Here is a 72,089-nt window from a genome sequence, read left to right as displayed (position 1 = left end):
TATTTGAGGTTATAGACAAAAAAGCAAGAGCCCGCCCCACGACTGCCAAAATTAAAAGGTGTTAGTGCGAGCAAAGTTTGAAGAATGATTTTGCTTGCGCAGCAGAGACTTTTTCACACGCGAGCACTTGAATTGCACGCGCAGGAGATTTCATGCACGCAATGAACTACTGCTCACAAGTGTCAATAATGCACGCAAGCGTTTAAAATGCGCGAGTTATTGCTTTGTCCTCGCATGGCTTTAATCTATTGCGTGTGTGAGCGTCAGTAACACGAACGGATTATTAGCATTGATTTGACGTCATAGTATGGGCTCTGCCCTACCTGCCCATGTAGATGAGCCACGCCTGGTCCCTCCTTAAATGTAAGTCTATTCGATTTTGTTTTTCATGCGTTTTATTAATCAGGATGCAAAACTGCAGGAACTCAAAAGGAATAGCACTCCTCTCTTCGACAAACTGCATGATTTATGCCCAAAGAACCAAATGGTCCAAGCTACGCAACACATTTTAATGCTTAGGGTTAGAGGTTTGTTAAAATCCCTAACTCTGAGTGATGCTTGCCAAACACCACTTATTACATTACTTTACATTTCACTATATTCTGCCTTCGGTTTAAAGAGGGTCGATGGCAGAAAAGGCCGTTATGATGCTGAAGTGAAAAATGAAAGCCCGCTGAGTGTCTGTGGCTTTTTTCTGTGCTATCTAAGTTGTTTTGTGGTGCTGACACCAACAGAAGCAGGTAATGTTTGCTTTGCCTTGTCTGTTTTACATTACCGTTCATGGTTACTTGACTGTTCTACATTTAAGAAAGCTTTTATGTGAATTTGACCCCAGGAAACCCTTTTTCATCTGACAGAATGCATTTTTCTCTCCTTAATTTGAAATGCTTGATCTTCCTGTGCATGTTAGACGGCATCAAGAGAGGCCCTGTATTTATGGAGGAAGCATGAATGTTTCCCATATTTTAAATCACACCTTTGAAATCCCTTCAGAAAGCCTGCTAATTTAACCCATAACTCTTTCCAGCTCAGTGAGCTGACTAACCGTTCTCACAATATGTAGGACCAGTCACTGACCAATGGCCTCTTTCACATAGACAAATTGGGACATGAAAATCTAAGTTATATACTGTACATATATGTCATTATAAATACAGATCATTCTCAAGAAAGATCTGTTATTATGCCATTTGTGCCTGAACAGTTTATTTCGTTTAATTTGAAATTAAATAACAGCATAACAGGGTTGAGCAAAAAGCTAGAGCTTTCATGTGGCATAAAATGACAAATGACAATAAGCAAAAGGATAAAAATAGTAAATGAATCAACCACTCCCTAGAGACCCAGTCTTTGGGATTTCCCTGCCCTACTAACACTGATGTTTTATATAAACCGAAAGGCTGAGACAGAGAAAAAGGAATGCTATTTGTTCCTCTGCGTGTCAGAGACACTGGTCTGTCTGGGGTGTTCATTTCCTGTTGGGCTCCAGTGTAGGTGAGGTGGGTGTTGTGTTTCCTGCCCACTGTTGCAGTCGGGTGGGGGCGTGTTTAAAGAGCGTCTCGATCTGCGAATGTGGCCAGAGGCATGACATTTTGAAAGGCCTTGACAAACACAAGCCGCCATCCTTTTACGACATCATTCTGTCTGTTTGACTGATGCGTCAGTGCTTTTGCACACACTGGCTTCTGGTTTTTGAGTACTAACCAGCAGTTTTCCGCAGGATTGGACAACAGTATGTGGTCATGTCATAATGAAAGCCTACATCACTGAGGTGACTTTAGACCCATAGCACGTGAGAAGAAGTGTCCCTGCGTTATTCTGAGGTGCGGGTGTGTGGGAAGGTTGTGCGATGCTTGGTGAATATACAAAGGTTATGTCAACAATACAGCAGGGCCTCTCACGGCCTCTTGGTCCACAGTGCCATCTTTTGGCCTGATGTGGATGTACAAGTGTGAATATTGAAAATCGAATGAAAATTTGAATCTAGAATTAAGCAGAAAATGGAAGGATTTTGAATTTTTGAAATGAAATGCAGCAAATACAAATTCAAAAAAGCTGTTCACTTAAAGGCCATTAAACTACATATATAAACTCAGACAAAGTGCTTAATTGGTTGAAAAAATTGAAGACTAACTTGCCATGAGATATTTAGGGCATTACTGTAAAACATCAGTAGTATTCAAAGGGTTTGTGGCTGTAAATGTCATGGTGTCCTAGTTTAAATGGTGGTGTATTCAGCCCAAGGTTTGGAGAGGGTTGTGGATTAACTCTGCTCCATATACCCCAGCTTTCTTTGGAAGACAGCTACTAAACTGGCTATTGAAATCTTCTCCCTTTATTTTTTCAATGTTGGCATCAAACGGGGAATGTGGACAGCTGTTTGTTTCTTGTCAAATACCTAAAGGACAGAGAATGACAAACAATATCAATTATCATGTGCCACAGTTTCCGCAACACAATGACTCTTTGAACCCCCATGAGGGATACCACAGCGACCGCTGAGCGATGCATCAGGCGCACACCATGGGCCTATTTTCCCATGCCCTAGGGTATATGTTTCCATGGGCTTTTTCCGCAAAGGGATTTGAGATGTATAAAGTGATGCAGGTAGGGGGAGGACCCAGTAAAATTCTTAATACAGTCTGTTCCAGTAGGCATTTCCATACCATGTGTGCATGGTCAAGCCACTGTCATTATTGTTTGACCATTGTTCCACCATGGAAAAAATACATAGAGTGGTAAGGCATATTAACCAGGTTCCCCTTTAAATTCCGTAAGAGGGTGGGCCCTCAGTATGCACCAGAACCTAAACTGAATGGAAATATTTTTCCGGAGTATTAAGGGTGCAGTGTGTACATGTGTCTGAATAAGAAAAACCCATTTTGAACATGTGTTGTGTGATATGACATCTTGTATGACTTTTTACTGTCAGTGGCGCTTCTAGTGTCTCTGTTTGGGTTTTATTTAATCTGGGGAGATTTATATTACTCAGAAATGTTTCAATTTCTTTACAGTGATCTACTTTGTCACTAGTGAATAATTCTTTGTATTGCAGTCAAAGTGTAGACATCTTAACCACTGTTTTAAGAATAGTGTCTTTTGTTGTATGATGTTTTCTAAGTTAGATTTAGTTTCTTGTAGTTCTTTAAGTGTATTTTCATTTGAATTGTTTGTATGTTATTTTGTAGTTGTTGTTTTTTTTGTTTTTTTTCCAAGTAATTTTGTAGCTGTAGTTCTTTCTTATGTATGTGTGTGGAATATGAAATTCTTTTCCCTCTTAGTACAGCTTTGGCTGTTTCCCAAAGTGTAGAAGCAGACATACCATCATCTATCATGTATCATTTATTTCCATGAAAGTTGCCCACTCCCTGTTAAAATATTAATCAAAGTCATTATCTTTCAGCAGTGATGTATTGAACTGCCATCTATGAGCAGGTTTGATGGTATTGTTGTTATTAAGGGTAAAGGTAATTGGTGCATAATCTGAGATAATAATTGGATGAATTTCAGTATTGGACATATCTTTGATATGAGAGTTACTAGCTAAGAAGAAATCAATTTACAAATAAGACTGGTGGACAGGCGAGAAGAACGTGTATTCTCTTGATGTTGGATTGTTAAGTCTCCAGCTATTGCCAAGTCCAAGTTCTGACATATATTGCTTGATTATTTTGACAGAGTGCCATTTTATCTGATGAGATGAAGTGGTAGATTTATCCAATGACGGATTTGTAACTATATTAAAGTCTCCTCCGGTAATGATGGGGGAAGTTGAAAAGTTATATAGACTCTGGTGTTTTAATCCATATCTTCCGAAGTGATATGATTGGTGTGGGTGAGAAACAGATTAATATTTATCTCCTTTTTTGCTAGAAATTCTTCTCCCTGCTCAGTAGGGGGCAGTATGCATGGAGAATGCCAATCACCAAAAACACAAGAAGAAGAATGTGAAAGTGACTATTAAAGTGGAGATTGACTGAACAGGGAGGATAATTTAAAGTAAAAAAAAAAAGGACTTAAATATTGATCTGTTTCTCACCCACACCTATCAAATCGCTTCTGGAGACATTTATTTAACCACTGGAGTCTTCTGGAGTACTTTAATGCTGACTTATGTGGTTTTTGGAGCTTGAACATTTTGGCACCCATTCACTTGTGTTGTATGAACCTACAGAGCTGAAATATTCTTCTAAAAATCTTCATTTGTGTTCTGCAGAAGAAAGAAAGTTATACACATCTGGGATGGCATTAGGGTGAGTAAATGATGAGAGCATTTTCATTTTTGGGTGAACAAATCCTTTAAATAAAAATTGCTTAATGTTTTTTTTTTTTTTTTTAGTAATTATACAGGTTAACATTCATATAAACAAAGAGCTAAGTATAAAGGAAACTTACAGTACTAAAAAAAAAAACATTAAGTGGTTTTCTTTTCAGAATACTGTAGTCAATACATAGTAGAAAGTCACTTCAAGGTAGTTTGACCTGATTGTTTTTGTCCCTCTTGTATGCAATCACTTGATTGTGTTTACATTATGACCACGTCTAAATGCCATTTTGACCATGAAGCGCATTTAACCGCTCATGTGCGCAAACACATGACCGGATTTACCGTGATGCGGAAACTCTCTTCTGATCACTTCTCAGGTCTTCTGGTCTAGCACCGGTGTTTTGATCATTTGAGTCCACCTGGTAAAATGAGTCCCCATATGACATCACAGCGATTCCATTGGCTCAAAGAGCTAGTAATGGGTACTCTATTCAGTGCCTGATTAAAAATCTTACAAACTCACTTTATGGTATATGCTGTCACGGTCCTGTCACCTGGTCAGCTTGGGTTTCTGCCTGATGGGATCGTGGCATTATCATCTCCTGTCTGACTTGTGTTTCGAGTGCGTATTTTGTGTACCCTCTTTGTGTGAGCACATGGGTCCAGTTGTTAGTGACCGCCGTGTGCTAGTTAACACTGAGTGCTCTCCGGTGATGTCATGGTCCTGTCACCTTGTCAGTTTGGTTTTGTCTGACGAGGACCGTGGCATCATCGTTCCATGTTTGTTTTGGTCAAGGCATGTTTACGTTTTGCCCTCATGTTTTTCAGGTGCTGCTGGCACACGGAATCAGCATTTCCATGGGAACCCTGATTGTTTCCATGGGAACACTGATCATGACAACTTTCAGCTGCCTACCCCTTGTTTGTTTCTTGCTAATTAAAATACCCTTGTGTGTCACGTCCGAGGCTTGATCGTTCAGTGTGGTTTAACGTTTATGTAGTTCAATGTTGAATGTAGTTTAGCTTATGCTAATGTGTGTGCTGTCAAGCAACTAACCTTGCCCTCTGTGTCTAGTTGGTGCTGTCTCGTGTATCTGTTGGTTGCCTGTCTATGCCCGTGTGTCCAGAGTGTGGTTACCTTCCAGCTTGCTGTATGCCTGTCCTTGCCGCCCACGAATTGCCAGTGGAGCATTCCTCGTAGCTGCAGCCGGTGCTGGGATCGCCAGTTTTTGTCAGCACAAGTTTAAGTTGACGTTTATTGTTGTAAATAAATCCTTTGAACTGTTCCTCTGCTATTGGGTCTCTGACTCACACTTTCTGACAGAACGATCCAGCCCACTATGGACCCAGAGGAGGAATCTACTCTACGCTCCGCCCTCTCTCAATAGGGAGCTCTGCTGGGGCGTCAAAAGTATCAAATCTCTGTATCTATCTAGGTATTGGAGATGATGGCATTGCAGCTCGCCGAACTCACCGCGGTGGTCCATCAACTCTGCCCATCTCCCGATGCCGGTTCCTCTCAAGTAACACCCCCATCAGCTTCCAAGGTTCCCCACGCCCATTGGCGCCCAGAGGCTCGCATCTTTCCTCCAGCTCCCTACTCAGGTGAGGCGGGATTCTGTAGCGCCTTTCTGTCACAGTGTGCTCTGTTCTTCACTTCACAGCCCTCTGCTTTCCCGTCGGAGAGAATGAAGGTGGCTTAAGTCATCCTGAGCCTCACCGGAAGGGCCGCTGATTGGGGAACCGCCATGTGGGATAATGAACACCCGTGTTGCACCTCATTCTTGGCATTCGCCACGTAGCTCTGCCGGGTGTTTGATCCGGTTGTGCTGCAGTGTGATGAACCTATCACTGCCCGGGGGAGGCGGAGGAGGAGCCTATATTGCCTGTGAAAATACATATATTTTTTACATATAAATTATGTAAAATTACCCCCCCCCCCCCATGTAAGTGATGGTTGTAATGGTTGTAAGACGCTAAAATACGGGACAAACGGCATCCAAACGGTATGGATTTCATACGGAATGCAATTTTGTACCCTTAAATACGGGATGATTCCCTATTATACGGGACCCTAGCCAAACCTGTGGTAATTTTAAATTAGATTAAATTAGGCTACATGTTCCTGGATTAACATCCTTTTTATTTTTACTATAAATCTCCACATTCACTTCTACATTCTTTTTTTTTCGCTTTTGGCGATTCACATTCTTCGTACAGAACACCACCTACTTGGGAAGAGAGGAGAAATTATAGTAAAAGAGGACTTATATATTGATCTGTTTCTCACCCACACCTATCATAAGACCTCGGAAGACATGGATCTAACCACTGGAATCATATGGATTACTTTTATGCTGTCTTTATGTGCTTTTTGGAGCTTCAAAGTTCTGGTCACCATTCACTTGCACTTCAGAGCTGAAATATTCTTCTTAAAATCTTCATTTGTGTTCTGCATACATGGATCTGGGATGGCATGAGGATGAGTAAATTATGACAGAATATACCTTTTTGGGTGAACCTTTAAGGATGGTGTTAGGGACTTGTAAACCAATCTTATCAACTTATCATTTTCCTCTAATTTTGGTTTCATTCGTGGTTATATAAGGGTTTATAAAAGGTTGTTTTAGCCCCTAACACAAGTCCTAAGACTAACTCTAAATTCTGATTGGTTTATAGGAATGTTGATCCAAAAGCATGTTCTGGTTGGCAAAATCTAACCCACTAACCCTTTTGCTACCCTTAACCCACCCCTGAAATCAGACGGAAATTGTAGGTTTTATTAAGTGTTATTCAAGCCCCTAAACCTAAATCTCAAAATAAACCAAAGCCTAAAATCTGGTTGATACTAGGAATCCAGGAAAATATTTAAATTGGCTGGATCATGTTAGACAATTTGCCTAACTATTTTTGCAGTCCTGTTGATCTTACCTGTTTAGTTGCTAGTTGCTAAACATTCAGCTGATAAAAGCTTTTCAGGAATATGGTAAGGAGAGCCATATCAGACAAAACAAGGAAAAAAAACAGGAGTGACTGCATTTGGAATTCTGTCCTGTGGACTGCAGGTCTAAATAATGGCGTCCCCTAGTGGAGCAAATAAAAACTTGAATCTGATTAAATCTCTTCAACATTAAATCTAAATTCACCCCATTTAATTCATATTTCGGGTCTTATTGTCCACAATTAATTAGTGCATGCTATTAAAAAAAAATGTAAGAACTTGCTCTCCCATCACAAATCTGTTTTGTCTCCATACTAGTGTGCAACGTCTACTTTTCACAATCCAGTCAATTACTGAGGGGTAAAATCAAATCCTGCCCTTCACATTGACTATAATGTGGAGAGTGATACCAGATAAAAATGACTGATTTTGTGGTCCGTGAGGTAAGTACAACATACAATGTCATTGCTGGGATGTGGTAGATCATAACACAAATCGTGGACATGTTTTCAGGTGTATATTTATGTTTGTACATTGTTTTAAATATTTAAAATAACCCACTGTTGAACCTGAATATATATTTTTTTCACCATGACATTTAAAAGGCATTTCTTGTCACATGCTAGTGGAGCAGTCGACATCCTCGAAAACATTTTGAGTCATGCATTCATGTTTTCATCCAGCTGTCCAATGATCATGAAGCATCAGCTCTTCAGGATTTCATGATTTTTGCTCCATCTTCAGGTCATGCCCAAACTCATCATCCAATCAGATTCATAAGAATTCAAATTCACACTCCAGGGATAATACTTCAGTTAAAACTTGGTGCTAAATACAGTCATTCCAATTTTCATTAGTTTTTCCAACTGATTAGACAAATTTCAAAGTTTGTTTTGAAGTCATTTTAGTATGTAAATGTTAAGCTCAGGTGATGGTTCCTTCTGTTTCTTCTCAATTTTAAATGAATCCAGGGAATAGAGACTGCAGCAGCAGAATCACTGCCACCACCATCAGGCCACAGAAGAACAGCACCAGCCATAACGGGAACGATCCTGAGGGTGAAATATCAGAGCAATATTACATTCACAGGCCTGATTTAACAGTATACAAAGCACTTTTGGGGCTTTTTGCTTTATTGGATATAGACAGTTGAGAGTGACAGGACTATTCCTGTAGATCAGATACTCGTACTCACTTCGGTTGGGCACGGCATGTATCTGACAGCGACTGTCAACAGCAACACTTAACATAACAACTTCATTAACCCCCTTTATGGCTTTACTTTTAGGAGCATCAGGCAGAAATGTTAGATCTGTGACAACAATGCCGTGAGACTCCTGGATGTAGTACAGTTTCTGGAGGGTTGAGCAGAACAGATGGCAAAGTCAGTACTGAAATACTGTGTGGAATGGATCAGTGTCATGGCACACGATTATGTTGTTAGTACCTGTAAGGAAAACGCTATGTAAATAGCCACAGATCCAGTCACAGTTCCCAGGCCAAGAAATGTTCCAGAGTCACTGAGGAGTCAACGCATATCCATAAATACAACATAATTCACCATAAGCATGGCTGCAGCTAAATACAGTTTGCCAAGGATCACTGAATTTAAGATATCAAGATGTTTTTCTTTACCTCACAGTCAGACAGGATATGACTTCATTTCCACATGGCTTAGTGAGTAGCGGTAGGAACGATCGTCCGTCCCATTTGGTAATGTAGCATTGTGGTGGTTTGCGGTCTCGTTTGTGGGGGATCTGCACTGTATAGAGTCTTAAAGCGTCTTTTTGGTCCTCTACCTTTGCAAACCTGGTTTGAGCAAGTGAGCATGGAGATAATGACAAAACATCAGAGCATTTGTCAGTATGTTGTTTCTTACTAGCCATCTAAAAAGTGTGGACAACTTGCCTGCATGACTTGTAGCGGTACGTCTTCTCCGTGACCTGAGGCATGTTTTCATGCCAACACAAACCCATGGCCAGCTGATCGCCACTCCACACGCTACACTCAAAATCGCGTCCTACTGTTACAATGTGCTACATTAGATAAGAAGAAATAAGACTAATGTTAGAATAAACAGAATTGATAGTGATTACAATGGATAACATTAGCGTATGTGAACAGAAATTATTCAAAGTTCAGTCGTGAATCTCAACATGGTGTAAACTGATGGGACCTTTGACTTGTAATCTGTTAGCCAATCAACTTGCATACTCTCTCATTGTCCAATCTTTAAATTTCTCAGTTGTTTGTGGGTTTCACTGTAGCGCGCTAGGAGTTTTCTCTTTGAAACCCTCCTCCTCCTCAGCAGCAGTTGTCTATATACTGTATATATATGTTAGAAGTGATGCAGGCTTATTCACTTATGTTTATTCACTGGTACAACAGAAAGAGCTTTTGCCGTTGTTCATTGTGTAGGCAGCATTCTACATTTATTCAGAGAGTTGTCATGACTGAACTGTTCCTAACGTTTCACTTTGGTCTTTTCCTCTCATAAAACTACTTTATGACCTAAGAAGACATTAAATATAATGCACAAGTAATATGGACTGCTTTTATGATGCTTTTTTGGAGCTTGAAAGCCCCAGTCCCCATTCACATTCATTTTACAGTAAAGAGCAGCTTGGACATTATGCAAAATATCTCCTTTTGTGTTCCACATAAGGAAGAAAATGGGAGAACTAACCTTTTAACCATGGTAAAATCAATGTAACACAATCCCTTGAGTGACTTATTGCTTTAATAACTACTGTATAACAAACTTCACAGAACATATGAGCTACCTTTTTATCAGGACTGATGTCTATATCCTCCAGTTCATCTTTGTGTGCTTTGAAGTTCAACTTCTCTTTCAAGGAGGGGAACTGCAGAGAGAGGAAACCAGTTGAGACCACAAAGACAGTGCTGAATAAAAGGCTTTGTTCCAAAACATAGTGAGCTTTCTTGTTGCCTACATAGGCACCATCTGGAACCTCATATGTTACAGATTTGGAATGCTCTACATGGGCATCAACTCTGTTTCATATAAATAGTGCTCCCCACATGAAGCGCATGAGAAACTCAACTCATAATTGATTTCAATAGTTTGGTGTTAACATGTTGCTAATCTAACGCACTGATTTCAATAGAGTTTGGTGTTAGCATGTTGCTAATCTAAGTACTTGATTTCATTAGAGTTTGATGTTAGCATGTTGTTAATCTAAGGCATTGATTTCAACAGAGTTTGGTGTTAGCATGTTGCTAATCTAAGGCACTGATTTTAATAGAGTTTGGTGTTAGCATGTTGCTAATCTAAGTACTTGATTTCAATAGAGTTTGGTGTTAGCATGTTGCTAATCTAAGGCATTGATTTCAATAGAGTTTGGTGTTAGCATGTTGCTAATCTATGGCATTGATTTTAATAGAGTTTGGTGTTAGCATGTTGCTAATCTAAGGCATTGATTTTAATAGAGTTTGGTGTTAGCATGTTGCTAATCTAACACAAAGATTTTAGGCCTGTTGCACTTACATTTTCAGTTATGAAGTGCTTTGAGAAGTTGGTAAAGGCAAAGATAATGGAAAGGACCCAGGCTCTCTTCGATCTTCTTCAATTTGCATATAGGGCAAAGACAGGTGATGAGGATGCAACAGCAACCCTTCTCCACACAGTGCTTCAGCATTTGGAATGCCCAAAAAGTTTTGCAAAATTGTTTTTCATTGATTTTTCATCTGCTTTCAATACCATCCAGCCCCACATTTTAGTTAGGAAACTTAATTTATGATTTTAGTTTGGATCTTAGTATTGTAAGTTGGATTTTAGATTTCCTTGTACAAAGGACACAGAGAGTCAAAGTAAATGACTGTTTTTGAATGGTTGGTGTCATCCACAGGGTCACCACAAGGTTGTGTCCAAATGACTGTCGCAGCCTATACAAAAATAGGCACATCCTTAAATTTGTAGATGACTCTGTAAGAATGAGTTTACTGAGGAGGACACTTCATGGCCCTGTGGCTGATGACTTTGCCAGATGGTGTGAGGATGCATTCTTAAAACTAAATGTTCTTAAAACCAACGAGATTAATATTGATTTTAGTCACAGGAGGCATTTGTCTCAGCTACAGCAAACCACTATTTGGGGAAAGAGGGTTGAGAGTGTTGAACAGTATAAGTAACTGGGTACCATTTAAGTTGTCTTTTTCTCCAAAACACAGAAGCTCTGTGCAAGAGGGGACAGCAAAGATTGCATTGCTTAAGGAAATGCAGGTTTTTTAATGTGGACAAATCACTGATGTGCATGTTTTATAAATCTTATATTGAATCCAGTTTATTCTTTTCTCTGCTGTGTTGGTTTCTTGCCATACATGTTAAAGACAAGAACTCCCCTGAAAGGACTGTAAATCAGTGCAGTAAAATAACCGGGAAGAAGCAGACAAGCCTGGCTCAGTTATACCAAAGCCAGGTGTAGTGTAAAGCCCAGTGCATGGTGTCGGACGATACCCGCCCAATGCACCATGAGTTTCAAACCCCCCCATCTGGCATCCGTTTTAGAATACCCCTCAATAGATCGAATCAGTTCAGACATTCTTTTATCCCCTCAGTCAATTTTAACTATTTTTTTATCAATACATTTTAGTACTGGTTTCTCTCGCTTAATTCACTATTTTTGTGATGGATTTTGATGAGTTTGTCGCAATGCATTCTGGGATTGCCTTCCCTGCTAAGGTTATTATGATGTGAAGACACTTTAGAAAATAAAATAGTACATTTTATTTAGATTGAACTATTTTTATCAATAACTTTTAGTATTGAAATACATTTTAATACACCCCTTTTCTCCCCAATTTGGAATACCCAATTCCCAATGCGCTCTAGGTCCTCGTGGTGGTGTAGTGACTCGCCTCAATCCGGGTGGTGGTGGACGAATCTCAGTTGCCTCCGTGTCCGAGACCGTCAATCCGTGCATTTTATCTCGTGGCTTGTTGAGCATGTTACCGCAGAGACCTAGTGCGTGTGGAGGCTTCAAGCTATTCTCCGCAGCATCCACGCACAACTCACCATGCACCCCACCGAGACCGAGAACCACATTATAGCGACCACGAGGAGGTTAACCCAATGTGACTCTACCCACCCTAGAAACCAGGCCAATTGGTTGCTTAGGAAGCCTGACTGGAGTCACTCAGCACGCCATGGATTCAAACTTGCGACTCCAGGTGTGGTAGCCACCCAGCTACCCAGACCCAGCTTGCTGAGCTACCCAAGCCCCCAAAAATCCACACTTCTAACGCTTCATTTGCCATTTTGGCGACAGATTTTTTTCATCAAGCTCAAGGATTGCTTTCTCTGCAAAAGTGAATAACGATGCGAAGGTACCTTAGAAGTATAGGTACATTATATGGCCAAAAGTATGCAGACACCTGACCATCACACCTATATAAGCTTATTGGACATCCCATTCAAATCCATGGGCATTATATGGAGTTAACAGTGCCACATTTAAAGTTACTGTGCTCTTCAGTAAGGCCCATTGTCCTGCCAATGTTTGTCTATGGAGATTTCATGGCTGTGTGCTGGATTTTTTGCATCTGTTAGCAATGGGTGTAGCTGGAACACCTAAACTCAATAATTAATAAGGGTCATCTACATACTTTTGGCCATATAGTGTATCTTAGAAGGCAGCATAATTAAGCTGTATGCCTCTTAGAACAGCTTTCATGTCAGGAGTGCACCTATGATGCCTTAAAATGCTGCCTATATAGGAAGTTCACTAGGTTTTGGAACAGAGCAAAAGTGTGCCCAGACGCATGGAGCAAACTCACCTCCCACACTCTGATGTAGCCGTCTGCCCCTCCGCTCAGCAGAAGTGTGAGGTCAGAGCTGAAGCACACACACTTCACACATGGGTCCTGAGTGCTGAGATCTGCCTGCACCACACCCACGTCCTCCACTGAGATCTGAGGAGGAGACTCCTTCATTTCAGCTACATCTCCTCCTCCTCCATCACCATTCTGCCCTTTCCCTCCTCTCCTCCTCACTGTACCCTTATCTCCAACACCTGTCAATCAGTGTCACATCACATACTTTCCTAATATTTGATATTACATGCAATCATGTAATATGATATACAACCATAAACATGTAAAGACAACAACAGATTCATCAATGTGTTGGTTTTTAAAGGGATAGTTCACCCAACAATGAAAACTCTTTATATCACTTATATGAATCATGAAAAACATCTGTTTTCCATATGACCAAAGTGGATGGTGATTTATAATGCTGAACTCCAAAATGAAAAAAAAAAAACAAACAAACAAAAAAAAAACAACGAAAGTATCATAAAAGTAGTCCATATGACACGGGCACTATATTCCAAGTGTTTTGTTCAGACCAAAATTTAAGTCATTATTCACCAATAAGGTTCCCCTCCACCATAGCTCTCAACTCTCATTTGCAGTCACGCCTCTAAACGTGTTGTAGGTCACATGACATGCATGAACCAACATGTTTGGCACTGGTGATGTAAAACCTTGCACATTGCATCCAAAAGTAACATTTTTTAACTGAAAACAAGTGTGAATGAGATTTGAGAGCTCCGATGGAGGGCAAGATTTTCTGTAAATAAACACTTAATTTTTTATTTGCTTCTCAAACAAAGCTATCGGATGACTTCAGAAGACTTAGAATATAGTGCACGAGTCATATTTACTGCTTTTATGGTGCATTTTTATCTTTATTGGAGCTTGGTCATATAAAACACCATCCACTTTCACTGTATGGAAAAAAGCAGCTGAGACATTTCACCTAACATCTCTATTTGTGTTCATGGAAGAAAGACAAGAATACAACAACATAAGGGTGAGTAACTGATGATAAAGTTTCATTTTTGAGGGAACTGTTACTTTAGGTTGTTGAATATGGTAGCCTCCACTGACCATCTTTATTTGCAGGTTTCTTCATCTGCTTGGGTGCACGCTGACTGAACTTCATCAAGCTGCAGTTGCCATCTTGCCCCACAGCAATCACATCACCACCCAGAGACATGTTCATGGTGGCTCGTGTGTCCGTGTCATGAGTGTGCAGCAAGGTGGCGCTGTGCTTTCCACCGACCAGCTCTAAACTCAGGAAATGCTGCAATCAAAAAGCGACACTTCTGTGACCAACAACTAAATGGCTTATAGTTCATCCAGTGGCCCCAAACAGTATTTGGACATTTAACCCACTTATAAAAAAGTTTGAATGTCTCATTAAATCTTTTTTTTTTTTAAACTAAAACTTGTTTATTTCACTGTTTAAATTAGATTTTGAGTGCCAGATTTTCAATGTGGTTACCACTGAAGAGCATTTGTGATCCTGGAGCGGATATTAGTTAAAGAAAGTTGATGCTCGTACCACTCCATTCTTGATCCCGGTCTTAGACGCTCCGCCTCCTCCTGCAGTGATGATGAGACCGGTCTTGGGGTCGATTTTAACAGTATACAGAGGAAATGGTGCTCTGTACAGCTCAGGCGCTCTTCGTTTACCCATGCTTCTCTGAGATCTCTAGACTCTGATCTGAAAGTAAATTACTGTTGTTACACACAACTCCACAAAACCAATACACAACCAAATCAAGTTTTGGCACAAAGATGATGGTGTGATGAGGTTTTGCAGTACTGCAGACAGGTTATTTATACCATGCAGAGCATTTTCATGTGCCCATCATATGTCTAAAGATAAAAAAAGTAACACAACATTTTAAAGATGGAAATCATATTAGCTAACCTTCTCTAATCACAATATGGCAATGAAGTGAACACATGGATGAATTTTAAATGCTGTTACTGCTTTGGTTTGAGCGAATGTTGCATTTTTTGCCATGTTGATGGGTGCTATGCACCTCTAGAAAAGAAAAAAAAACACTGGTATTTATTAAGAAATATTCCAGGTGTGTCTGTGTATTTTCCCCTTTCTATAATCATAATGTTTCAGACAAACAAGTAAACATGTTTCCTTGGGAATATTGTTTTAATTGGTAATCAATTTCTAGGGGTTCTCTATGTTTTCAAGATCACTTTCCATTTTATAAAAAATGTGCTTCATGTTGTAACATTTAAATTCAATGGTTTCATTCAATTAAAAAAATGTTAGGCTATTTAATAACACTGAATCAATCTGACTACATTAGACTAAACCAACAAAAGTAGTTTTTAAGAACTAGATCAGGTAGAAATCGCTCTGTAAGGTAACAACTGTACAGTTTCACTTTTTAAAGGAACAGTTCACCCAAAAATGAAAATTCTCTCATTTACACATCCTCATGCCATCCCAGATGTGTATGACTTTCTTTCTTCTGCAGAACACAAATTACAGGTTTTTAGAAGAATATTTCAGCTCTGTAGGTCCATACAATGCAAGTGAGTACCAGAACGCAGAAGGTCCAAAAGCACATAAAAGGTAGCATAAAAGTAATCCATACGACAACAGGGCTTCAGACTAAAAAAAAAAAATGAATAAGGAGCCATTGGCTCCTAAACGGAAACATTTAGGAGCCAAATGGCTGTTTTAGTTGCCACATCACAGAATTGCTCATTTAGATTGTTGTTAAAAAAACAAGATAGAAAGCCAAAGGAAAGACTGTAATAGAGTGCACAAATTTGCATTCCCCTTTTGTCTCATAAGTTTTCACACCCCTTTAAGAATTTATATAAATATAAGATAATATATATATTAATACTGCCCTTCAGAATCTATATAAGAGGTATTTACATAAAGTATAGTATGCATATAGTAGGGTGTTGCCTTCTTGAGCATCAGTGAATGTTTGCACATTGTGTAATAGTTGTGTAAGAGTCCATTAATGGTCCAAAGTATCAAAAGCTGGATCTCACATCACAAATATATATATATATATACACACACACACACACACACACACACACACACACACACTACCAGTCAAAATGTTTTGAAACACTTATTCTTTATTATTATTATTTTTCACATTTTAGAATAATAGTAAAGTCATCAAAACTATGGAATAACATAAATGGAACTATGGGAATTATGTTGTGACTAAACAAAATCAAAAATAAATCAAAACTGTGTTATATTTTAGCATTTTCAAAGTAGTCACCCTTTGCCTAGAATTTGCAGACATGTACTCTTGACATTTTCTCAACCAACTTCTTGAGGTATTTTTAAACAGTATTGAAGGAGTTCCCATCTATGTTGGGCACTTATTGGCTGCTTTTCTTTATTATTTGGTCCAAGTCATCAATTTCAAAAACTTTTTTTTTTTTTTAATAAATTTTAGTTTTATAATGAAATAAATTAATATGGTGGCACAATTATATTTTTGTCTACAAAACTAATTTCAAACATTTAAGCATACGCCTTCAGATCAAAAGATTTTTAAGATCATGAGAAACATTTCAGTCAAGTGTATATATATATACACACTATATGGCCAAAAGTTTGTGGACACCCCCTTCTAATGAATGAATTTGGTTACTCCATTAAATCCAGTAAAGAAAAACCTTAATGTTTCTTTATTTAATGGCTTGGGCTTTCTGTGCTTCCAAATTTGTGGCAACTGTTTGTGGATAGCCCTTTTCTGTTCCAGCATGACAATACCCCTGTGAACAAAGTGAGGTCCATAAAGAAATGGTTTACTGTGTCTGGCGTGGAAGAAATTGACTGGCCTGCACAAAGCCCAGACCTGAACCCCACTGGAACAGCAACTGTAAGTTATAAGAACAAAGCAAATCTATCATTTCCCTACAGTTTGTGAGCTGCTGAGCATGACTTTTATCAAAAGACAACAATAAAAGTCTTATAATAATTATATTGAGTTTGAATAACATCCATATGTTTTCATGTATAAAAAAGTGTGTCTATTATCTATTCACTTCAGTAAAATACAAGTGTTCTAAGAACACAGCATTTTTTCCCTACAGTTTGTCGACTGCACACCAACACAGAGGTAAAAAACAGGAACTGATATTAAAAATAGCTTTACATATTTAACACAGATGTAGTAATCTGCTTAAACTGGCAAAAACAACCAATCAAACTATTACCTCATAAACATAATATAAAAAGCATAACTTAATAAAGACTCATGTGCTGATATAAACTCCACTTACAATGTGTGCTTAAAAGAAGGTTTGTCTTTTGTTTTTTTTCTGCAGTGCATTTCACGTAATGCTGCCAATCAAGAGCGATATGCCGATAAATAACTCTCATTTGTGTGTTCCTCATCTCTAGATTATTAATTTAGATCAATGTCGATAAAAACATGGATAAATGAGCATTGTTGAAAGCTACTTTGTAGAAATGAACGGAGCCATATTGATTAGACTGTCTGACTGATGGTCTATTACATAAGGGCTGTTTCGGCTCATGAAACTCACCTGCGATTGGCTGGATGGTTGCTCAATCAGCCCAAAGTAACAAAATGCAGATAATACTGTATTCAAATCCACCATTTGGACTCGGTATGGGTTTAGCTTGGAAAAGTGCGGGGGACAAAAATCACCTTTTTAAAGAGTGCTACCCTGCTACGCCCTTGGCGCTGTGTTTGTTTGTCTGTGTTGCATGCAGCCAACAAGCCCATATCATCAACAGAAAGGGTGAAAAGTTGCGCGAGACACACTGGCACTCTAAAGATGTATTCAATAACTCACAAGATGATATCTGACAATGAACGCACACATCCCGACTGTCGCCAATGGAGACTAGGTTTTAAATTATTGTCGCAATCATTTATTTTTGGTCGCCTTTGCAACCATTTTTGTCACAGTCTGGAGCCCTGTCAAAGGTGGAGAATGGTTGTAAAAAAAAAAAAATAAATAAATAAAATTAAACATTGATTGATTTCTCACTCACATTTATATCACTTCTGAAGACATGGATTTAACCACTGGAGTCGTATGGATTACTTTCATGCTGCTTTTATGTGCTTATGAACCTTCTGTGTTCTAGTCACCATTCACTTTCATTGTATGGACCTGCAGAGCTGAAATATTCTTCTAAAAATCTTCATTTGTGTTCTGCAGAAGAAAGAAAGTCATACACATCTGGAATGGCATGAGGGTGAGTAAATGATGACAACATTTTCATTTTTGGTTGAACTATCCCTTTAACACCATAGGTCTTGTTTATTTCCATCCTTTTAGGCATCCTGTTCATTTTTTTGCCATTATGTTAATAATCAAGCTCTGAAAGTTCCTTAAATACAATACTAGCAGATTGACTTTAACAGGGAAGTTACAGGGTTGAAAAGCTACTGCTTCACAGCAACGACGCAGACCATAGAAACTTCAGAAAACCCACCAGGATTCATGCAGCACTGTTAAACACAAATATGAAGTCTCTGGCTCTCCACACACTACTGTACCATCTGCTCTTTAAGCTCTTTAGCTCAATCTGCCGGTCACAACCCATGTCAACAACATACTTTATATATTACACCCGTTTGAACATAACAGAGGGGACCGACTCTCTTTTAGACGGTATAAGCATAATTACACTAATTTATTCAGCTCTATATCTATATCTGTACTGTTGTATGTCTCCATTGATCGCTGTGCAGCTTGCACTCCTCTAACAGTAGCTGTAAGTTGTTTTAAAGCGTGAGTGCTGGTGTAAGTCACTGCACCTGTGTGTCTGTCGCGCTCCAGTCTCTTTCTACAGTATTCCACTGGACATGCCACTGGATGAACTCACTGCATTTGTCTGTCAAACAGCCACCAGCTACTTCCTCTGTTGCCCTAGCTACACGTCAGCACAGCGTCATGTCCTGCGCGCCGGCGTCACGCATCCGCTCCATGCGTCATACGGGCTACCGTAGTTAGCGTAGTAATGACGCAAGCAAAGGGTAAACTGCTGCATCAAATGAACACATAAACAAATAAATAAAATAATTATACAATAAAAAATACATTTAAACTATTGAATCATATAAATAATTAACATTTAATTTTAATTAAATGTAAATAAATAAAATAATAATTTTTATATTATATATATCCATAGTTGGGAGGGTTACTTTTTAAATGTATTCGGAATCAGAATCAGAATCAGAATGAGCTTTATTGCCAAGTATGCTTACACATACAAGGAATTTGTCTTGAGCTTCCAGTACACAACAATACAAAAACAGCAACAAGACTTTTAAAAAATAATTAAAATTGAATAAAAAATAGATAAATATTGAAAAGAAAAAAGTACACATCGGTTATGTACAGTGCAGGGGAATATAATGGCAGAAGAGGTAGGATTTGTTGGATAATATAAAAAGACTAAGCTGTGTATTGCAAATTAATTATTGCTCAAAGGGGCAGTTTTAACTGTTCATGAGATGGATAGCCTGGGGAAAAAAACTGTTCCTGTGCCTGACGGTTCTGGTGCTCAGAACTCTGAAGTGTCGGCCAGAAGGCAACAGTTCAAAAAGGTAATGGGCAGGGTGAGTGGGGTCCAGAGTGATTTTTCCATCCTTTTTCCTCACTCTGGAAGTGTATAGTTCTTGAAGGGGGGGCAGGGGGCAACCAATAATCCTCTCAGAAGTCCGCACTGTCCTTTGTAGTCTTCTGATGTCTGATTTTGTAGCTGAACCAAACCAGACAGTGTAGATTCCACTAAAGATTACAGAATACTCCAGAACCTTCACCTTTTTCTGCTGTAACCACTGGAGGGTCAACTTGGCCTTGTGCTTAGGGTCATTGTCGTGCTGGAAAGTCCAAGAGCGTCCCATGCGCAGCTTTCATGCAGAAGAATGCAAATTGTCTGCCAGTATTTTCTGATTACATGCTGCATTCATCTTGCCATCAATTTTCACAAGATTCCCGTGCCTTTAGAGCTCACACACCCCCAATACATCAGTGAGCCACCACCATGCTTCACAGTGGGGATGGTATTCTTTTCACTATAGGCCTTGTTGACCCCTCTCCAAACATAGCGCTTATGGTTGTGACCATAAAGCTCTATTTTGATCTCGTCACTCCAAATTACAGTGTGCCAGAAGCTGTGAGGCGTGTCAAGGTGTTGTCGGGCATATTGTAACCGGGCTTTTTTGTGGCATTGGCGCAGTAAAGGCTTCTTTCTGGCAATTCGACCATGCAGCTCATTTTTGTTCAAGTATCATCGTATTGTGCTCCTTGAAACAACCACACTGTCTTTTTTCCAGAGCAGCCTGTATTTCTCCTGAGGTTACCTGTGGGTTTTTCTTTGTATCCCGAACAATTCTTCTGGCAGTTATGTCTGAAATCTTTCTTGGTCTGCCTGACCTTGGCTTGGTATCAAGAGATCCCTGAATTTTCCACTTCTTAATAAGTGATTGAACAGTACTGACTGGCATTTTCAAGGCTTTGGATATCTTTTTATATCCTCTTTTTCCATCTTTATAAAGTTCCATTACCTTGTTACGCAGGTCTTTTGACAGTTCTTTTCTGCTCCCCATGGCTCAGTATCTAGCCTGCTCAGTGCATCCACGTGAGAGCTAACAAACTCATTGACTATTTATACACGGACACTAATTGCAATTTTAAAAGCCACAGGTGTGGGAAATTAACCTTTAATTGCCATTTAAACCTGTGTGTGTCACCTTGTGTGTCTGTAACAAGGCCAAACATTCAAGGGTATGTAAACTTTTGATCAGGGCCATTTGGGTGATTTCTGTTATCATTATGATTTAAAAAGGAGCCAAACAACTATGTGATAATAAATGGCTTCATATGATCACTATCCTTAAATAAAATACTTTTTTTTTTTGCATGATCAGTCATATTTTCAAAATCAATGCCAAAATTTCACAATTTCTGCCAGGGTATGCAAACTTCTGAGCACAACTGTATGTATAAATGTTTTCCATCTGAAAGGACTAAATATTAAATGAAACAAATGACAATAAAATGCAAGATAATCTCTTCAGTAATCAAAATACTTTTTGAATGTAACTATATTCTAATTACCAATTATTTAAATTGTAACTGTAGTGGAATACAGTTACTTATATTTTGTATTTTAAATATGTATTCTCGTTACATGTATTTCGTTACTCCCCAACACTGTATATATATATATTATATGCAAATCTTTGACTATAGGTGGAAACCCAAGGTTTTCGAAGCTCTATTAGGGAGTTAAAAAATTGCAGCTGGAAAGCAAGCTAGGAAAACACCTCTATAGGTGACAAGACACATGATATTTATACAATGTAAGCTTATTATTGTACAAAAATGTGGATTTATGCAAGTGGTTCATAACAAATATTTAAACCATGTTTGTCATCACTTTGTTTATTTTCTAACTGTTCTGTACCACTTTTAGATTTAGAATTAGGCCTACCGTTTAGATGTAAATTTGACATTTTGATTTAATTTTTTTAAAGTGCAGCAGCTTCAAAATGTACTTTTGAGGTGTCCGTGTGTAACTTATGTTGTAGAACAAAATGTTTCTTCCAGTAATGTTAACCACAGAAATTATTTTCCTCATAAATCAAATATCCCTACTCTAAAAGCCCATTGGACATTCCTGAGGGAACATGGTGTTAATGTGGATAGCACAAATTGTTTTGTTATTTTGAATTTGATGAGAATTGTTTTAGTTCTTTTGTAGACTTTGGTATATAGACAATAAGTTTATGATCTCTTCTGAAACAGGAGAAACATTATTTACTGGAATTACTGGAATTTGGGTGAACTATTCCTTTAAATGGAAAAATGTAAATTCTCACCTGCATGTGAGGGTTGCAAACCCATATGAGTTCCTGTCTTCCATGGAACACAAAAGAAAAAATTTCAATGCAATTACAATGAGAACTCAAGTTTTCAAGCTTCAAAAAGGCACTGTAAAAGTGTCATAAGAGTTCAGTATGACTCCTGCACTACTGTATATCCTAAGTGTTATGAAACCATACAAGCTTTGTGTGAAAAAAAGATTGAATAATGAGTCATTATTGGCTGATAATCTTCCCATCTAGTGAGCTCTTAACTAAAGAATTGCTGCGACCGGAGTCAGTTGAACCCGAGAACCGGATCAATCAGATTTCTGAATGAATCATCTGGACTTGTTCTGTGAACTGGATCGACTGATTCCTTGAAAAGATCAGGCTCAAAAGAATGATTTGTTCACAGAGTAGACATCACTACGTATCTAATTAAAATTATTAAGTAGAAACATCAATACTTAAATAGCAAAGCTGAGTTAAATCTACTTGCATCTAGTTACATTACCTAGTTAAGTTCATTCTATATGAACACCAAAGTGAACATAATTCCACAAGTTTTGGAGACACCATTACTCAATTCAGTTGAGGAAAGTCAACTTATTAAGGTATTTAGTGTAGCTTTAAATATGAAATAAAACAGATGAATATAGATTACTGATAGAAGTTTCCTTCTAATGGCTTTTGACAAGAGTTTTAACATAGATTAGGGCAATACCTCTATTGGATGTAGAGCAGGAGTGAAAATGACTAAACAAGGCGCTAAAAGGTCACTTCACTCTCTTTTCCCAGATTTCCACAAGTATAATGAAATATACCTTAATTGTTCCCTCATGAACATCTGAGACAGAGTGATTTTAATAATTACCATGATCTCTGTCTTCCCTAGGGTTTTATTTCTGTACTTAGCAACAAGAGTTTGGGAATATATATTAATTAGCGCAAACAGTGTTCATGTGCACAGCACAATTCCTATAGCAGCTTTTGGGGTGTGAAATGACTCATGCTCTCTCTTTACAGGAAAAGTTTAGTCAATGATAATAGAGCCTTGGCAAGGATGTGATGTCACATTCATGGTTGAGTAGAGTGCACTGATGTGATGTGTTTGCGATGTTGATGGCTTTCATATGCTTTATGAAGGTCAGATGTCTGACTATTGATGACTTGTTCAATACAGGGTTTCAGTGGAATAATCAGTATGACCCTGACGTGCTGTCTGTGGCTATCGGCATCAGACAGTGTCAGTTTTAACAGTACACTGTAAAAAAAAATTAAATTAATCAAAACAGGCCATGAACAATGGCTAATAAATGTATAGACAGTGCACAGTGGTTATACACAGCACAAAAAAACAAAACAAAAATCACTAACCAAACAGTACTGTAAAACACCCTAATGTACAAAACTGATAACAAAAATAGGATGAAGCAACTGTTTAAATGAAATAAAATCAAATATAATCTGCTGGGAATGCCCTTTAACTATTTTCTCTGTAAGGTGAAGGGATAGTTCACCCAAAAACTAAAATTCTCTCTTCATTTTCTCACCCTCATGCCACCCCAGATGTGTGTGACTTTCTTTCTTCTGCAGAACACAAATGAATATTTTTAGAAGAATATTTCAGCTGTGTAGGTCCATACAACACAAGTGAATGGGTGCCAAAATTTTGAAGCTCCAAAAATCACATAAGTCAGCTTTAAAGTAATCCAGACGACTCCAGTGGTTAAATCAATATCTTCAGAAGTGATTTGATAAGTGTGGGTGAGAAACAGATCAATATTTAAGTCCTTTTTAATATACATTCACCTCCTTGCACTCAATCTCCACTTTAACTTTCACATTCTTCTTCTTGTGTTTTTGGTGGTTCACATTCTTCATTTATATCACCCTCTACTGGGCAGGAAGAAGAAATTCTGGCAAAAAATAACTTAAATATTGATCTATTTCTCACCCATACCAATCATATCACTTCTGAAGACATGGATTAAACCACTGGAGTCATATGGACTACTTTTATGATACCTTTAAATGCTTTTTGGAGCTTCAAAGTTCTGGTCACCATTCACTTGCATTGTATGGACCTACAGAGTTGGCATATTCTTCTAAAAAAATCATAATTTGCATTCTGCAGAAGTAAAAAAGTTATACACATCTGGGATGACTTGAGGGTGAGTAAATGATGAAAGAATTTTCATTTTGGGGTGAACTAACCCTTTATCTCGAAAACACGCAAGTGCAATAGTTGGAACAGCCTGAAAATTTGTTGTTTTTTTTGTTTTTTTTTGCACTGGCACAGCCACGGGTGGGCCTGGATGGGCCGGAGCCACCCATCTGGGCACACCCAATCATTGTCTTATGCCCCTGCCCTGCCTACTGGCCTCAAACCACGAATCGCTAACATCAGAGGCAGTCAGATGGGATAATTTCAGCACCAAAGCTTTCAAAACAACTGCAGCTTAATAAAACAAAACCAGATTGCTCTCATTATAACAAAGTTATACATAGTTATTTATGTAGTTAACAACTGGTTATCAACTGATATGGCAATGAGACTTGCATTCATTTGATAGGCATACCATATCGTGCAGCAGCTCCAACTACTTTATTTTTGTTGTCTAATAAAATATTTGTAACAAATGTCATATATGTGAATTAATTGCTATGAATTTGATTAATTATATATTTAAATAATTTCTGTTCTGTTCATAAAAACCAGGCTGAGTTGACATAAGATGCTAAATTAAATTTAAAGATGATGAAATTTGAATCATAAAAAGCTAAACCCCAGCCTCTTTAATTTCCCAGCTCATCTAAAATAAAATGATGTTATTTCCACATATAATAATAGTGATTATTGCTACGTATTTAATATGTTATAACTTTGGGAAACAGTCGCAGGCATAGATAGCTCTGAACATTTTGTTCTCTACCTCCAAACCTTACTCGTTTATGCTTTTTCTCTCTTCCCACTCTATCGAAGTGGCATAATCTCTCCTACACTTTAATGAAAGTAGAGTTGCGACACAGTGGCATGATGAGGGAAGAACTGTATTGACTGTAAACCATAGTGGAAACATAAAGACAATAGCTATTTCTGTCATATTCATCCATCCAAAGACACGCCAGCTAATTGTGCTGGGAAAAAAATTACCAAAAATGATCCATTCTATGGTAAAAAGCCCACTCTGATTTTAAATTTTCACAAATTTCCCAGGTGAATTCCCTGAATCCTCATATAATAATCAATATCTGTTCTCAGCAAAGCCTCCATAGGTTGCGTAAAATTGAAAAATATACAGTATATTTATTGTCTGAATGTACCAAAGCAAGTCAGTCCACTTGGCAACCATTTTTGGAACACACCCGGGCAGCTATTTTCTATGGATACATGCGGCATAAAAGTACAGCTTGAATGACGATTAAAAACATTTGAAATCAGCAGTCAAATCTGACAACAGTGGTCTCAGAAATTGTGCTTCTTAAGCTCAGATCGAGAAAAAAAAAAAAAAAAAAAAGAAATACTATTTTTCAGGCTGGTTCAGCTAATACGCATTCGCATTCTCGAGGTGACTGACAGGCGATATCTATCTAAAAGGTGATTGGCTCTTTTACCTGTAAGGCAAGACTTCCTTTTTTACATCCACCATATTGGGTGGTTCAGTTTATCCCATTCATTTGACTACAACTGTGCTCGGACTCACATCACATAGTCTCTAAATGTACTCAAACATACATGAATATTATTGATTGATCTTTTAATATTCTTAAAGCAGACAACCTTTTCGAAAATGCAGTTAAATACACCCCTAGAAACAAATATATACACGTTAAAAGCATAAAAGAACAAACAAATAAATAAATAAATAAAGAGTTTACAGAGTTACAATCGATAATTTCTCCTGGCCCACCCACCCAAAAGTTTTAGTTTTACCATGCTACTGATTTAGCACAATTTATGTGTGAAAAGAAAGGTTTGTGTGTAGGTTTAGGGGTAGAAAATATAATTAGCTCATTGTAAATACAAAAGAAGTCTATGGAAAGTCCCCACAAGGATAGGAAAACAAATGTATGTGTGTTATTTCCAGCTGTGCCAAAAAGTAGGCTGCTGCTTACTCTGAGAGTATTGCCAATTTTGTAGAGAACCAATTGTAACAGCAAAAAACATGGAAGTACTTACTCACACACTGTTGCATTATACATATATAAAACTTGATATAAGGTTTGCAACATTTGCTCCACTAAGTGTCAAAAAGGAGGGGGTGAGTGAACAAGAAAAGCGAATTTGCCAATCCTACTATGGGCAAGCTTTCCTCATGAATATTAATTACCTAGAGTGATTGGACGCTTAGCATGCAGCGTCAGCACGACCAAATAAATATTCACGAGAAAAGCCTTTTCCATAGTAGGATTGGTAGTTTTATTTTGTAGCGTTGAGAAGTCTGATTCATTTAAGCGAATCGGTTCGCTCGGACGATTCGTTTCAATGAAAGGATTCACTGGAACCTTACAAATCAAAAGTGTTGCCAGAAGTCCCCGTGATGCATTTTACCTCATTTTCCACAAGTTAAATAAATTGTTACTTGCTTTATACAGATATTTATCACTCTGTTTTTGAGCAGCTAACATTATCATAGACCTTATTCAAAGTAGCCCCTGCTAACACGTACATCACCCAGACCTCTATTTGTTACATGTGTTTACGTCTGGAAGACATACTTTTAAGGTTGTTTGCTTATCTGCAATATGTCAGGACGTTTCCTCACGGGTGTCAAAAACATTCAGAGATGTCTTTGAGATGTTTATGTTTTATAGTGTTAAATCTGCTCTTTTTTTTTTCTTTTTTGATGTTTAAGAGATGTTAATTAGAATGTGAAGATTAAATGCTCTTAGACACCTCAGAGATGGATAAGGGGCGCCATATTACATTCTTGACGGGTCTTTGGCATGCATTGTAAAAGCTAGTTTCTCTATCAAATCTATCTATCTATCTATCTATCTATCTATATATATATATATATATATATTAAATGTGTGTCTTCTGGAGTTCTAACATTACTGAAAATGTTTTAGGAAGACGTCTTGTCAATGTTTCTTCAGCTGAATGATACATTTACAAAAGTACGACCCATTGAATAATACAACGTCTATTCCTCATAGCCGTGTTCGTTTCTGTCAATTTTTTTTTAAATAAATAAAAATAAAAACGACGCTAGTCTGAGGGTCCACGTCATCACATTTTACATTATTTTTGATTCAATTTCCGTTTACAATCGAACTGATTCACAATCGCTTTGCGAATCGGTTCGAATGAACCAATAAAACGAACCGACTCAAAAGAACGATTCGCTCGCGATTCAGATATTACTGTGCGCTAGCATTTAGAAAGTGAGGACGACTGAATCTCTCTCTCTCTCTCTCTCTCTCTCTCTCTCTCTCTCTCTGTGTGTGTGTGTGTGTATGTCTCTCTCTCTGTATATACAAAAGAAAAGTCAGGGTTGTGTACAGCCACATCTTTTCTCTATCGGCATCAGAACTGAGGGTTGTACCAGGATCTCCAGCGTTCATCCATGAAACGGGAAGAGTCGCGTGAATATTATTAGTGTAAAAGTAGTGGATATTCATGCGTGTTACGGGTGTTTTTTCTCTCCGCATCTGAGATTTATATTTGTCACACTCTGCGTCTTTGAAGGGGCCCCTGAACGGACTCAAAACGGACAATACGGCAATGTTATGGATACAATGTTATGAATGCAGCGCTGCAATTCCATTAGATATGGGCAGTCTGGAGAGAGATCCACGTTTTCATCACTAAACCTCAGCAATAATCCTGTTTTCTCTCTCTCTATTTTTTAATTTTTTATTCTTCTTCTTTTTTTTTTTTTTTTTTTTTTTTGTGATTTTGAAGCGATCAGTAGCGTAAATGTCAGGATATATACCTTTTATAACAATAACAGAAAACAGCAGCGGTGCGTTGTGATATTCGTTTCCACATTTCATACGGCAAGAGAGCGCAACATGTATTTCCTGCGTGATTCCTGCATGCAAAGATAATGCATTATCAGGCCAAGAGACGCGCGATCTGATCACGAGTATGTCTCTTTCGTGAATTGGGTTTTTATTTTCGTTTTCACAGAGTGTCATGTGGATCTGGGGGGGAAATCTCGTTCAATGGTGGTTTGCTTCCTTCCTGAGTCCTGATGTTCTTCATCCATGCGAGGATTCACCATGGAAACCCAAAGTGAGCGCTGGTGGACACCAAGACTCGACCCTGCATTGGAAACACAGCGGCTGATGGATGTGTAAACAGCTTCTTGTCGCCTACATGTCAACGTGCTGAGACCTAGAAAAAGAAAGGCGTCTAGCTGGAAGCGATTGTTTGAGAGTGCCAAAGTGTCTCCTGTAGACACAAGAGGTGCTGGCATGAAGTAAACATGCATGCAAGATCTGCTTTAATGTCTAAACATGCAGTGCATGAAAATCAGGTCTGATCTTTGTACATCTCAGGTACGGATATCGTTTGGCACATTTTCGAGGCATTCAAGCTACCAAGCACAATGTTTTTTTGAACATCCATTGCGTTAAAGAGTACACTGACGCACAAGGAAATATAGTTTAGTATCTTGTCCAATCGAATCCCACAATGCCTCGCAACCGGGCCTTTTCAGAGCCGGAGTATTCCGTGGAATATTCGGCTGACTGTTCGGTCACCCTGCCCTCTGACCCCGGTCAGGCAGTAGGGCGCACTCATGAGGTGACCGTGCGCAGTTCTGGCTGCTGCCTGTGCTTGCCACGGTTCATGCGGCTGACCTTTGCACCTGAATCTCTGGAAAACCTCTACCAGACCTATTTCCGCCGCCAGCGACACGAGACCCTGCTGGTGCTGGTGGTGTTCGCAGCCCTCTTCGACTGCTACGTCATCGTGATGTGCACTGTGCTTTATTCCAGCGACAAGCTGGCATCTGTGGCCGTGGCATCGGTGGGCCTGGCGGCAGACATCCTGCTGTACTTCCTGTGCCGGTACGGACTGCTCCCAGACCGTGTGTCTCGCCGGCTGGTGCCCTACGCCCTCTGGGTGCTCATAGCGGCCCAGATCTTCTGTTACCTAGGACTAAACTTTGCCCGCTTCCATCAGCCCAGCGACACAGTGGGATGGCAGGCCTTTTTTAGCTTTTCCTTCTTTCTGACGCTGCCTCTGCGGCTGACCCCTATAGTGCTCATCACAGCTGTGTCCTGCGGGGTGCACACCCTGGTGCTGGGCGTCACTATTGCCCAACAGCAGCAGGAGGACATTCAGGGGGCAGCTCTTGGAAGACAGGTGAGAAAAATGACGGCAAGGAGCAAAATGGCAGCAGTTTGAAGAAATAAACGCGAGTCTTTCTAAAGGCACAGAATTATTTGGGTCACATAAACCAGTGGTTCTCAACTGGTTTTGTTTGAGGACACAGATTTTACTTTGGACATCTGGTGGCGACCCAAAATGACCAAAATTGTTTCTCAAGAATGTCCTTAAAATCGAATTTTGAAAGGAGAGTTCAATACAAGCTAGAGTTCTGGCAAACTTGCCGCAGACTTGCCGTAAATTTGCCACTCATGCACATGAGCTTGAGATTCAACGTACATTTTTTCCAGAAGTTCACAGCTTTCACCAGTAGTGGCGAACCTGCAGCAAACCTTTGGCGACCATGAAGAGTTTGCATGTGAAGACTGAGTGGCGAGTTTGCGGCAAGTTTGCGGCAACTCTAGATTTTTTTAAAGGGTTGATCTCAATTGAGTTGAGCGCAAGTGAATCCATATTTAATGTAGCCTAGATCATATTTTCTTTTTCTTTGTGTAGTCTATGGTTTTTAAGGATGAGGGCATGTCATACTTGTCTCATAATACTTGTCATCTGTCTAATTTGGCTAGCTTTTACCAAGTGATGGATGAATTTGTTATTATTATTATTATTATTATTATTATTATTATTTGTATTTGTATTTGGCATTGCTGTCCATGACACTTTCAGAACAGGGTCGTGACCCACTAGTTGAGAACCACTGATATACACATTTTCATGTGCCCAAATCTGCTTTTTCAATGAATTTTGGGAATACATTCTTAAAGGCGGCAGTTGTAATATTTTCACATTTTACTTCATAACTCACAGACTGCTACAAATCTACGTGAAAAGTTTGGCATAAGAAATAAGTCTATATCGCCAGTAACAGTACCATGAATATATATATATTGAGATAAACTTGATCATAATATTGCATTAAATATACATTATATTTTGCTATTGTAATACAGTAAAAAGTTCTTTATTACAAAAATTAGAATCTAATAAGAATCAACTTTGAGAACAGTGGGAATTACAAAAAGCAAAACAAAAAACAAACAAACTAAAAAAACAAATCTAAAGTAAAACATCCAAATGTATTGCAATAATGTGCTTTATTGTCGTGAATGTAATGTCGCAATGCAAAAAAGCTTGATGGACCTAAAATAGGCTTTATTTGTTTAGGCAAACTATTTGGGTGATTCTCACGAAACCTGTCAAGATGATGTCCTGAATTAACCCCAAATTAATAAAAATGAACAAGACCAGGACATTTTCTTGACAGGTTTTGTGAGAATTGCCCATAATTTCTTATTTTTGTCATTTGATTTGGGTGTGAAATCTGACTTGGACCTGTTTTCATGCTATTCACCCAGTTAACATAATAAATAATGACTTTGACTCTGTATGCATAAATGTGTGTTTGGTTGTGGTGTTGCATTATTAAGATGGCAGAAGGGGCCGGCAGGTGGGTGTCAGGCCACACTGCTACAGTCTTCTTACTCAGCAACACTGTTTTTGGTAAAACTGCAGCCTCAAGAGACAGCACAGAAAACAGGTTATTAGAATACATTGCAGAGGAACAACCTGGACATCAAGTGTTCATGGGAGCATTACTGTGCAGTGCTCAGATCTTTATGTAGTTGGGTGAATCTCACCAAATCTGTCCACAAAACATGTCCAGATCATATTTCACCCCACAATCAAAAGAAAGGAATAAGTAAAATATTTTGTATCGTAAGTAGGGATGTCCCGATACTGATACTGGTATCAGAATAGGGTCCGATATGGGCCTCATGTGCTCATGCTTGAAAAAATGCTCAGATACCTAAAACCGATACCATCTAATGTTTCATTCCGTAAACATTCAGCGCATAAATTAAAATCGTTTTATTTCCTAGTGTGATTATAATGTGCAAATGCTGCTATTTAATGAGATAAATATATAGTCTGCATGTGCTGTGCGCTTCAAATGTGAGCGCCTGATGTGTGGAGTCGGTGTTGTGCCGACGGCGGCTGCTTTTACAGCTCCTTTGCTCATACATGAAAAACACCATCAGAAGCATACATACAGACTATATATTTATTGAATTAAATAGAAGCCTTTTGCATTTTAATAATCATGATAGCACTTTATAATAAGGTTCCATTTGTTAACTTTAATTAGTGCATTAGCTATCATGAACTAACAATGAACGATATATTTTTTTACAGTATTTATTCATCTTTGTTAATCTTAGTTAAAAAAAAAAAAGTTTATTGTTAGTTCATAGTGCATTAATTAATGTTAACAAATCAAATCTTGTTGTAAGGTGCTACCATCATCCCATTAGTGTAGCTACCTGCTTTTCCAGAAGTGAAGAGCTACCATCAAAAACACACAGAAACTAAAATACATTTCAAAATAAAAGCTTCGCCAAAATAAAATCTCAATTTAAAAGGAAAAAAGTGCGACAGAAATACAGTTTATCACTACTGTATAGTTATTTAATATTCACTGCAGTACTATTACAACTACTACTACTAATAATACTAAATCAATAGTAATTGTATTATATATAAGGAGCATCTCACATCTGTGATGCTCTGTTATACAGCACTTTATTTGACAAAATATAACTCCATTGTATTTTGGATTGTGCAGTATAAAAGCACTTCATTTTTATAAAAATATACAATGTTTTGTTGAAAATTAATTGTTCTGTTTTCATTTGATTAACGTTTTATTCAATGAATGTCTTAAAACACCATTTTGATGATCAAATAGAAATGAACTGTTGATATGGAATTCAGAAAAAAAAAAAAAAACAGGTATCCGTGTCGGCGAGGGATTTATCGGTACTGGTACTCATTTTTTTTAAAATGGTTTCGGGACATACCCCAATAACTCTTAGAGACCCAAGCATTGACATGGCTACGTTTACATGTACACCAATCAGAGTATAAGGAATAAGCAGATTAAGATGTTTACATGTTTTGGGCAAGCCTCTTCAATCCAACATGCTACTTGCCAATATTCTGATTATTTGCTGAGATATGTGGTTTAAATTTTTTTTTAGGAATTACAATCAATTAATATTTTTTATGAATTAAAGCAACTTGTTGCAAAAATGTATCTTTAACTACAGCTTGGCATAAGGAAAATGAGTCTGTCAGTTTGTGAGTCTTTTTGAACAATTGATTAAAAGAACCGTTTCATAAGAGTTATTTTTGACTACACTGGATGTGCTGTCTGTTTTGATTAACTAAAAAGAACCTGTTCATAAGAGTCATTTGTTTGTCGGACTACACTGGTTGCTCTGTCTGATTTGATTCACTAAAAGGAACCTGTTCATAAGAGGCATTTATTTGTGAATCGGAATACACGCGTTGGATGTTCTGTTCCGCCCGTGAGGACAAACTCGTTAGAGAAAGACATGTTTCCATTACACATTATTTTGCAGTATATACAGTATATATACATATAGGCCTATATGCTCTTTTATCTCACCAACTTTCAATTCATACTGCAAACGGACATTCACAACTTTGGAAAATATGTTGTCTTTTGCCGTGGGGCTGTAGATTTTGCAGCGGAGGAGCACCACTGCTGGAAAACAGGGCAAGAAAATGCTGTTTTGTGTGATTCTGAGAAGTAAATTAGTGCAGCTTCTTCTGTTTCGCAGAAGAAAGTTTTGAAACTGTTACATCATCCTTCTGTAGAACTGCCGCAGGCGCACTTTGGTCAGAGTGGAAGAAATGCTATTAAAATGTTTACATGCCTTTTATAAAGCGATTAAAATAGGACTACTCCACATATCTTACTGTGATTTTTATTACTCTGATTATTAGCATAATCGCAATATCATAATCATAATAGTCTGTTTACATGTGCAACAGTTTAAATGCAGTATTGCCGTAATCTCATTGTAATCACATTATGAGGGTGCATGTAAACGTAGCCAATGATTTATTTTCTTTATTCCTCCTTGAAAGTGTTTTTAGGAAGCCACTGATTATAAAAATCTTAATAATTATTTTTACTTCCAATTTGGAATGCCCAATTCCCACTACTTAGTAGGTCCTCGTGGTGGCGCGGTTACTCACCTCAATCCGGGTGGCGGAGGACAAGTCTCAGTTGCCTCCACTTCTGAGACAGTCAATCTGCGCATCTTATCATGTGGCTCGCTGTGCATGACACCACGGAGACTCACAGCATGTGGAGGCTCATGCTACTCGCCACGATCCATGCACAACTTGCCACGTTGAGAGCGAGAACCACTAATCACGACCACGAGGAGGTTACCCCATGTGACTCTACCCTCCCTAGCAACCAGGCCAATTTGGTTACTTAGGAGACCTGGCTGGAGTCACTCAGCACACCCTGGATTCAAACTCGCGACTCCAGGAGTGGTAGTCAGCGTCAATACTCGCTGAGCTACCCAGGCCCCCAAAAATCATTAATTTGGCAAATTTACCCCAGTTCTCATTAGATAATATTAATAATAAAAACAATTCTCTGTAATGTGAGACAAAAAAAAGTTACTTTATTTTAATTGTACAGTATGTGTACATCATGGTAGTATTTGTTGTGCTGATTTCATTTATGCTGATAATTATTATGCATTGGAACATTATTGACCATGAAAATTATGAAGAACACAACCTACAAAACTTCACTGTAACATTTAATAGGTAACACTTTACAGAAAGGTTCCATTCGTTAATACTAGTAAATGCATTATGTATCATGAACAAAAAACAATATAATTTTTTACAGCAATAATTAATATTATATTTCTTTGTTAATGTTAACAAAAATACAATTGTTCATTGTAAGTTCATTTTAGTTCAGAGTGCATTAACTAATGTTAACAAATACAAATTTTGATTTTAAATGTGTATTAGTCTATGTTGAAACTATGAATAAATGTTGTAAAAGTATTGTTCATCGTTAGTTCATGTTAACTAATGCTGTTAACTAATGTTTACAAATGAAACCTTATTGAAAATGTTACCATTTAATGTAATGCAATGAATTTGTTCAATTTAAATCATCATAAATTAAAGGCAGTACAACAAATAGTACCATGATGTGTAAATATTTTACAAATTTAAATAATATATCATTGTTTTTCCCCTTTGCACAACAGTAATGAGTGCAAGAAATTTTTTTACATTACGGTGATATGAATTTGGGGGGAAACTGTGCTTAATTGACATTAAAATGATGTTAAATGACAAAAATCTGAATTATCCTGAAATAGGCTTCTTTTTCTTGTAGCTAAATTTAAGTAAAAAAAAAAAAATGTTCTTTGGATTTTGGGGTTACCCTTAAAATATATTATGATTTAATACAGCAACCGTAGTTTAGCAATGGGATTTGTAGGAATATTACTAGAATAATAATATAGTAAAACCTTACTGTATAGATACTATAGTATTACTGTAGTAAAACCATGGTTAATTGTATTAAAACCATAGTTTTCACCCAAACCCCATGGTTACCACTGTCATGGTTACTACAACAATACTATAGTTAAACCATGGACCAGGACATGTTGATGACCATGAGATTCACCAAGTAATCATAAAGAAATATACAGCTTAGACATTGGGTCTATTTCTGTTGCAGCCGTTGAATAATGAAGCTTTTTGTGAGAACCTGATGCATGTCATGATTGTGCTGTTTTGTTTTGCAGTTGCTGGCCAACATTGTGATCTACGTATGTGCCATCACAGTGGGCGTCATGTCGTATTACATGGCTGACCGCAAACACCGCAAGGCCTTTCTAGAGGCGCGACAGTCCTTGGAGGTGAAGCTGAATCTGGAGGAGCAGAGTCAGCAGCAGGTGAGAGCGAGTGGAATTTAGTGCTGAGCGATCAGTTGCCATCACTTGTGTTTGATGCAGAGCTGCCCACCTGATGAATGCAACTCTGCTGCATTTCCTGTTCTGCTTATTTGCATGGGTCAGGGCTCTTTCTGTCTTATGTTAAAAATAACCAAACAACAGATATATGGGCTGCAAAAGTATGCTGTGTGGAATGTTAAAGGGGAAGTGTACCCTTTTTGATGTTAAAATACTTTCTCCTGTCCCAGTTTAATATGCAAAGAGAACTATAAGTAAACCAATTGTAGGATGATTTCCTGAAGAGTCTGAACACTCAAGACATCGCAGGTTTGTTCGAGCATCCCAACCAGCCCAACATAGTATTGGCTCAAACAATAGTGTGAGTCTGGGGCGGGACTGACTGTTTGGAATGGATTGGAAGATGATGGGAGTGCTCACAGGGAAACAAGAGAAACCTGTTTGGAAACAAGCACCCCTGAATTAAACATCCTTGTAGTGAATGAAGCAAACTGCTGTTTGAAATGTTTATAGTAGCATAACAGGAACTGTTTCACATTCTGTTTAAAAAAAAAAAAAATAGTAGGCAGTATAGTATACAGTATATACTGCACTGTATTCATTTAGCAGTCAGCTAGTATTTGATTCCGAACATAAATCAATATTTTTCCCATCTGTGTTTTTGCTAAAATAATTTTTGTAAAACATTACTGTTGATTTATTCTCCTATTTGGTGCCACCAGTGCACAAAAAGTACATACTTTACATTTAATGCCTTATGGCAGAGAAATTTAAAGGAGAAATATGTAATTTATGCCCCACTAGCTTCACTAATTGGATCGCAAAAATAACGACTGCTCCGTCATCTTGATGTATGCCATCAAAGTACAGCGGGAGTGAGGCGAGACCAGCCGTCAGGGTTAGCCGCTGCAGTTACCCCAAAGCAGCTGTACAAGCTGTCAACACTGTTTACTCTTAAAGGATTAGTTCACCCAAAAATGAAAATTCTCTCATCATTTACACATCCTCATGCCATCCCAGATGTGTGTGAATTTCTTTCTTCAGCAGAACACAAATTAAGATTTTTAGAAGAATATTTCAGCTCTGTAGGTCTATACAATGCAAGTGAATTCTGATCAGAAATTTGAATCTTCAAAAAGCATATAAAGGCAGCATAAAAGTTATCCATAAGACTCCAGTAGTTAAATCCATGTCTTCTGGAGCAATTTGATAGGTGTGAGTGAGAAACAGATCAATATTTAAGTCCTTTTTACAATAAATCTCCACTTTCACTTTCACTTCCACATTCTTCTTTTGCTTTTTGGCAATTCACATTCTTCGTACATATCTTACTGATCAGGGGAGAGAATTTATAGTAATAAGGACTTAAATATTGATCTGTTTCTCACCCACACATACTGTATATCACTTCTGAAGACATGGATTAAACCACTGGAGTCATATGGATTACTTTTATGCTGCTTTTATGTGCTATTTGGAGATTCAAATTTCTGGCCATCATACACTTGCATTGTATGGACCTACAGAGCTGAAATATTCTTCTAAAAATCTTCATTTTTTTTTCTGCAGAAGAAAGAAAGTCATACACATCTGGGAAGGCATGAGGGTGAGTAAATGATGAGAGAATTTTCAGTTTTAATCTGACACCTTTAGTTCTCACAAAGCAGTGTTTTTATAACAGTCCTTTTCATGTAATCTTAATCTTTTATATCATGTTTATAAAAAAAATAAAAAAAATTAGAAATGAATAAAAATAATGGGCCTAATTCATGAAACACGAGCAGAATGTATTTTTGTATAAAACGTATAGCTGTTCTCCCGAAATAATGAAAGTTTTCGTATTTTCAAAATGTTAGTTGTGTTCTTTCAGGCAAACTGCCATGACACATTTTGATAGAAGTGAAATGAAATAAGTAATAAGAAAAATGACTAAGAATTGAATGAATGAAATTAATTAATCTCAGCTTTTCTTCATACATTTGATATCATTTTTCAGTTTTTAATGTGTACAGACAAATAACTTGTTGCTAGAAACATTCAGAGTCCTACATTTTTATGTTTGCCATTTCAACTGAGAATGTGTGTATGTGTGTGTGTTTGTATAGATTTAGCAGTCAATTCTTCCTCATTTAAAAATACTAATTTTAATAATAAAAATGATGCTGTCATTTTCTCATTCTCATGTCATTCCAAACTCGTATGACATTCTAGGCCCTATTTTAAGAGCACTAGCGTTAAGGGCAGCGCTATGCCATAAATCATAAGTGCAAAGTCAGTTGGCATGACCATGACATTTTTGTATTTTCGTGCAAGCATGCGCTAAGTCAAGTTGCAAGTAGGTTTGGCGAAATCGCATGCGCAAATGGGCCGGATTAAGTGCAGTTGAATTCCGAGGTTCTTCTCTGGGATTTCCACCGTCTGCATCCTATTATATAGTTCATTCCCTCAGACACCAGCGATATAAACAAAGACTGCACATTCATAAGAAGTTGGTAGTGTAATTGTACTGAATGCAATGAATTAGAAGAATAGAAAATGTGCATTAACTGCGGGCATATTTCTAGACAGTGACACACTTCTTTTATATGCATAGAAAATGTGATTCTCTTCTGAATTTGGATGTACGCTCAGTTAAATTGTAAAATTGTTATACTGACACACAAATCATGGCTAGTATTAACAGTGATTGTATTGGCACGCACTTCACTTCAATTTGAATTTTTTTATTAATGTATTCAAACATGAAAAAATAAACGAAAAATATTTTTACATTCAAATTATACTTAAAATGAAACAAAAATATAATCAAAATAGCGAAGTGGTACAAAAATACCAAATCCAAACATTTCAGTCTCTCCTTCTTCCACCAGCCTCTTTTGCAGTGACTTAAAAATCAGTCTCAACAACAGGTGGAAAATTACTAGTAGGCTACAAATTAAATCATAAATAATACTGTAAATATACAATAATGATAATACATATAAACATATCAATAAAAATAATAATAAAAGTAATTGAAAAAATAAACCATGACTAGAAAGTTTAATACAAATTTCAAGCGATTACCCCTGAAAAGTTGCGATCATCAGGGACATAATTTGATGTTCCACTATATTTTCAGAGATTGAACATGAACTTTATTACCACCTTCTGGTGGAATCTCCAAACTGCGACGGCAGGAACTGAATTTGAACTTTGCACCGAGTTAAGAGGTGGCATTGAAATGACATTTTGCGGCACTTCATTTACAGTACATAGTATACACAAACACTCCCACCCACGGCCACTTGCGCTTTGAACTGGCATGAAAATTGCACTTAGAATTAGCGCCCTCAAAAATATTGGATAACACGTTGCGCACAGTCGTAGCGCGTAGCGCTGTGCTTTGCACACTCATGTAAATAGAGCTCTCTGTCTTATGTTGAACACAAAAGGAGATTTTTGACTGTATTTAAGTCACCAAACTAACCATTCACTTTCATTGCATTTTTTCCCCCATACATTGAAAGTGAATGGTGACTGTTGATACTAGTTGAAAGTTTGGAAGGAATATGTGTGTGTGTGTGTTTGCAAAAAAGGCAGATAAGACCATATGAGGAGAAACTCCCTGAATACTAATGCAGAAGCAGAGGCTGCTGGGAGATGGCTCTGCCAGCCAATCAAGAAGCATTCGGTTACAGCTGGTTACCATGGTGACCAACCTCCTGAGACGAAGTCAGCTGTAATCACACTAGCGACTCGTTCCTCTTGATCCCTCCACCCTTTATCTGCTCTTTATTGTCACACTCTTGGGTGAATCTAGTGACCCCTCCTCTATTATGGTGTGTTTGTGTGTGTGTGTGTGTGTGTGTGTGTGTGTGTGTGGGAGTGGTAGAATGTGTTGTCGATGGAGAAGACAGAGACAGAGTGTGTGTGGGTGTGTGCGTGCTAAAGGGCTCGGAATTGTCCTGCTTGTAGTGTCAGAGTCGTATCACATTAATGCCTGCTAGCATGACAGGTTTAGGAACATGTATGGACTGATTTTCCAGCGGAACAGTTACAGCAGTGACAGTAACACAGGTTAATGCGTTAAGTTGTGAAATATGTTTGTGACTAAAATCTCCCGCTGTGTGAGTGGACATATTATCAGGTGCCATCTGGTGTATAAGTTCCTGGTTAGTGCCATGAATGTCTTATGGAACATATTTAACCAACACATATGCATATATTCATACAGTTTTCCCCTACAAGTTTAATCTGCATGAAGTTTTTGTTTCAATGTTTAAATTCAATCTCAGGTCGCATTTATGTACTCAAAAAACTTTCACTATTGTCAGTTTTACTCAATCCTCCCATATGCATATTACTCAAAAAATTTATGTAACCAAGAAAACCTAAATTAACTGAGTTGATTCAGCTAAAAAAAAGTGCCTTGTTAGCTTTACTTAATCCATTTCCGTCGGGACAACATTAATATTTTTTCTTTGGTTACTGAATCTGGGCAGAGGATTTCTAGTTCCCAGCATGCTTTACGTGGGGCTCGACAGGAAGAGTAAATGTTAAATTAAGTGTTATTTTATGTGTCTTTGTGCAAGATGAATATAAAGGGGAGACTTGTTGGTGAAGAGTGGAGCTTGAGCCTAGAATGAGGACCAGTACATTTAGATTATTTTACATGTTGCTTTATCCATTGAGCAGTTGTTGTGCTAACCATAGCATAGTGAATAAGTTGCACTCAGTAGTGCTTCCCACCAGCATGTGTTTAGCATGCTATCATTTCCTGCCCTAGCTAGTATATCACGAAAAGAGTTTAATTTTGACATATAACATTTTGTTGGGTTTTCTTGATTCAGTTAGGTTCCCTCTACTTGAAGTATTGAAGCTGAACTTACATGGTAATTTAAATTTAAAGGTGCACTCAGTAACGTTTTGTTCGTGTCATCTTGGACTTACAGTGACACCTAGTGGTGTGGATGCAGCATCATTTAAAATCAGTTTTCAGTTACAGATGCCATTGTAGAAATTCGCTATTCACAATCAGGCATGATTAATTTAATTCAAGAGTGAAAGTGTCCAATAACAAGACGGTTACTGAGATTAAGCGAGTAGTATTCAGCTGGTCATGTGATCCTAATATGTCAGCCCTATTGAGGGCACCCCTGCCCCATTTAGAATAGAGTCCTCATCTCATGTGAGTGCTCATGATTTTATACATATGTTTCAAAATTACAATTCATTTCTTTAGGAGAAAAACTTTGTTTATTGGGAAAAAAATACCGTGTGCACCTTTAAGAAAACTAATTTCAAACATGAGGAACCACTGTCCATGACTGAATCAAGTTCAGCCAAAGAGTTATATTTGAGTGTAATGTTTACCACAATATAATGATTACAATAAAATGTATAATTATTTTTACCACAAAAATAATTTCGACTCGTCCCTCCTTTATTAAAAAAACAATCACAGTTACATTAAGGCACCTAAAATAGAAGTAAATGGGGCCAGTTTCTGAACACTAAAATACACATCATCAAAGTATAGTCACAAGACGTAAACAGTATACATGTTAACATGATTTTAGTGTGATAAAATCGCTTACTAACCTTATCAGTGTAAAGTTATATCTAGTGCTCTCAATTGATAATTTTTTAAATCTAATTAATTACATCACATGGCGATAAATTAATTACAATTAATTGCATATAATAAGTCCACAGGAATCCAATTGAATTTGTTAATCTGTCTGAGATAGATTTATTTAAAGGGCTTTTCTAAGAACGTGTCGATGTACACATGCATCAGAAGGATGTTTTTGGAGTGTCTCACTTTGTCTGCATCGAGTCATAAACAGCATATTTAGGTAGCTGTTTCAAGTTAAATGTAGTTTGAAACTTAGAAAAACACGTCTTGAGATCTTTGCATTCGGAACTGTGCTCCGTCCAGCTGTGTTTGAACGCAAGAATGCATCCTCATCTTTTGCTGTTGTTATTTTCAAGGAAGCAAGCCTGAATGTGGTGGTTTGTTTCTCAGCAGGAAATGCTAAAATATGGTACAGCTGCATGTTGCTGATTCTGCTGGAGTTTCGCTTACTGCCCCCTGCTGAAAACATGTGGCACTTCAAGCTTGAATTACTCCGATGGTAGAAACATATGCCAGTCAGGGAACATGATTAATTATGTAAATTTGTAAACACACACACACACACACACACACATATATATATATATATATAATAAATCGCACTGAATTAACACATTTAATCGACAGCCCTAGTTATATCCAATATTTGGATTACAGGGTTTCGTTGTCATGACAATACATTTGTAATATTGGATGTAACTTTACACAGATAAGGTTAGTAAGCAGTTTTATCACACTAAAATTATGTTAACATGTATAATGTATACAAGTTATGACCAAATATTTTGACGTTGTTCCTCTGTGTACAGGAGCGCCTCCTGCTATCCATCTTGCCCAAGCACATCGCAGACGAGATGCTTCAGGACATGAAAAAAGAAGCCAGTCAGAAAGAGATGCAGCAGTTCAACACCATGTACATGTATCGCCATGAGAACGTCAGGTAAGAGTCACTACATTTACAGACGGTGGTGGCAGTGACATGAAGTCATCAAAAAGCTTAATGTTGTTGTTTGCATATGGTTTGCAAAAGGTAGTTTTACTGTATTTGTGTTGCAGTATTCTGTTCGCAGACATCGTGGGCTTCACACAGCTGTCCTCATCCTGTAGCGCGCAGGAACTGGTTAAGTTGCTCAACGAATTGTTTGCCCGTTTTGACAAGCTAGCTGCTGTGAGTTTTTACATATGCATTTTCAACATTTTTGGGTGTTTCTTCAACTAGTTTAGAAATAACAACTTTTAACACTTTTACTAGTTTATTTAATTTGTCTATTTACAATGTCACACAGTGAATATACACACATGACAGGAGAATTCTCATTTATTTTGTCCCTGAACTGTCATTAACAAATGTCATTTCCACCACATCTCATATCACCATTCATTGTGTGTTGAAAATAATATTTTTCTCATTTTTGGAATAAACTGGCTAACTGCTTAATCTTGCAAAAAAAATATTTTAGCCTATTTTTAAGATTTACACATACCAATTTCATAACAAAATTCCATCAAATTGACTTAAGTAATCTTTAATAAAGAAAAATAGTTTTCACACAATCTAATTTGATTTCCACTGACACTGTTGTCTTCTTGGTAACCAAATACATAAACTTTTGAAAGTCCAAAACGTTTTTATTTGGGACAACAATTTTAGCTGATATTAATATAAACTGAAAATATTGAAATTATTTATGTTTATTTCACTTTTTGTGTTGACAGTCATTGTGCAGGTATTGACATATACATATTATATACAGTATATAGTTTTAATTAAAAATCGACTTCTGGGACATAAAAGTGGCTGTAGTTAAAGAAACACTCTTGCAACTTTTCAGTGATGTTTACAAGATTAACAGACTTTATGTGTCTAATCCAGAAACTACTTCTTAAAGGGATAGTTCACCCAAAAATTTAAATTCTCTCATTAATTACTCACCCTCATGCCATCCCAGATGTGTATGACTTTCTTTCTTCTGAAGAACACAAATGAAGATTTTTAGAGAATATTTCAGCAATGTAGGTCCATACAATGCAAGTGAATGGTGGACAAAACTTTGAAGCAACAAAAAAAATCACATAAAGGCAGAATAAAAGTAATCCATACAACTCCAGTGGTTTAATCCATGTCTTCAGAAGTGATATGATAGGTGTGGGTGAGAAACAGATGAATATTTAAGTCATTTTTTACTATCAATCTCTACTTTCACTTTCAATTCCACATTCTTCTTTCGTTTTTTGGTGATTCCCATTATTTGTGCACGTCGCCACCTACTGGTCTGGGCTGGTCAAAGGTGGAGATTTACAGTAAAAAAGAACTTAAATATTCATCTGTTTCTCATCCACACCTATCATATCACTTCTGAAGACATGGATTTAACCACTGGAGTCGTATGGATTACTTTCATGCTGCCTTTTATATGCTTTTGGATCTTCAAAGTTCTGGTCACCATTCACTTGAATTGTATGGACCTACAGAGCTGAACTATTCTTCTACAAAGCTTCAGTTCAGCAGATGAAAGAAAGTCTGGGATGGCATAAGGGTGAATAAATGATGAGAGAATTTTCATTTTTGGGTGAACTAAACCTTTAAATTGGCTACAGACTTTTTTGTTAGTCTGACCATTTTAGGTCAATACTAACTAAGCGATGTTGTACTTTCCTTTCTCATCAGAAATACCACCAGTTGAGAATTAAGATTCTCGGGGACTGCTATTACTGTATTTGTGGCCTTCCAGATTACCGTGATGACCATGCTGCCTGCTCTATAATGATGGGCTTGGCTATGGTGGAGGCGATTTCGTAAGTCATGCTTATCGCTATGACTGCATGTCATTTCTGAACTGTTCATGAACTGACACAAGCACTTTCATGGAAATTAGTGACTGTTCATATCAATTAATTCTGATTAACTGGATGTGTTGGGTGTGCTTGAATGTGAAAACATCTGACACGTTCATCTGGATCTCAGATATGTTCGAGAGAAGACGCAGAAAGATGTCGACATGCGTGTCGGGGTGCATTCTGGGACAGTGTTGGGTGGGGTGCTGGGCCAGAAGCGCTGGCAGTATGATGTGTGGTCCACTGATGTGACAGTAGCCAATAAGATGGAGGCAGGAGGGATACCAGGGTAATGACTCACACCTTCACATGTGCAAATGTTTTTTGTTGGTTTTGTTGTTGTTGTTGTTGTTGTTTGTGTTTGGAAATTTTTGGAAGACATTGGGGGAATTAATTAAAGGAATATTCAAGATAAGCTTAGTCGACAGCATTTGTGCCATAATGTTGATTACCACAAAAATCAATTTTCTTTAAAAAAAGCAAAAGTTGGGGTTACAGTGAGGCATTTACAATGGAAGTGAATGGGGACAATTATTAGAGGGTTTAAAGGCAGAAATATAATTTTATAAAAGCAGTTACATTAATTCTTCTGTTAAAACGTATGTATTATTTCAACTGTAAAGCCGCTTTTATGGGGATTTTAGGGTTTACAGCATTATGTCTTCATGGCAACAATATTCAAAAATTTGATATAACTTTACAAATGTTAGTAAGTGATTTTATCACATTAAAATCATGTTTACACGCATATAGTTTATGTCTTATGGCTATAATTTAAAAAAAGCGAGTATTTTACCGTTCAAAAATTGGCTCCATTCACTTCCATTGTAAGTACAAAGTTCCGTTGTTTTGCTCTTTTTAAGAAACGGAGGGACGAGTCAAAAGTAATTTTGTGGTAATCAATATTATGCCACAAATGCTGTCAATAACTTGTATTCAACCCGGAATATTCCTTTAAGAATTAATTGCACCTGCTGACAACATCATTTATTTGCACATACTGTACCCAATTCACAGTTATGCAAACGAGGTAACAGTACAAACACTCTGATAAAATCTGTGCGGCACAAATTTGCACACCACAATTCCCCGTCTTGTGTGTTGGTGAAAATTCCTTTAACTTCCAGCTCTCCATGGGCAGTAATAGCACAGCGTAACCTGTGCAAGGCAAATAGCGCCGACTTATGCACAATTGAAGTGTGTCTAATTTACAGAGAGGCGTAAACGTAATGAATGCAGTGGTAAAACTGTTCACTAAATTTGCCCCATAGTTTTTCCTTTTAAAAATGAAATGTACAACAGATAAACTGTTCTGGATTTATTGTGTAATCAGTTAAAGAACTGGTTAAGTTTGCTATTAAAGGACTCAAAACACATGTTTGCTCAACTCACATGTGTCTGTTAGGCGAGTACACATCTCCCAGAACACCCTGGAGTGTCTGCATGGAGAGTTTGATGTGGAGCCCGGGAACGGGGGAGACCGCTGTGAATACCTGAAAGAGAGGGGCATCGAGACATATCTGGTGGTGGTGCCAAAGGGACCCGTGGGCAAGAACGGCATCAATGGAGTAGTGAGTGTAAATTCCTGTTGCTGTTGCTGTCATTTTGACCTCTTTATCTTTCTTTGTTTCTCACTCTTTCTGCAATTTTTTTTTTCTCCAGAAGCTGTCAGTGACGTCATCTAATGGGAATTCTCCTCTACTGATCAAAACTACAGAGTGTAATGGTAGTGTCCACACTGCATGTACCACACCGGAGGAGCCAGAGGAACTGGATACACGGGTACTTCTCTCAGACCAGTGGCATCTGCTTTTTTGTATTTATAAACCATTTAATTAAAAACTCAATCAAATCACTTTTTTATTTTTTCCCCCAATTTGGAATGCCCAATTCCCAATGCGTTCTAAGTCCTCGTGGTGGCATAGTGACTTGCCTCAATCCGTCTGAGACCGTCAATCCGCGCATTTTATCACGTGGCTTGTTGAGCATGTTACCGTGGAGACCTAGTGCGTGTGGAGGCTCACGCTATTCTCTGTGGCATCCACGCACAACTCAACCACGTGCCCCACCGAGAGCAGAACCACATTATAGCGACCACGAGGAGGTTACCCCATGTGACTCTACCCACCCTAGCAACCAGGCCAATTTGGTTGCTTAGGAGACCTGGCTGGAGTCACTCAGCATGCCCTGGATTCGAACTCACGACTCCAGGTGTGGTAGTCAGCGTCAATATTCGCTGAGCTACCCAGGCCCCCCCAAGTCACTCATTAATTAGCTTGAATGTTTGTTTGTTAACATCTATTCTTTAGAGCTTCATCTATTGTATATGTACTGTACACTACAGATATTAAAGTCAATGTGAAACGCCACCCACAACCCGTTTTACTTCCATAATCTGACTCATTTCTGTAATCTGACATGGTAAAGCATGTTGATAAGATAACACCACCATTCTTTAATAAAACTAAAACTAAAATAAAACATATTAAATATATAACACAGCACACACAGATATTAGGTCAAATAATTCGTTTTTAAGCACACTGAATATATTTCTGAGGATTCAGAGCCGGAACTGTTAAATTCCTTTCGATTCCTATCCCTAATGAGATGCCTCCTAAAATTTTGTCTAAAATGGTGTCTTATTAGGTATCTTAGGAGCAGTATAATTATGCTGTGTGATAAAGACAGCATGGTAATGTGTGTGTGTGTGTTTGGTATTAGGTGGTAAATCCCTCGTTTCCAAACCCTCGCCGTCGGCTGCGTCTGCGTGATCTGGCTGAAAGAGTGATTGATGCTCAGGAGAATGAACAGGAACTCAATAAACTCCTCAATGAAGCTTTGTTGGAGAGAGAGACCGTACAAGCGTGAGTACTCTGAGTGTGTGTGTGTGTGTGTGTGTGTGTGTGTGTGTGTGGGAGCTGCTTTAGAAATTCAACTACCAATAAAGCAGCAAGTTAGTTGATAGTTTGCACTTAAAGGAATATTCCAGGTTCAATACATATTAAGCTCAGTCGACAGCATTTGTGGCATAATATTGATTACCACAAAAATTTATTTAGACTCGTCCCTCCTTTTCATTAAAAAAAGCAAAAATAGTGGTGACAGTGATGCACTTACAAGGTAAGTGAATGGGGCCAATCTGTAAACATTAAAATACTCACTGTTTTAGAAGCAAATCCACAAGACATAAACAATATGCATGTAAACATGATTTTTCTGTGATTTTTCTTCTCTGTGTAAAATTCTAGCCAATTTTACAACTTTGTTGCCATGACATACTTTTGTGTTCTACTGAAGAAATAACATCATACAGTGTTTTGAAAAACTTCAGGGTGAGTAAATGATGATAGAATTTGAACTGTTAGGTGAACTGTTCCTTTAACAGTACGCATCTGTGTGTGTTCCCATGTGCACTACAGGCTCAAAGGGAAGTACACTAATCGTCTGTCTCTGCGCTTCACGGATCCAGAGCTGGAGACGCGCTTCTCTGTTGAGAAAGAGAAGCAGAGTGGAGCGGCGTTCAGCTGCTCATGTGTGGTGCTGCTCTTCACTGCCATCATGGAGGCACTCATTGACCCCTGGTTAGTCAACTATTAACTCATCACTATGCAAACACACCTGATCGCATCTGAACCGGCTTATTCAGGATCCAAAGGTCAACAGAGGCCAGTCAGAGTCTATTTGCTGTTATTACAGCATCTGTTTGGAGTGCTAATGATCCTGTTGCTATATAGCGATTCATGAAGGAACAAATGAAGTTACTGTTTGAAAACAAATGCTAGGCAGCAGCACTCACTTTTTTTTTTTTTTTTTTTGACATTGCAGAAAATAACAGTGTTGTTTGAGATTAAAAAAAAAAAAAAAAATGCCCAAAGCATGCTGTGCGGTTTGTGGAGTTGAAACACCCCATTTCTAAAAGAGTTTTGGAGATTTGGGCTTCTTTAGATTTCCATTAGAATCGGTGGATCTGGACAAACTCAGGATTTGACATAATTTATAATATTTCACGGATCACCATCATTAGCTGGGTTTCCATCAAATAATTTTGATGTGCATTTTGAAGTTAGACCATGTACTGTATGTCAAATAAGAAATTCTGAATGGCTATGTGTAAACTCTCAAAATTCACTTAAAATTTTAGATGCTATGCAGAGGTAGATTTTCTAGATTTTCGCATTAGTTCAAATGTGCATTAAGGTGATGGAAATGTTATTCGCAAAACGAATACGTGCTTTGATCATTTGTGCATGCCCTTACAAAAAACCTAAATTTCCCACAAACTTGCCACAAATTTGCCACAAGTTTACCACTCATTATTTTCACATTCAATTGCCAGAAGTTTGCAGCACTTCACCGCTAGTGGTGAACCTCTGGCAATCATTTACAATGGACAATGTGCTGCAAGTATACCGCAAAGCTCATTTGCCTGTGAAAATTATCAGTGGCGTATTTGCGGCAAGTTTGCTGCAAATTTGCCATGGACTCTCAATTTTTGTAAGGCCGTGTGTGCGATAGCTTGACGTGACTGGCCCAATGACTCCAACCTTTGCACAGAATTCAAGACTTGTGTCTCTGCAGAGTAAACATGGATGTTTTCCAATCAGGATGGGTGCTTTTCAACTGCTTTACACGATTTGCTTACTACATTGAGATTCCCTACTTTCATTGGATAGTTGAAAAATGCCCATCCCTTTTTGAAAACTCCGACATATTAACACAAGAAACAAACATTAAAATGCTTAAAAGATTATTAATCCATGAATTAATTAATGAATTAATTAATACAGCACTGCCCATATCCACCACTGATATCTGCTGCTCAAAATAACCTGGCAGCACGGTTGCCTGCGGTGAAACGTCACGTTAATTTTATCAGTAGGTAACCTGAAAGTGAACATTTTGTCTGTGTGTTTTAGGTTGTTAGCAAACTACGTGACTCTGGCAGTGGGGGAAGTCTTGCTTCTTATTCTCACTATCTGTTCACTGGCAGCCATTTTTCCACGGGTGAGTGACTGATCTAACACCTTTCTTAATCATTTACACACATAACATGCATCCACTGGCTAGGACATTTCATACTGTACGTGATGTATCCAGTGTAAGGGAATCTACTTTGAAACTGTAGTTCCCCAAGCTACTAGCTTCTCATAATTTAAAGTAGTCAAACTACAGTCAAGCTACTCTTTTAAAAAAGTAGTTAGCGACTTACAACCTGCTTATAAAAAGTAGCTAAATAGCAATTTCAAATAAGTGGGGAGGAAATATCTATCTAGTATTCTATATCTTTTTAAGTATTAAACAATCTGAGCAGTATTTATCTGGCTCAGAAACAACAAAAATCAACATTTGAACAGATCTATTTACATTAATGGTACTTCATACCATTAAAAGTAGAAACGACCATCATTTATATTAAAACATAGTGAAGAACAGCAGCATTTAACCAAATAGTAAAATATTTTGTAAAGTTTGCATAGTAAGGATTCTAACATTATTTTGTGAATCACTACAAAAACAAATTAAGATATAAGATTTTTTCTTCATTCCCTTATCCCAGCTGCTCCCAAATAATGTGACAGAATTTGAAAGCCGAGATTTTGTTATTAAACCTCCCCCCCCCCAAAAAAAACATAAAACAGAAAACTCCATATTTGTGTTATTTGCTTAATTTGCTTGATGCAACTTTGATGCATTTATAATTTTACAGTTTTGTTAATAAATTCAGCAGGCTTACATGTCATGAATGTGAGACCAAACCTTGCGTTTCTTGAATTTAAGCAGATGAGGGCTATATCTGGGGCCCATAAAATGAATATGCAAAGACAAAAACTAAAAATAAAAGTGGTACTATTATTATATTGAAAAAAGAATCAGAATCAGAATGAGCTTTATTGCCAAGTATGCTTACACACACAAGGAATTTGTCATGGTGACAGAAGCTTCCAGTTCAAAGAGAATACAAAAAATATACATATACAACATATACATACAAACATTGAAATATAAATATAAACATATATATGTAAAAAGTGAAATAAGAATAAAAAATAAAATACAACAGATAAAAATGTAGAGGAAACTACAGAAGGGCAATATGTTGTTCAAATATGTTATATACAGATATACAGTAATGTGCAAGGTGATTTAATGTATTGTGCAGAAGAGGTAGGATATGTCATATAAATATAAATGGAACATAAATATGAATGAACAGTTGAACATGCACATGATTGTATTGCCAGAATGGAGAGTATTCGGGGCAGTTTTAACTGATCATAAGGTGGATAGCCTGAGGGAAAAAACTGTTCTTGTGCCTGACTGTTCTGGTGCTCAGAGCTCTGTAGCGCCAAACAGTTCAAAAAGGATGTGTGCTGGGTGAATGGGGTCCAAAGTGATTTTTCCAGCCCTTTTTCTCACTCTGGAGGTGTACAGTTCTTGGAGGGTGGGAAGGTGAGAACCAATAATCTGCTCAGCAATCCGGACTATCCTTTGAAGTCTTCTGATGTCTGACTAGGTAGCTGAACCAAACCAGACAGTTATTGAAGTGCAGAGGACAGACTCAATGACTGCTGAGTAGAACTGTATCAGCAGCGCCTGTGGCAGATTGAACTTCCTCAACTGGCGAAGGAAGTACAACCTCTGCTCGGCCTTTTTCACAATGGAGTCAATGTGTGTCTCCCACTTCAGGTCCTGTGAGATGGTAGAACCCAGTAACCTGAATGACTCCAGTGCTGTCACAGTGCTGTTTAGAATAGTGAGGGGGTTCAATGTTGGGGTGTTCCTCCTAAAGTCCACTATCATCTCCACTGTTTTTAGATTGTTCAGGTTGTTTTGACTGCACCAGACAGCCAGCTGTTCAACCTCCCTTCTGTATGCAGACTTGTCATCGTCTTGCATGAGGCCAATGACTGTAGTGTCGTCTGCAAACTTCCGGAGCTTGACAGAGGGGTATTTGATGGTGCAGTCATTTGTGTACAGGTAGAAGAGTAGTGGGGAGAGCACCCCTTGGGTGCACTAGTGCTGTTTGTACAGGTGCTGGCAGTGAATTTCCCCAGTCTCACTAACTGCTGCCTATCTGTCAGAAAGCTGGTGATCCACTTACAGATAGAGGTGGGAACCAAGAGCTGGGTTAATTTATTCCATAGGAGAGCAGGGATGATGGTGTTGAAAGCCGAACTGAAGTAAACAAAAGGAGGAGAGGGAAAGGCCAACGCAGAGCGACAGTGAGAGTGAGAGAGAGGAAAAACTTACTCGCTGGTTCCCAGACATGCTGTCGCCTGGTCCTCGATCACTCCTCCACCCTCTGGCTGACAATAGCCGCTCCTCCCTGGGCGGACCAGAGCCAGTCCTCCGACCCCTGGTGGACGGAATGCCCCTCCGCATTTTGGCGGCTGGTAGGGAACTCCTCTGCCCCTGGCAGCAGCTCTACCGCTCTAGTCGGTCGGCAGCGAGCCCCTCCTCCTCTCGTGGACGGCGGTCATTCTTCCAACCCCGCCACGTTTTGGCGGCCGGTAGGAACTCCTCTGCCCCTGGCAATGGCCCCACCACTCCAGGCGGCCAGCAATGAGCCCCTCCTTCCCTCACAGACGGTGGCCGTTCCTCTGCGTCCAGGCGGATGGCCGCAGCTGCTCCTTTGGGGTGGATGGTAGTGGCAAGGACTCTAAGACGGTGCATCCCTCCTCCTTCCCGGGCTTCGGCACCAATGTATCAGGGTTCATTGGAAAGGAGGAGGTGGGAACCGGACGGAGCATCAAAGTAATATTTTTAATAAACTTAAACACAAAGACACAAACATAAACGCATACAGGGCAGCTGCCTGCAGCTCTCTCTCTCCCGAACTGCCACATCTCGTTGCACCTATCCCTCTCCTCAACTGATTAGCCTGATTGGAGGCCGGGCATAGTCACGGCCCAGCCCCGCCTTCCTCCTTGTCAGCGTAAATGTAGCGAAATTCATGAATTTTCATTTATTGTCATGAACGTGGCCTTACTGATTTGTGGCATATGACATGAGGTGCATTATTTGCAATGATGTCACGTGCAGGTTTCTCTTAAAGGTGCTATATGTAATATTTTTACTGTACTAAATCATAAAATGACCGTAATATGTCATTAGAGAATTAGGAATCATGCTAAGTTGTAATACTGGCTTGTCCGATAACAATGCTACAGCCAGTATATTCTACTTTGAAGTTTCCATTCTGGGCCAGAATTTCTGTTTATGTTTTGGCCTGTGTGATCCCGCCCACTGCCCACTCACCAATAGTATTTCGACACCGCCAGGTTGCCAGATTTGAACAAGTTTGCAGGCAAACAACACTGCGTGCTGCAGCCATGGAAGCCAGCAAACGAACTGGATCAGAGATAACAGATTCCACCCGACCTAAAAAAGCCTTGCCATCCGTCTAAAAACCATCATGACCAAAGGCGTAGTAAAACAAGGATAAATATTTGGAAGATGGAGACAGCTTAAAGCCCAGAAATCCTTTAAAACGGATGCTGAGTTGGCTAATTTGCGTGTCAGCATTCTGGCAACACACATGAGTTTCGAGCCTGGGGCGGGGCAGACAACTCTCCAATATTTTGAATGTGGACTGCAGTACCCATTTCAAACGCTTGTTGTCAGTCTTACATATAGCACCTTTAACATTGCACAATGATGCTTTCCATTGGGCACTGGGGTCATGATCCTTGCTGAAATCTGATTAATGTTTCCATGTCTAATACACAGTCAACTTCTTAAGTAATATTAATGTAACAACCACATGGATGAAATCTTTCCTAAGGCTCACTCTCAAACATGCACTAGCACTTTTGATTCTTATAAGTGAGGTCATCACATTTCCCATTGATTAATAAAATTATGTACCAGTATTGATTCACACATACACCGATTTAAAGGGCATATGGATAATGAGATTTAGATTGGGGAAAAACAGTCAGACACATTCACCGGGCACCAGACAAAAGCCATATATTTCCTACAATTTAATTGGAGAATTTATTGATTTGGAAGAATCATATTACATTAAGAATCCTGTTGTTGGCAGCACTGTGAATAAAATCAATTATTTCCACAAACTCTATGTCCCAATGCTCCCCCAGCCCAGGTCGAACTGAACATGTGCACACTGTGATTAGATCACAGGCCTTTCAATTGACTTTACTGGTCACTTACTGTGAAAACAGGTCATTTACATACAAGGTTAAAAACGTGTTGGAGTCTTTTGATTCCGGTCACCAAAGAGATTTGTTCACTGATTCATTTAGTGACTCTCTCTGTAGGTTACATCATTACACCTGTAGGTGGTGACCAGTGTGTTGCCTTTTATGAGTGAGTCATTGAATCGTTCACTCAAAGGAGTTGTTCATGACCGAGACCAGTCTTAATATCCATAATTTAAATTTGCATGTCTATGACTACAAAATAGTGTTTAAAGGGGTCATGAAATTTAATTTTTTTTTATAATTGGGTGTGGCGAGCAGGGTGGACCGAGCGGCGTCTGGGCAGGGCGAGGCTGGGAAGATGAGTGGTGAATGAGTTCCACCTGTGTACCACACCGGTCTTGCTTTCCAGTGAAGGGCAGTGGGAGTATTTGAGGACAGGAGACAGCAGCAGACGGGGAGAGAGAAAGATGCATGTCGATGTGGTTGTGTGTGACGTTATGTTGAATGTGTCTCCTGAAAAACAGCATGTGCTTTGAATGTTACAGCTGAACAGCCTTATTGTGTGACACTGAAAAGTGTATGTACAATAAATGTCTACGTGTTGTGTTAAGCTGGTCCCAGCTTCCTCCTTTGCCATCCTTGAATTGTTACATTGTATTATCTTCCCTGTGGTCCACTGATAATGTCAGTAAAGTTCTTTGCACCAAAACTGTCATAGTTTAGTAATAATTGATAATTTTATTACCACTCAAATACAGCCATATTTTAAAATCAATTACAAGAGAATAAACCAGCTCTCCACAACATTATAAAACAAAATTTCAGGGTTTACACAACGCACATCCAACATATTGCTTCCGTATATATTAAAATGTTCACTAAAGCACATCAGCACCATAAACTGTCAAACAGTCATGGCATTTGAAATATTCATGAATGAAACTGTTTACTCATGGTTTTGCTGTTCAGTCCAAGATTTTATTAACTGCCCCATTCTTCAATAACAGTTCTTTGCAAATCTTAAATGGTATTATGACTGGTTCATGAGCAGTTCACGCTGATATGAGCCGCATATTCACAGTACATAGCACAGGGAAACAAGACACACACATAGGTGCACTGAGGCGCAGGTTTCCAGAAACGCAAGCAAATGGTCAAAGACGTCCAGCTAGTACTTTGATACATGCACCAACAATAAAAAATAGCGCAGATGGGCGCAACAGCAGCAAGACACAGAGCAGCTTAATGAAGCCGTACTGAGTCTCATTTTCTGAGTTTTAACAGACACCGTGTCTTTTAAAAGTGGCGCGATAAACATGACAATGGTCAAAGACGTCTGTGTAATGCATGTCATATGCACAAAAAACCGTCTAAATAGTCCAGATGGGTCTCGTTTGGTGTTCAGGAATAGCTGGTCAAACTAAGCCTGTCTCTCTCCCTCTCTGTTTACAATACAAACTGAGCACCAGAGGGTGGGGCCAAGGGTGCGATGATATATGTTGTGGGGCGTGTAAATATAACTGAGCAATGTCTCGTGATGTCACGAACACACAGTTTCCAAAACGATACGTTTCAATAGAGTGGAAACTATAAATGCTCTTTTTAGACTGGAAAGGAAGTTTTGAATTCTGAAATTTATTGGATGTTTTTATAGTGCAGTTGCCTCTTATATGTCTAAATATCAAGGAACATTTTATTTTTCATTTCATGACCCTTTAAATACCAAAAGTCTCTACAAATGACAACAAAGCAGATCTTTTCCTTCAATTTGTCAACTGCTTGTGTTTGACTATGATCAAGTTATAGAAAAAGACTAAATTAGACTAAATATGCTAAAAAATGAATTAGGATTTGCAATAACGTCCTTACGTCATTTCAATTTTGATTGATCATCAGCCATCTTTACACATTCTTAAATTGAGCGAATTCTTCCTTGTTGAATTACATTAGCTATGTTTCCGTGAATTTAATTTATGCGAAAAATCAGAATATCGTAAAAACAATGTGCGGATAAAGCTGCGTTTCCATCTCTTGCGTTCAAAAGTATAAAATCGTCACTTCCGGGGAAATTGTAGCAACTGTGTGACTGTTTTATTAATAAAATACTCGTGGTTTAGGACGCGCAGACAAAACACTTTAATAACTCGTTTCATGAGTGGAAATGACAGCACGTCACAGTTCTGGGAACACTATGTGTGTGTGCGTTCCTCCATCAAGACTTTGTGGTGTGGATCTATAAGATATTCTTTAAAAGTATTAATAAACCTGCTCTTCGGGAAAAGTGCAAGTTTGTGTTTTAACATACTTGCTCTGCAAACTCTATGCAGGCTTTGGATTTTTAGGACACCGGTTTTTCAGAATGACCAGGGCAACAATTAAGTTGCAATGATTGGTCCGCTGGTTCATCCAGTTATGAATTAATTATTCAGCCACATTATTTTTGTATTATTTCTTGTATTCCTGTTAAATTCAATAGGAGTTTATTCTGTAAATGTGTTTCCATCATAGTTTATGTGCATTTCTTCTTATCGAAAATGTATCCACCTCAAGCGAGCGTATAAGATTTCTATGCACATTTTGGAGATTTTATTCGCATCTTGGTGTTTCCATCCAGCAGATTTTATGCGATATCCTAAAATGCGCATATAAATGCGTTGATGGAAACATAGCTATTGACTCACATGCCGAACTGAACAAACAGCATGCACCTCTTTCAACGGAAACTTTACTTAATCAAGAACAACATGCATCATTCGTTCATGAGCGAGATACCCCATTTTGTTCAGTTTATTTACCAAGTAAATGTCCCAGTTCAATGCTGCTCTGAGTCTCGTTCAGACTCGAAACACCAGTTTTCTTAGTGAAGGGCGTATTCATTCCATAAGTCCAGCCAACGATGTGCTCTGTCACAGCTTGCAATAAAATGCTATTTGTCCATGCCATAGTCAGTCTTTGAAAGGTGGGAAATAGCAACGAAAACAGATAAAGGCTTCACAAGGGGAGAGACTTCAGTGAACCAAAAATATAAGTCGGTTCTTGAAACTGAACTAGAATATTTTGCTCTCTTTGAAGATTTGTTGAAAAACACTGATTAATTCACAGCCATAACACCACATTAGAAACCATATTGATGTGTCTCTATATTATTGGTGTGACTGGATGTCAAATTATGAATTGTATTTGTGACTTGTTCTGTATGTGATTTTATCTATCTTGTTTCCTAAGGTATTTCCAAAGAAATTGGTGTCGTTCTCCGCGTGGATTGATCACACACGCTGGGCCCGCAACACTTGGGCCATGGCGGCCATTTTTATCGTCACAATGGCAGACATAGTAGATATGGTAAGAAGCAATTGAATGCAGTAGGTCAATAACTAAGATGGTAAACCTTCCAGAGCTCTAGATGATCTCAAAATTCTCAGAATTTCACTTATTATATGGCTTGAGCATCAATGTGGGAAGTACTTTGTGCGATATTAATAATACTAATACATTAGAGAGCAACAGTGACCATCTGCTTTTTCAGCGGCCTTGGTTCTTGAAGTATTTTTCTCATTAATTTTCTTCACAGGGATTTAAAAAAAAATGATTAAAGTAAGGATTCTAAGCCATGAACCAAACCAACCAGGTCCGGGATGAATCATAACATTAAAACTTTGATTTGAAGCAAAAAAGTATGTGAATACAGGGGGACATTTTTTTTTTCATGTACTTAAAAAAGCCTTTAAAAGTCTTTAATGAGGGAATGAAGTACAACTCCAATTCTGAAAAAGTTGGGACAGTATGAAAAATGCTAATAAAAACAAACAGGAGTGATTTGTAAATTATATTCACCCTTTGCTATATTGAAAGCACTACAACTGCACATTATATGATGTTTTACCCTGTGAATTTTTAAAAATTTTTTTTAATGTACAGTCATTTCAAATCAGATGATAGCAACATGCTCCAAAAAGGTTGAGACAGGGGCAATTTAAGACTAATAACAATTTGATGAGCTGAAATAACAAGGCGATGTGAAACAGGAGATGTTACAGGTGAGGCAGTCATGTCGTAGTAATATGGAGCCTGCAAAAACAGCCTAGTCCTTCAAGAGCATGGATCATTTGAGACTTGTCAATTTGCCCACAGATGCTTCAGCAAATAATCCAGCACTTTGAGAACAATGTTCTCTAAACACAAATTGGAAGGATTTTGGGCATTTAACCCTCTACGGTGCACAATATATTTAAAAGATTCAAGGAATCTGGTCAAATCTCGGTGCTTAAAGGGCAAGACGAAAACCATTTCTGAATGCGCGTGATCTCTGATCCCTCAGACATCACTGTCTTACAAAAGTCATTCATCTGTAATGGATATCATGAACATTGGCTTGGGATTACTTTAGTAAACCTTTGTTAGTCAACACCACTCACTGCTGCATCCACAGATGCAAGTTAAGACTTTACTATGCAAAGCAGAAGCCCTACATCAACACTGTCCAGAAGCGCTGCCGACTTCTCTGGTCTGGTCTCATCTAAGATGGAAAGTAGAACAGTGGAACCGTGTTTTTTGGTCCGATGAGTCCACATTTCAAAAAGTTTTTGAAAAACACAGCCGTCGTTTTCTCCGGGCCAAAGAGGAAAAGAACCACCCAAGCTGTTACTAGCGTCAGGTCCAAAAGCCAGCGTCTGTATGGGCCAGGGGTGCGTCAGTGCCCATGGCATGGGTAACTCGCACATCTGTGAGAACACCATGAATGCAGACAGATATGTAAACATTTTGGAGCAACGTATACTGCTATCCAGCACCGTCTTTTCCAGGGACATCCCTGCATTTTCCAGCAGGACATCTTCAAATCACATACTGCCTGGCTTTCAAGAGCATGGCTGTGTAAGCAGAATGTGCAGGTGCTAGATTGGCCTGCCTGCAGTCCTGACCTGTCTCCAATTGAGAATGTGTGGCGCATGATGAAGCACACCGTACGGCAACAAAGACCCTGTACAATTGTGCAGCTAAAGACCTACATAATGGATGAATGGGGGAAAATTCCACTTTCTAAAATTAACAAAGTTGTGTCTTCAGTGCCCAAATGCTTAATAAGTGTTATTAGAAGAAATGCTGATGTTTCACAGTGGTAAACACTCGACTGTCCCAACGTTTTTGGAGCGTGTTGCAATCATCTGATTTGAATTGAATGTACATTTTCAAAAAGCAATGAAATTCACAAGGAAAAACATCATATAATGTGTAGTTGTAGTGCTTTCAATTATAATTTACAAATCACTCCTTTTTGTTTTTAATAAGCATTTTTCATACTGTCCCAACTTTTTAGCAATTGGGGTTGTATAATCCAATGATGAATTACGAATAAAACATGACTGCTTCAAATAAAATTTTTGTTATTGACTTCTGTTGACTGATTTTGAAGTATAAAAACCAGATATAAGTTAATTGGAAACATATCGCATATACACAAATACAAAAACATATTTTGAGAGTGCAAGTAGTAGGTCGACTCGGATTACGTCATTTGCAGTGTTTCATTGGAGTGGTTGGTCTCTGCTGAGCTCTTTTAGTGTGATTTTACTTCTGTAGGAACAGCAACATCTCTGATTGGTGGATATCATTAAAGGATTGTGGGTAGTGTAGTTCTTCAATGGAAATTCATCAATTATATGTAAAAAATATAAGTTGAAATCACATGAAGCATATATCTTCACTTAACAACCTCTGAGCTGAAGGTATGTGTCTAGATGTCTTGGTAAGATCTTGAAAGGTTTATATTCAAAAAATGGTTAAACTTGTGCTCTAGTACTTGCAGTTTATGTAACTGATGATCTACTTTTGTAGCTAAGCTGTCGGCCGCCTCAGCTCTCCACAAACGATGTGACTGCGGTGCCCCCAACCGCACCAGGAACCAGGGGCTGTCTGGAGAACCCTAAATACTACAGCTACATCGCAGTACTCGCACTAATAGCCACCACCATGCTGGTGCAGGTCAGCCACATGGTCAAACTCACGCTCATGCTACTCATCACAGTAGCTACAAGTGTGGTCAACATCTACTGCTGGAGGGACATCTTCGACACGTACGATCTGTCTCGCTTTAAGGAATACAGGTGGGTCATGCACAATCAGAATAAAGCCCACATTAGGAGGCACCTCTGCATACATTTGCACTATTAGTGGTGTTTGCTAAGGCAAGCGTCACCATTACTGCTGGCCATGTTTAGGGTTAGTGCGACGGATTTGAATGATATCTCAAATCGCATGGCTAGTTGAGGACGATTAATTGAAAAAAAAAAAAAAAAAACTTTATATTTACACTGCTGGAATATTATAAACATGGGAAATCAAGGAAAAACTGTCAGGACAACTCCAACATTGTTATGGTGACTTTTGCAGAAGAGAACAGTGCTCACATTTAGTGTTATTTTGAGTTAAACATGTCATTTAATTGTTTAGGCTATTTTGCCATTTGTCATAAGTTTGGTTATCCAGAATAAGTCTTTGTAATTCCTTGTTTTACAGGGTTTATCTTGTGCCGTCTAAATACACTATGAGTGTCATGATCTTCATTATGATGGTCAGCTTCTACTACTTCTCCAGACATGTAAGATCAACTTCTCTCTCTCGCTCTGGCCATGTCGACACTCAGTTTCCTAGCATCATCAGTTTCCAAAGGATGCAGAACTAGAGAGCGTTTCAGTCAGTGGAGGAAAATGCCATTCCAGCGTAAATGAGAGGTGTAAACGTTGCAAAATCATTGCGTTTTCAATCTAAATGTATTAGTGTTGATGTGATCTCTCTCAGCATTCTCTTAAAGAGACAGTTCAATAAAAAAATTGTATTCTGTCATCTCTTAGGCCACATCCACACTAATGGACCCTTTTCACAGACTGTGATAGCGCATTTCCACCTTATTTAGTGGCGTAAATCTAGTAAAAATTTTTACTGTATATTTGAAATGTATTAATTATTTAGTGCAAATTTATAACATTGTATTATATTACCCTGGAATTGTTTTATTTTTTTTTTCAATTTGGAATGCCCAATTCCCAATGCGCTCTAAGTCCTTGTGGTGGCTTGCCTCAATCTGGGTGGTGGAGGATGAATCTCAGTTGCCTCCATGTCTGAGACTGTCAATCTGTGCATCTTATCATGTGGCTTGTTGAGCGTGTTACTGCAGAGACATAATGCATGTGAATCCATGCACAACTCACCACGTGCCCCACCGAGAGCGAGAACCACATTATAGCGACTATGAGGAAGTTAACCCAATGTGACTTTACCCACCCTAGCAACCGGGCCAATTGGTTGCTTAGGAAGCCTGACTGGAGTCACTCAGCACACCCTGGATTTGAACTTGCGACTCCAGGTGTGGTAGTCAGTGTCTTTACTTGCTGAGCTACCCAGGCCCCCCTGGAATTAGTTTAAAAAAATGACTTGCCACAGCTGCGATGAGGCTTAATACAGCTTTTATTTTGCAACGTTTATGCCTTTCATGCACACTGGAACAACACTGAAATTGGTTTGAAAACGATCTCCATAACATACACTTTGGAAAAATATGACGTTAGGAGACCGTGGACCAGGGTCAGAAATTAAGAGGGGCTTAAAAGTGACACAAATGCCTCTTAAGTTAAAAATGGGGGGCAAGAGATGCCCCGGTTTCATTTATTTTATTTTTTTTTAACCATCTGATATAGTTCTTAAAATTCGACTAGTTATACATATCACATAAAATATGATTTTAATAAAATGAAAACACAGTGATTTTTTTTTCGTTTAGAAAGAATGCCATAATGAATATAAAAAAATGCCCCTGAAAATTAAATCCAGGGGGCAATTAAGGCTCCTTTATGGAAATGTTATTTTCTCACACTGGTGTGGACATGGCCTTACTCACTGTCATTTCGTTCCAAACCCATATGACTTTATTCTCTGAAGCTCAAGTGGTGAATTTTTGAAGACTGTGCTAGTCCTCTTTTCCATGTAATGAAAGTGAATGGGGACTGGTAATGTCAAGCTCCATGTCCAGTCCATGATAAAAAAAGCACTATAAAAGTCTCATAAAAGTTATTCATGTCACTCATGTGCTATATTCCAAGTCTTCTGAAGTCATACAATGACTTTGTGTGTTGAACAGACACACGTTTAAATTTTTATTCACTGAAAATCTTGGCCTTTGTTGTAGCCGCATTGATTTAGGTGATATTTGGAGTTTAATGGCTCTGACACCATTTTTGTAGTCCATATGACTTTTTGTAGTCCATTTAATAGCTTCTGCAGAGGTGACATTTTCAACGAATATTGACCACATTTCGTGCGTTCCTCACACAAAGCTATTGTATGACTTTAGTGCACAAGTCACATGGACTAATTTTATGGTGCATTTTTTGGTGATTTTGGAGCTTGACTGACCTACACTACCGGTCAAAAGTTTTGAAACACTTATTCGTTCTTTATTATAATTTTTATATAATAAATAATAATAGTAAATTCTTCAAAACTATGGAATAACATAAATGGAACTATGGGAATTATGTTGTGACTAAACAAAATCCAAAATAAATCAGAACTGTGTTATATTTTAGCATCTTCAAAGTAGTCACCCTTTGCCTAGAATTTGCAGACATGTACTCTTGACATTTTCTCAACCAATTTCTTGAGGTATCACCCTGGGATGCTTTTTAAACAGTATTGAAGGAGTTCCCATCTATGTTGGGCACTTATTGGCTGCTTTTCTTTATTATTTGGTTTAAGTCATCAATTTCAAAATCTTTTTTGTTTTGATTAAATTTTAGTTTTATAATGAAATAAATTAATATGGTGGCACAATTATATTTTTGTCTACAAAACTAATTTCAAACATTTAAGCATACGCCTTCAGATCAAAAGATTTTTAAGATCATGAGAAACATTTCAGTCAAGTGACCCCAAACTTTTGAACGGTAGTGTATGTGGAAAATAGCTGCCAATATGCTCTCACATTTGTCTCTGTTCATGTCACTCAGGTTGAGAAGCTGGCTCGCACACTGTTCCTGTGGAAGATCGAAGTGCACAAGCAGAAGGAGAAGGTGTATGAGATGAGATGGTGGAACGAGGCTCTGGTCACTAATATGCTTCCAGAGCATGTTGCCAGACACTTCCTGGGCTCTAAGAAGAGGGATGAGGTGTGAAAATCCGCCCTGTTAGCCTTAACATCCAAAAGTATCTGTGTTTTTCAGAGACAAATGCTGCCAAACTCAATAACTGTTCTGGTTTTATTTGCCATGTGCACAACCCAGGAGCTCTACAGCCAATCCTATGATGAGATTGGAGTTATGTTCGCCTCCATCCCAAACTTCTCTGATTTCTACACAGAGGAAAGCATCAACAATGGCGGGATCGAGTGTCTGAGGTTCCTCAATGAAATCATTTCCGACTTTGATAGTGTAAGATTTTTTTTTTAAAGCAATAGTTCACACAAAAATGAAAATTATGTCATCATTTACTCACCCTCATGTTGTTCTAAACCCATATGAATTTTTTTTTCTCCATGGAACACAAAAGGTGAGTTTTCTTTTTTTTTTTAATTTGAGTTTTTTTTTAAAGAAAATCCTGGCTGCTCTTTTCCATATAATGAAAATGAATGGTGACCAGGGGCTGTGAAGCTCAAAAATGCCCAAAAAAACAAAAACAAAAAACAAACAAACATAAAATTAGTCCATACAACTTGTGAGCTATATTAAGTCTTCTGAAACCAAACTATAGCTTTGTGTGAAATTAAAAAAAGAAAATTATATATATATATATATATATATATATAAATATAAATTAACTAATATACTAACTAATTTAAAATAATTTAATTAAAATCAAACAATCAAACATGGCGCATCTAATGATGTCTGGTCACAAGGGAACATATTCTGTCTTTTTGGAGATTGACAGACCCAGTCCCAGAGTAAATTGTCATTTTTAGGTGAACTGTTCCTTTAAATGTGAAAGTTATTGCTCATGATATCGCCAATAAAATGTTTTCTTCCTCCAGAAATAGACTTTATGTCATGTTTCTTGTTCTTTTTTGTTTTCTAAAGCTTTTAGATGAGCCCCAATTTCGCTGTATAACCAAGATTAAGACCATCGGCAGTACATACATGGCAGCATCAGGCCTTTCTTCAGACAATAACACTAACGGTTATGCCTGCATGAAGGTAAAGAGACTCTGGAATCCCCAAATCCTGGAACCAATATATTCACCTAGTGCTGAGAATAATGATGATATGTATTTTCATGACCTGCCCAACAGAAAGAAGAGATTTCTGACAGGGAACGCTGGCAGCACTTGGCAGATCTGGCTGACTTTGCTCTGGCCATGAAGGTCACACTCATGAACATCAACTATCAGTCCTTCAATAACTTCATGCTCCGCATCGGTTAGTGCACTCACATCCTGTTCTGTGCAAATGACACACAAATAATACATGCTGTTTTGTCATGTACAGTATATGATCGTTTCTCTATAGGGTTGAATAAAGGAGCTGTTTTGGCTGGAGTTATTGGGGCCCGTAAACCTCATTTTGACATCTGGGGAAATACTGTGAACGTGGCCAGTCGCATGGAGTCCACTGGGGTAATGGGGAACATCCAGGTGAAGGATTTTACATTGTTTTAACAGTTGGGAAACCTTCTAGAGAGACAATACCTTCCCTATATTTAGTTGAGATATCCAGTGTTTGGAAGTCATTAACTAAAAGTAGAGATTATGTTTCCACAATTTGACAGTTGCTGTAACAAGACATTTCCTAAAAAGTAATGGTGTATTGCGACAATATACAAAAAAATGTCCTCTATCCAAATAATTTTAGGGAATCTTAATATCTCATTATCACTCTATATCTGCTGTTTATTGGCTTGTTTTCAGCCAATGTAAATTAGAGTGTTGCATAGTTTATATGTCCCAGTTTGATGTTGTCATCCTAACTGGTATCCTTCTTGTTTCGTGCCAGAGAAATACTGCTCTGATATTATTCATTTGGATATATGTAATCTGATGATAAAAATATTTGCCCCCTTAAAGGGGGCACCCAAAGGTTTACCCAAAAATGAACATTCTCTTATCATTTACTCACCCTCATGCCATTCCAGATGTGTATGACTTTTTTTCTTCTGCTGAACACAAATGAAGATTTTTAGAAGAATTTCTCAGCAATTTTTGGTCCATACAATGCAAGTGAATAGGTTCCAAAATTTTGAAGCTCCAGAAATCACGTAAGTCAGCATAAAAGTGTCCATAAGACTCCAGTGGTTAAATTAATGTCTTCAGAAGCGAAATGTTAGGTGTGGGTGAGAAACAGATCAATATTTAAATCCATTTTTTTTTTTAATTCTCCTTGCTGCTCAGTCAATCTCCACTTTAACTTTCACATTCTTCTTCTTGTGTTTTTGGTGGTTCACATTCTTCATTTATATCGCCCCTACTGGGCAGGAAGAAGAATTTCTAGCAAAAAAGAACTTCAATATTGATCTATTTCTCACCTATCATATCACTATTGAAGATATAGATTAAAACACTGGAGTCGTATGGATTACTTTTATGATAACTTAATGCGCTTTTTGGAGCGTTCACTTGCATTGTATGGACCTACTGAGCTGAAATATTCTTCTAATAATCATAATTTATGTTCTGCAGAAGAAAGAAAGTCATACACATCTGGGATGGCATGAGGGTGAGTAAATGAAGAGAGAATTTTTATTTTTTCAATTTTCAAACTGAAAATTCTGTCATTATTTACTCACCCTACTGTCACTACAAACTGTTGGTCTTTCTTTCTTCCATGGAACACAAAAGGAAATATTTGAAAGAGTTTTCTTACAGCTTTTCGCCATATAATGAAAGTGAATAGTGACTCTGGGTTGTCAAGCTCAGACAAAACAACAACACCATGAACCCACTGGAAAAGTAGTCGATATGACGATGATACGTACACTATATTCTAAGTCTTCTGAAGCCATACGATCACTTTATGTGATGAACAGACAATTTAAGTTGTTTTTCACTCTCAAATCAAATTACTGATCAACTCCGTTTGCAGCCCCCAAATCAAATGTGGTGACTATGGCCAGGGACAGTTTAGTACAGATGGACCACTGGTATTATAATGAATGGGAGAAACTGGAATGCCCAGTGGCCAATGGATGTAGAATAGGAAGTCCTGCCTTTCAGGTAAAAGAAACAATCACCTTTTTGGTACAGACATCGCCTGTCAGTCAACACGAAAACACGCATGCGCTTTAGCTGAACCTGCCTGAAAATCTGCGTTTTTTAGCGTGATCTGAGCCTAAGAAGCACAATTTATCATACCATTGTTGTCAGATTGTACTGCTGATTTGAAATATGTTCTTTGATCGTAATCTTGACCAACCGTTTTGGAGATTTTGGTCTTTCCCCATTCAAGTTGATAGGAGCTGTACTTTTATGCTGCTTGTATCCATGGAAACAGTTACTCAGCATCGTCCCAAAGATGGCTGCCGAGTGGACTGACTTGCCTTGAAAGGACTTAGCTGTGACGCAGATTGGACGTCAGTAACGTCAAACATCATTGGTTCTTGCGTGTCTTGTGACAAAATGTCATGATGTCAAACCTGTTGTCGCCATATTTGATTTGGCCGCGGTTGATCAATGATTTGATTTCAATGTGAGTAACAACTTAAATTTTGGTCTGTTTACCAGATAAAGTAATCGTGTGGCTTAAGAAGAATATAGTGCATGAGTCGTATCAATTACTTCACATTTGTTCTAGTTAATTAGACATGATATATGGTGCCTTGAAAAGCTATCTGAAACCAGTTTCACAAGAAGGTGCCTTTATAAAAAAAAAAAATGCTCTGTGTTAAGTCATTGACTGACTGGATAGATACCAAGGCGCTGCTTTCGAATTTCCGACAAAATACCTTCCCCAACATAAAAGTAGTGCAGTTTAACTACTGTATGAGAGCAGCTAATCAAACGTTGCTTCCCCCAGGTGGTGGAGGACTGCTACTGCATCCTGAAGGACTATGGCTTCCGTTTTGTGAGGAGAGGACCCATATTTGTAAAGGGGAAAGGAGAGCTGCTCACCTATTTCTTAAAGGGACGTGAAAAACAAGGCTCCTTCATAAACGGCTCATTCGTCACCCTGCCGCACCAAGTGGTGGACAGCTCATGACCAACACACATGCACACACATTGTCATATATTAAACTCTTCAAAATGTCTCTCGCACACCTCACATCATACCTCTGCCGAGTACATGTGCTCCAGTAATTAGTACTTTCAAATGTGTTTTCTCTATTTATTAGATGGAGGAAAGAAATATTGGGGGGACATTTGGTATTTATGAGCGAAATATTTAATGTAAATTTATGAAGTGTTCACAGCTATGAATGAATGAAAGCGAAAATATTTTAATAGGTGATAAAATGTTTTAGAGGAGGCTATTTTTAAACTCATACCAAACAGAGAATATAAAGTATCAGTACTATGAGCTCTGCTGTACATTATACACTGTGCTGCTCAAAGAAACGGCCGAATTATGTAAAAAATGTTCTTCTTTTATTTAAAATCCTTAATTATTTAAAGATTACCCTGAATTTCCCAGTTTTATTTGAGTGTTGTTTGAAATTGAAAAGCTACTCTGAACGGCTAAGCATACAGACTGCCTTTTTGACACTTATGTGTGTGTGAATATGTGCATTTTTTTTTTTTTTTTGTCACTTTCTATTGATTGATTGATTTATTTTTTTACACAATTATTTGCAGCCCTTTATTATGGGAATACAGGGTCCAAAAGTCTGAGACCACATTGACAATCAAAGTTAATAATAAACAAAGTTTAAGATAAAAAATAAATAAAAAAATAAATCACAGAAAGGGTATTATGTAAAATAAAGAAAAAATCATGCTGGAAAACATGATTATCAGGTTTTGTTCACGTCGGCTCTAGTGCATGCTGTCGTTAAAGCAAAAGGACAGCATACCAAACAGTAGAAAATCTGAAATGCATGCACATTTTTTATTTAGCTTATCACTTAAAGGAATATTCCGGGTTCAAAACAAGATAAGCTTCGTCGACAGCATTTGTGGCATAATATTGATTACCACAACAATTTAATTTGAACCCTCTTTTTCTTTAAAAAAGCAAAACTCTGGGTTACAATGAGGCACTTACAATGGAAGTGAATGGGGGCCAATTTTTTATGTTAAAATACTCAGTTTCAAAAAAGACAAACAATATGTGTGTTAACATGGTTTTAGTGTGATAAAATCACTTACTAACCTTTTCTGTGTAAAATTATAGTCGATTTTAAAACTTTGTTGCCATGATGATGTAATGTCAACAAACCCTAAAATGATTGTAAAACAATGACAATTTATATAACCTAACAGCTCAAATAATACATGAGCTTTAACAGAAGAATTAATGTATGTGCTTTAATCTTCACATTTCTGCCTTTAAACTCTCCAAAAATTGGCCCCATTCACTTCCATTGTAAGTGCCTCACTGTAACATCCATTTTTGTTTTAAAAAAAAAAAAAATTTAAATCAACTTTATGCCACAAATGTTATCAGTTGAGCTTAACTTGTATTGAACCCGGAATATTCCTTTAAATAAATTTCCTGACAATCTAATTTCACTTCAAAAATGTTGTATGAAATTAGAAAAAATGGCAAACAGAATCAGTTTCAGTGGTCTGACACTTTTGGACCCCACCCTATGTAATATTGTAGTAAAAATGTTCCTCATGTGCCAAATAGGAACCACAATGTATGTCAGTTTGTGGTACTCTGAGGACATAGACAGACCAAGAGCAGCAGAGGTGTATGAGTCTCACTGTGAACGTGTGTAAAGTCTAGCGGCACTACATTCATGGGCTGTATTGCAGGGATGGATGTTTCTTAGTTTAGAATATTTTCCCCAATGGTGTCTTTCCTGAAATATTAGGTGAATGTGCAATATTTTATTCTTTTATGGCACTCTGCTGCCCATACGAAAATCGAGAGTTCATGGCAAATTTGCTGCAAACTTGCCGCAAATTCGCCACTGATAATTTTCACACGCAAATGAGCTTTGCGGCAAATTTGCGGCAAATTGCCCATTGTTGCCAAAGGTTTGCCAGAGGTTCACCACTACCAGTGAAGAGCTGCAAACTTCTGGCAAACATTTGCGGTGAATCAAAAGCTCATTTGCATGTGAAAATAACAAGCTGCAAATTTGCGGCAAGTTTGTGGCTAGTTTATATTTTTTGTAACTGTGTCCAGCACTTTTGCAAAGAGCTCTCCTCTCCCAGCAGGTCATATTTTTATATATTTTGATTGTAAAAGTTCTAGAAAGAGTATTGTACAGAGACGGGATGTTAGGCTGGATTGGTGTGTCTTAAAAAATGGCCAAACAGTTAATTTATTACCAATGTCAGGGATGTTCTGTATGTGCAAGCAGAAATAGCATTTGATTTTGACTATCAAATGTTGAAATGGTTTATGAAGGCATGACATTGTGGCTGGTCTCTGTGGTTTAATGCAGGATTTTGCTAAAAATTTGATATTTTTGAATTATCCTTGAATATGGAATAAAACGGCACTTTGAATGATCTGTTACCCTGGCTGTTTCATTTTATTTGAACCTCTTTGGATTTAAATACAATGAAATAGTATTTAACAGCTCTGACCCGTCGAGGCATGGACTCCACAAGATGTCCTGTGGTATCTGGCACCAAGACGTTAGCAGCAGTTCTGTAAGTTGCGAGGTGTGGCCTCCATGGATTGGACTTGTTGGTCCAGCACATCCCACAGATGCTCAATCGGATTGAGATCTGGGGAATTTGGAGGCCAAGTCAACACCTGGAACTATTTGTCATGTTCCTCAAACCATTCCAGAACAATTTTTGCAGTGTGGCAGGGCACATTATCCTGCTGAAAGAGGTCACTGTCATCAAGGAATACCGTTGCCATGAAGGGGTGTACGTGGTCTGCAACAATCTTTATTTAGGTGGTACGTGTCAAAGTAACATCCACATTAATGCCAGGACCCAAGGTTTACCAGCAGAACATTGCGCAGAGCATCACACTGCCTCCGCTGGCCTGCCTTCTTCCCATAGTGCATCCTGCTGCCATCACTTCCCCAGGTAAACGACGCACATGTACCCGGCCGACCACATGATCTACAAGAAAACGTGATTCATCAGACCAGGCCACCTTCTTCCATTGCTCCATGGTCCAGTTCTGACACTCACGTGCCCATTGTAGGCACTTTCGGCGGTGGACTGGGTTCAGCATGGGCACTCTGCTGCTATGCAGCCCCATACGCAGCAAACTGCGATGCACTGTGTGTTCTGACACCTTTCTATCATGGCCAGCATTAAGTTTTTCAGCATTTTGTGCTACAGTAGCTCTTCTGTGGGATCGGACCAGACGGACTAGCCTTCGCTCCCCACGCGCATCAGTGAGCCTTGGGCGTCCATGAACCTGTCTCCAGTTCACCGGTTGTCCTTCCTTGGACCACTTTTGGTAGGCACTAACCACTGCATACCGGGAACACCCCACAAGATCTGCCGTTTTGGAGATGTTCTGACCCAGTCGTCTAGCCATCACAATTTGGCCCTTGTCAAAGTCGCTCAGATCCTTACACTTGCCCATTTTTCCTGCTTCCAGCACATGAAATTCAAGAACTGACTGTTCACTTGCTGCCTAATATATCCCACCCCTTGACAGAAGCCATTGTAACGAGATAATAAATGTTATTCACTTCACCTGTCAGTGGTTTTAATGTTGTGGCTAATCAGTATGTGTGTGTGTGTGTATATATATATATATAATTTCCATAGCGCAATTTCAACTGCAATATTGCTTCTACAATTTGTCATTGACCCAAACACACCCTAATCATCTAATCATTCGGCAGCGTTTAACGTAGTATTATTGGTTGATAGTAGTGTACACGTCACTGTCTTGACGACGTGTTGTGATTGGATGATTGTGTGGAACTTGCAGCGATTCATTTGAGAGGATCTTTCTGAGTGAGCATAGCTCACGTTGAACTCTTTTCCTGAGGTAAGCCGTTTTTGCTTTAAACAAATACTATAAATGACTTTACAATAAAATATAACAATAAATCATAAGAATATATATTAATTGTATAAACGTGTTCATAAAATTATGATTAGTTTGTTTCGTGAGAGAGAGAGAGAGAGTGATGGCAATGACCTCCTCACACCGTCCAGATGAGATTCTGTCGGGACAGCTCGTTTTTAAAGCACTTTTTACTTCATGAAAAATTATATCAATGACTTGAATTGTATAATATATATATATATATATATATATATATATATATATATATATTATACAATTCAAGTATATATATATATATATATATATATATATATATGTATTTACTTTTATAGAGTTTCAAAGATAACATGACCAAATATATAGTCAGGATGCGCTGTATTTCTATAGCATCTGATACGATAACTGACAGGACAGAGGGGGTTTGAGCTAATATTTACTTTACAACTAAATTTGTGACTTTTTTCAAAGTTTTATTGATAGCAAGAGACAATTGAAACGGTTGAAATATTAATTTTGTTATCTGCGCGACCGCTGACAGGACAGAGCTGATTGGTCAATGGTTGCGGTGGGTACGTCACTATCTTGACGACGTTCTATGATTGGACGGTTATCATTCACGATCTTTTTTATTGTGCAAAAGACATACAAACATACAGTATTATGTACATACATTAAACCTGGGTCCAGGTGTCTAGAGCAATTACAGGTGTAAAATAAATAGGTAAAAGTTACCAAGTCAAGATTACAAAAAGAACACTGCTGTTGAATATCTTCCTTTAATTAAAAGCATTGCAGGAATAATATCTATGTAACACCTGAAAATGGATTTTCTTGACTTTATTGGGCAGTAAAAATCTTATCTGTGGAAACCACAGGAAAGTGTTATTTCTATTTCACAAGTGCTTTCAGGGAAACACTCAGATCTTGAATGAGACACTTATCCAGCATTGTACCACCAATACAAAGTTTTGCAACCTGCCCAATGACAAAACTGAAATGTGCTTTCACAAGATGAAGCAATTTGGGAGAAATGCTTTTTTCAATCAAATTACATTTTCTTGGACAAAAGCCCTGAAACAGATAAAAATGCTCATAAGTATTAATCTCACTGTTACAACTGAGCAAGCCTGAAGGGGGTTGCGTCTGGAGGACAACGCGTCTGCATTTTTTTTTTTTTTTTACTTTTTTTATTTTATCCTTTTTCTCCCCAATTTGGAATGCCCAATTCCCACTACTTGGTATTCCTCATGGTGGCACGGTTACTCACCTCAATCCGGGTGGCGGAGGACAAGTCTCAGTTGCCTCCACTTCTGAGACAGTCAATCCGCGCATCTTATCACGTGGCTCGCTGTGCATGACACTGCAGAGACTCACAGCATGGGAGGCTCATGCTACTCTCCATGATCCATGCACAACTTACCCCGCTCCCACCGAGAGTGAGAACCACTAATCATGACCACCAGGAAGTTACCCCATGTGACTCTACCCTCCCTAGCAAATGGGCCAATTTGGTTGCTTAGGAGACCTGGCTGAAGTCACTCAGCACACCCTGGATTTGAACTCGCGACTCCAGGAGTGGTAGTCAGCATCAATACTCGCTGAGATACCCAGGCCCTAACATGGTGCATTCTTAAATTTGAAACAATTGTTTTCTATGAATATACACACACCGCCGCCACAGTTCGGCGTTTGTAGGCGGCCACACCACAGAGCGCAACTCACATATTTTCCATTAAATTTCAGCCAAATCATTATTAATGGACATATATTATTTACTCTGGCCTTGTTCATTCTTGAAGAACTTGGAAACTTTGTGTGTACTGTCTGCCACCTGAACCGCATTGACGTGCCCTGTGTTTGATACCTGCGCCGTGTCCTAACCGCGGCGTGGTGCTTCTCGACCGGTGTGCCACCGCCTTGAGACAAAATGATTCCCTTTTTAGGCCAGTCTTTTTAAAATATAAGTGGCTTTCACACATACAGCCTTTTCCAGAAAATTTACTACAATTTTCAGTTTATAAGAGGTCCTGTGTGAACACGACCCGTTCGTAAATAGCGGTAAATTTGGCACTGGCTATTTCCCTGAATGAGAAGTTGTGACATTACCTGATGCTATGTGTGATCGATTAACAGTTTTAAACACGTACGAGGTCAGGACGCACTGACATAAGACAGAGATAATTCAGTTACTCTTGAGTGAATTTTTTTTTTTATCAAATTGGACACAAATAAAATTATTCTATTTAGTTGGAGGATATGAACAGTATTTTAGAGCCGACTCTAGAGGAAATCTCGTAGTGTATGATGCTCCAGGACTCAAATCGTAA

At 38.3% G+C, this 72,089-nt stretch overlaps 2 protein-coding genes across 6 annotated transcripts; one reads left to right on the top strand and one right to left on the bottom strand.

The window, feature by feature from the left end:
• Window positions 1-7,710: 7,710 nt before the first annotated feature.
• Window positions 7,711-18,971, bottom strand: preb (prolactin regulatory element binding). 4 transcript variants are annotated; one of them, XM_051718058.1, is made up of 12 exons: window positions 18,827-18,971; window positions 18,055-18,218; window positions 16,840-16,907; window positions 14,578-14,739; window positions 14,121-14,316; window positions 13,005-13,240; window positions 9,992-10,072; window positions 9,117-9,244; window positions 8,844-9,017; window positions 8,656-8,728; window positions 8,404-8,563; window positions 7,711-8,260 (listed from the first exon to the last, which is right to left on the bottom strand). In XM_051718058.1, the coding sequence occupies exons 4-12, from the start codon at window positions 14,710-14,712 to the stop codon at window positions 8,166-8,168; spliced, it is 1,278 nt and encodes a 425-aa protein (XP_051574018.1). In that variant the 5' UTR covers window positions 14,713-14,739; window positions 16,840-16,907; window positions 18,055-18,218; window positions 18,827-18,971; the 3' UTR covers window positions 7,711-8,165. The 4 variants fall into 4 exon arrangements, with proteins under 4 accessions (XP_051574018.1, XP_051574014.1, XP_051574016.1 ...); XM_051718054.1 differs by lacking the exon at window positions 16,840-16,907; XM_051718056.1 differs by lacking the exons at window positions 16,840-16,907; window positions 18,055-18,218 and adding an exon at window positions 14,950-15,066 and having other exon boundaries at window positions 18,827-18,915.
• An 8,409-nt stretch (window positions 18,972-27,380) lies between these two features.
• Window positions 27,381-65,868, top strand: LOC127452518 (adenylate cyclase type 3-like). Of its 2 annotated transcripts, XM_051718016.1 has the most exons (20): window positions 27,805-29,207; window positions 34,892-35,041; window positions 41,489-41,619; window positions 41,736-41,847; window positions 43,348-43,475; window positions 43,645-43,803; window positions 44,920-45,085; window positions 45,177-45,296; window positions 46,239-46,381; window positions 46,937-47,098; window positions 48,434-48,521; window positions 55,910-56,026; window positions 58,517-58,785; window positions 59,198-59,279; window positions 61,684-61,842; window positions 61,957-62,103; window positions 62,749-62,865; window positions 62,961-63,087; window positions 63,178-63,302; window positions 65,677-65,868. In XM_051718016.1, the coding sequence occupies exons 1-20, from the start codon at window positions 28,533-28,535 to the stop codon at window positions 65,857-65,859; spliced, it is 3,360 nt and encodes a 1,119-aa protein (XP_051573976.1). In that variant the 5' UTR covers window positions 27,805-28,532; the 3' UTR covers window positions 65,860-65,868. The 2 variants fall into 2 exon arrangements, 1 of the variants encoding a protein (XP_051573976.1); XR_007899279.1 differs by lacking the exons at window positions 63,178-63,302; window positions 65,677-65,868 and having other exon boundaries at window positions 27,381-29,207; window positions 61,957-62,069; window positions 62,961-62,981.
• The last annotated feature ends 6,221 nt before the right edge of the window (window positions 65,869-72,089 follow it).

This window comes from Myxocyprinus asiaticus, chromosome 15 (genome assembly GCF_019703515.2).
Source record: "Myxocyprinus asiaticus isolate MX2 ecotype Aquarium Trade chromosome 15, UBuf_Myxa_2, whole genome shotgun sequence".
In the NCBI taxonomy this organism is placed as follows: Eukaryota; Metazoa; Chordata; class Actinopteri; order Cypriniformes; family Catostomidae; genus Myxocyprinus; species Myxocyprinus asiaticus.
Note: the sequence above shows the minus strand (reverse complement) of the source record. Positions and strands in the feature narration are given on the sequence as shown.

Bases quoted from the DNA above. Each gene is read 5' to 3' on its own strand.
- preb (XM_051718058.1), bottom strand. From the start codon at position 14,712: ATGGGTAAACGAAGAGCGCCTGAGCTGTACAGAGCACCATTTCCTCTG. The intron at 8,564-8,655 runs GTACTAACAACA...TCAACCCTCCAG, and splicing joins ACATAGCGTTTTCCTTACAG to AAACTGTACTACATCCAGGA. The intron at 8,261-8,403 runs GTGAGTACGAGT...TTTCACCCTCAG, and splicing joins ACATGCCGTGCCCAACCGAA to GATCGTTCCCGTTATGGCTG.
- LOC127452518 (XM_051718016.1), top strand. From the start codon at position 28,533: ATGCCTCGCAACCGGGCCTTTTCAGAGCCGGAGTATTCCGTGGAATAT. The intron at 41,848-43,347 runs GTGAGTTTTTAC...CTTTCTCATCAG, and splicing joins GTTTTGACAAGCTAGCTGCT to AAATACCACCAGTTGAGAAT. The intron at 59,280-61,683 runs GTAAGATCAACT...CATGTCACTCAG, and splicing joins TCTACTACTTCTCCAGACAT to GTTGAGAAGCTGGCTCGCAC.